A 72089-nucleotide genomic window follows, 5' to 3' on the forward strand; every position below is an offset into this window, starting at 1 on the left:
AGCATGAATTCTTAAAAAAAAAATTCTTTTTCAGAGAACTCAGTTTTTGTAAGAGCAAATCAATTAATTCAATCAGAAACCTGATGAGACTTTTCAGGCTAGTTGAAAAAAATTTAAAGATTTGGTAAACATCTGTCCACATCATGGTTTTGAATCTTGGAGGTTGGTGACCTATTTTTACACTGGTCTCACTCCAGAATGCAAGCAGTTTGTTTAGACAATATGTAATGGGGAATTTTTTAGCAAGGAACCTGATGAAATATTATCATTTTTTGACTATCTTGCTGAGAGTGCACAACAGTGGAACAATCATACTAATCGAGTGCCATTAACAGCACAACCACTAAGGGCTATTTCTGTAGGGGCAGATATGAGTTTAAGGAAGACACTGATGTTCAGGCCCGAATAGCTGCTTTAACTAGAAGACTGAAGGTCATAGAAATGGAAAAAGTGAATGCTGTGAAATTAGTAAAGGCATGTTCTATATGTGCTGATTCGAGCCATAAGAACCAAGACTACCCGATTATGCCAGTATTTCAAGAAAGTGGGTTTGAGCAGATGCAATCAGCTAACTGGGTTAACAGAGCACAAAATCAACCTTTTATCAACACATATAATCCGGGGTAGAGGAATCACCCAAATTTCTCATAGAGAAATGATCAGCCTAGCCGGTCTCCACCATCTTCACAGCAGCCATTTCATCAGGGTGCTCCTCAGCACTAGTATCAACCATATCAGAGTTCTCAGAGCTATCATTTTGTAGCTCCTCCTGGATTTCAACCTCATGTAACTGCATAGAGTTCTCAGCCTCAATAATCTGCAAACACGTCTCTAGATGACAGTATGGCACAGATGGCCAATACACTTCAGCAATTCATACAGATTCAGGCCACCACAAACAATCAAAATACTCAGGCCATAAATGAGTTACGTGGAACTATTAATAAGATGAGCACAACCTTGAGCACTCTAGAGGAAGGGAAATTTCTAACACAACCTTAGCCTAATCCTCAAGTATACAGGCAACAATAATAGTAAGTGCATAATGTCTTAGGGGATGTTATTGAGACAGAGAAAGCCGTTATTACTTTGAAAAGTGGGAAGGAAGTTCCTCAACCAGAGATGACCATGGACAGACAGGTAGTTAGTTCTAAACCTGAAGATGTAACAAAGACTAATGAAGTTGAGAAAGAACCAGAGGTAGTAAGACCAAAGTTGAAGAAGCCTGTGAGTGCAGATGCTGAAACTAGTGTGGGGTACCAACCTGTGGTTCCCTATCCTCAGAGATTGGTAGCCAGCCAAAAGAACAAATGGCACACTGAGATTCAGGAGATTGTCAAGCAAGTGAAGATTAATATTCTACTCTTAGATGTCATACAACAAGTGCCTTCATATGCAAAATTTTTGAAGGACTTGTACACATTAAAGAGGAAGCTAAATGTAAAGAAGAAAGCTTTCCTAACGGAGTAAGTCAGTGCATTGATATTGAGTGAGACCCCTCAGAAGTTCGGAGATCTCAGGTCTCCCAAAATTTTCATTATGATTGGTGAGTCACGTATTGGGAGAGCTTTACTTGATTTGGAGAGTAGTGTGAACTTGCTACCATTCTTAGTGTATGAGCAATTGGGATTGGGTGAGCTGAAAAAGACTTCCATCATGCTACAGTTAGCTGACAAATCAATTAAGGAGCTGATGGGTGTTGTAAAGGATGTGCTGGTCCAGGTGGACAAATTTTACTACCTAGTAGATTTTGTAGTTCTTGATATGCAGCCAGTCAACCTCCACTATTTATTAAGCTCCTATTATCCTTGGAAGACCATTTCTAACTACATCAAATGTTTTGATTAATTGTAGAAGTGGAGTTCTGAAGTTTAATTTTGGGAACATGGCACTTGAGTTGAACGTTTTCAATACTTGCAAGATGCTAGCACATTTTGATGACACAATTAAGTGATTTGAATGTTGTGGAGAGTTTGACACCAATAGAATTTAGTTGCTTAACTTTTCCTTTCTCTGATAATGATTATATTTTTCAAACACCTGAATTTTTACTTGATGAAAAAATTGACCATGTTGATGAAGATGTCTTTGAATTTTTGGACTGTTTTGTAAATTCTTCTTTACCACTTGAAGTACAATTTGCAGGTGCAAAATGGAAACCCTAGTTTAAAACTCTACCACCACCAGACATACTCAAATCTTCAGAGAAATAAGTTCCTCAGTTGAAACTGAAACCACTTCCTCAAAATTTAAAGTATGTGTTTCTCGGTCCTGAAGAAGACACTTTTCCTGTAGTGATTTCCTCAAAATTAAATCAGAAGGATGAAACCCAATTGATTGAAGTCTTAAAAAAGCATCGAGGTGCAATTGGTTGGACAATAGCCAACATCAAAGGTATTGATGCTACTGTTTATACCCACAGAATCCATCTTGAAGATGATGCTAGACCGGTTCATGATGCTCAACGTAGACTCAATCCTACCATGAATGAAGTTGTTAAAGATGAACTGCTTAAGCTGCTCGCAGTGGGTATCATTTACCCCATCTCAGACAGTAAGTGAATAAGTCCAACTCAAGTAGTACCAAAAGAATCTGGTTTAACTGTTTTAAAAAATGATAAAAATGAGTTGATTCCAACTAAAATGGTTATTGTTTGGAGAATGTGCATTGATTATAGAAAACTTAATTCAGCCAGTAGGAATGATCATTTTCATTTACCATTATTGGATCAAATTTTAGAAAGAGTGGCTGGTAATGCATTTTATTGCTTCTTGGATAGATACTCTGGTTATTACAAATTGATGCAGTGCTTGAGGATTAGGAGAAAACCACTTTCACCTATCCTTTTGGCACATTTGCTTTTAGCAGAATGCCTTTTGGTTTGTGTAATACTCTAACTACTTTTCAGATATGCATGATGAGTATTTTTTTGACATGATTGATGATATTTGTGAAATATTCATGGATGACTTCTCTGTTTATAGGAAATCTTTTTATAGTAGTTTGCATAATTTAGCATGTATTCTCCAGAGATGTGAGGAAACAAATTTTTTACTTAATTGGGAGAAATCCTTATTTATGATTACTCAGGGCATTGTCTTGGGACATATTATTTATTCTGAAGGTATAAATGCTAACAAGACAAAAATTGAATTAATATCTAAGCTTCCTATCCCAAAAATGGTTAAGGATATTCATTCTTTCCTTGGTCATGTTGGCTTGCAATTTCTTCAATGGTTCAGTTTTATTGCAAAACCTTTGTGCACTCTTTTAGAAAATGATATTGAATTTGGTTGGACTGATGAGTGCTAAAAACCTTTTGATACCCTTAAAAAATCGTTTACCATTGCCCCTATTATGCAACCCCCGCAATGGGACATTCCTTTCGAAATCATGACAGATGTAAGTAATTATGCCTTAGGAGCTATTTTGAGGCAGCGTGTGGATAATAAACCTTTTTGATTTTTATGCCTTAAAACCTTAAATGATGCCCAAAAAATTATACCACTACTGAAAAAGAATTGCTTGCAATGATTATTGCACTTGATAAATTTCGGACTTACATTCTTAGTTCTCATGTTATTATTTTCACTGGCCACTCTGTTCTTAAGTGTTTGTTGGCTAAGAAAGATGCAAAATCACCCTTGATTTGCTGGATTCTACTAGTTCAAGAGTTCAACATCAACATTAAGGATAAGAAAGGAGTTGAAAATATGGTAGTTGACCGCCTCTCTAGATTGTCATCATCCTACTCTTCAAATGTCAGCCTTCCTCTTGATGATAGTTTTTCAGATGAGCAGCTGTTTATGATTAATAGAGTTCCATGGTATGCTGACATAGTCAATTATCAGGTGATTGAGTGAATTCCTTCTGAATGGTCCACCCAAGATAAGCGTTGATTTCTCTATGAGGGTTGAGAAAATTGCAGATCAATGAATTGGATAAAGTTCGTCAGAATGCTTATGACAATACTCAACTGGCAAAAGAATGCATGAAAATTCTACATGATTAGAAAATCCATCCTAAGCATTTTATACTTAGTCAGGAAGTTCTTCTTTACAACTTTCGCTTACATATTTTTCCTAATAAATTGAAATCCCGATGGAGTGGGCCGTACATTGTAAAGAAGGTACATTCTAACAACACAGTAGACACTGTCAATCCAAATAATGGCAATTGCTTCACTGTCAACGGACAATGTCTAAAGTTATCTCTGAAGGTCCACACGAAGAGATCTTTCTTGTGCAAGATTCCAGAGAAGTGTTTTGATTTTTTCCCTCTTTACAGTTTTCTTTACTTGCATTTTTTTAATTATTATTTGTTATTTTGTTTTGATTTTATATTTCATGTTGATTTTTTTTTTTTGTTTTGCTTGCTTATTTCTTTGCACTTTGTTTTCTTTCGTTCGATTCATTGAGAACCATATCTCTCACTAGTTGGGGGTAGCGTGTGTGCACATATTTAAAAAAAATTAATATGATGTGCATTGATACATATATGATTAACACACTCCATTTCTGGTATTTTATAAAATATGAGCATCTTGGTGGAGTAGTTGAGCGGAATCATTTTATGAAGATTTATTTTCAAGCTTAAGCATAGAGCATGATTTTTTATGCATCATATTTTGTTGATGTGTGGCTTGAAACACCGGGATGCGATACTTATTAAGATGAGACTTGATAAGATTTTTGTATAACGAAGTGTAACTTTTGAAGGACATTTTGCACATGCTTACGCTTGTAGTGTTCCTTATCTACTATTCACTAATTTAACATAGGAGAAGTAAATTGCAAGACTACCGAGCCATGCCTCAAAAAAAATAAAGAAGAAAATGAGAAAAAAAAAAGATTTGAAAAAAATAATAATAAAGGCGACTTAGTGAACTTTCTTAAGTAAAAGGGTTAGAAACAATTACCCAAAATTTTGGGAGTTGAGTGTTCAACCTTTAAAAACAGAGCTGGCGTGAAAATTGCTAGTCCCTTGGGCTTTGAGGTAATTAGAATCAGCAATGATTAATCTTAAGGTTGAAAAATCCTATAACAAATCATGGCTAGTAATGAGAAACACACAGTCGGTTTAGTTCCACATACACATTTAAGTTCTGAAACATCTGCCTCAATTCTATGTGAAATATTATTGAGATAGTCTTGGTGGTTATAGCCCCTGGGGGTTGAGCAGTAACGTGTCACTTTTGTGAGAATTTAGAACTATGTTTAATTGTTTCTATTTGAATTTCGATATTTATGCAATATTTATCTCAATTAATTTTTACTATTTTGCTCAAGGATTAGCAAAACGATAGTTGAGGGTGTGATTGAGCTAAAATATTACATATTTTATACATTTAGAATCAATATACTTTATTTATTTTATTACATTATTATTGGTTTTAGATGAAAAAATTATTAAGATACATAAATCTAAGTTGTGATTTAAATTGGTTAATAGTAGGGGTGAGCATCGGCCGGTCCGGACCGGCAAAACCGACCGGACCGGCACTATTTGGACCGGACCGGACCGGACCGAATTGGGTCCGGTCCGGTCCGGTCCCATTTTTAAGGGACCGAAAAGATTCGGTCCGGTCCCGGTCCGGGAGTTTTTCACCCCGGACCGGACCGGACCGGACCGAATAGAAAAAAAAAAATATATTATTTATATATATTATTTATATAATAGTATTAGCATATTACTAATATATATAATAGTATACTATATGTATATATATTAAATATATTACAATATAATTACATAAATATTAAAAAAAATGTCATTAAATATTAGCATATTATATAAATATATAGTTATCACTATTACTATTATTACATATAGTTATTAGTTATAGTATAGTTATTATTACATATATTTATTAGTTATAGTATTATTACTAATAGACTAATAGTATTAGCATATTACTAATATATATATAATACTATATGTATATATATTAAATATATTACAATATAATTACATAAATATTAAAAAAAATGTCATTAGATAAAAAATAAAAAAAAAAAAATAAAAAAAAAAAATCAACCTTGGACCGAATGGACCGACCGGACCGGACCGGACCGAATAGGACCGGACCGGACCGGTCCTGATGGAGTTCGGTCCGGTCCAGGGTTGGAAAACCCTGGACCGAATAGGTCCGGTCCGGTCCACAAAACCTCCCCGGACCGGACCGGACCGAACTCACCCCTAGTTAATAGCATGATTTTATGTTTAATTTTATAACTTGTGATTTAATTGGATAACATTTTTTTTACATGCATGACACAATTTTGATATTCTATTCTTTTTATTTTATTTTATTTTATTTATTTATTTATTTATTTTTATTTTCTTTTCTTTTTAGGTCTAATATATAAAAAAAAGAAAAGAAAAAAAAGTTGAAAAGAAAGGATGTTTTTTGGGACTTTAAAGGACACACGGCACTTTTCTTTTCATTTGGAAAAGGTTGGAACTAGCAGACTTGGACGACAACACCTTTTTTTTTTCTCTTGGAGCCTAGAGAGCGCCACACAGATAAAAGTTTTCTTTGGAAATTTTGTTTGGACGCCGCATACTTTATTAGGTGAAAGAATATTAGGCGCTGCATATACCAATTAATTCTCTCAAGCAGTCATTAAGCCGCATCACATATATTTTTTGGGGGGATTTTTCATTATCGTTGAAGAGCTCTTTGAGGGATCCAATTGCTACTACAGTCTAGCTTGTTTCACTGTTTTTAATCTCCATCTCCGTTCATTTAGCTTGCTCTTTTCATTCTCTACTTTTTATTTAATTTCAGTTTAAAGTTTATGGAATATTTTTGAGATTTTTGGCTTAGAAGTTTGGGTAATTTATTTGCTGTTTATTTACTTCATGTTATACATTTTTCTTGCTTCTTTAAGTTTTCATTTAATAGTGATTACTATTGCTATAGATTAATTTTAAGAATTTGTGATTTGAATACAAGGATGAACTCTAGAATCTTGATTTTGAGGCTTTTCAATTTTCAGTTCGTATTTTGTCAATTACTTTCTAATCTAGGTTAATTCTTAACTTAATTTTATTAATTTCTTAATTTCATTGCATATTAGATTGATTAAAGTTTAATTAAGACTTAAATAATTTCAGTTTTATTGTTTAATTTTTAGATTAATTAAGATTGTTCAATTTAGTTGATTCTTTGATTGTTAATTTCAATTTATTAGTCTTTTACATTTCATTTCGACACTCAAAAATCTAAAAATATGAATTTAGTAGTCATGCCATTTTTCATTCTTGTTGTACTCTTCCATCCATTGTAGATACCATCATTTTTATTTTTTCTTTGTGAATATTTTCACCATTTTAAACGAGTTTGATTTTAAGTAGCGTTTCCTGAGGAGACGATTTAAGAATTTATTTCTAACTATTTCACAACATCCTCCTGCACTTGGGATAACCTTTGTGCTACTCATTTTTGAGTTAGTCATCTATCGGAGGATGACAGCATCTTGAGTCACTTAAGTGGCCAACATGCTAGGCACAAGCCTCCCTTTCTCATGCTTAAGTTCCTACTAGAACTGACTAGGGGTGTAAAAAAAAAAAACCGATAAACCAGACTGGATCGGACCAAACTGGTGGGATCAGTCTGATCCCGAGTTTGATTCAGTCTGGTACCGGTTTTATTTATTTTTTAATCGGTGAAAATTGGTCCCGTTCCGATTTTTCTTTTTCTAAAACCGGACCGGACCGATTTATATATATATATTAATTTTCTCTATTGTATATAATATTTATATATAATATATAACTATATATAAAATAGTTTTATATTATATGATAAATTACTAATTAATATAATATTAAATTTTAAAATCTTATATCATTTTGTTTATTATATTAATAGTTATAGTAATATTATATAGTGCTATATCACTATATGTAGCACTATATCACTATATATTATAATATACTATAATATATCATTATATTATATATTATATTATATCATTATTGTCTATAACACTATTATAATATATATTATACTATACTACAATATATTATCACTATAGTATTATATACTATAATATACTATATTATATATATATTATAATATATAATATAATACATTGAAACCGGACAGAACCGAAAACCAGTAAAATCGGAGTACCGGTTTAGGAGCGTAATTGGTGCGTAATCGGTTTTGAAAAATGTAAAACCGATACATATCGGTTCGGTCCTAAATTTTGTCTAAAACCGGACCGGTTACACCCCTAGAACTAACCCACTTCACTTGTTAAGTCACAAAGTTCCACTGGGACTTATATCAATATATCAGAAACCAAATCCTAGATTTAAACCAACATCAAAATTTTTACTTCAGAACCATAAGTGTCCAACACAGATAAAAAAAAAAAAAAAAATTATATATATTTTATATTTTATCATTCAAAAAAAAAATTTTTTATTATTATTTTATATAAATAATGAAGCAAGTAACATGCTTAGATGCATTTTAGTTCAAATATAGTGTAACTCACAAAATAAATTCAATAGGGTACACCATCTTGTTTACAACAATCACTATGGATGCTCATTTCTTATAAGATCATCGATGTCAAAGTTCATGTGAGTATATGAATGAGCAAACTTATATACGGTAACAACTCTTTATTTTACTTTTTTCTTCAATATATTTTTATAATATTATCCATGAGTATTTTCTTCTTATAAATGCTCCCAAGAAATTGTCACTCACCTCAAAAGTCAAACTTTATACTAGGGTCTAGATACATGAGAATCTCCTCCAAACACTAGTTTGCACAATCCATTTTTTTTATATCCATTTTTGTTGCTAATATTTTTTTACAATGATTAGAGTAACGATTCTTTCTATAAGGACGTAAGAAAATAGATCCGTGTAGAGTGTTAGTCTTTTTTCACAATGATTTAACACCGACCTTTTCTATATGGATCAACTCTTTATATTTGGTAAGGGCAGAACTCTTTATTAATGTAATAGGGTCAACTAGTATTAGTCAATTTAAGGGATGGACTCCCTCTATGGTGAGCATCTAATTAAACAATGTAAACTTTAATTATAATATGCATACATATAAGTTCCTCACAGTATTTTGTAAATGAACTTGCCAAGATGACCCATAGGGTTAGTATGCATAAAGTGAATTGCACAAAGTAGAGAGATGCGTAGGTTCAAGAATTTATTAAGTGATAACACAAGTGCTCAAATTTTGACATATCAAGCATGCATTTTCCTTAAAGAAAAGTTTTGAACCAAACCAGAAATTGTTTTTTTATATTATATTTTTCTTATTTAAAACTGAAAAACATAAACATAAAAAAAAAAATAGAAGAATAAAATGCATGTCCTAGACTAATGCAATAATATAAAGAATGCAAGAACATGCAAGTAGTCCTATTAATTAATGTGACATGGCATCTTTTTTGATCACCCACTTTACTTTAAATGTTGGCCTATTCTTTTCATCAACACCACTTTGTATGATCTTTTATTTTTTTATTTTGAAAGTAAAAATCTGCTAATTCACCAAGTTTGAGGCTTAAAAAGTTGATTTGTTGACTCATATCACAAACTTGATTCTCTAGACTCTTTCTTTTCCTTTTTAGGTTTGTTTCACCTCAATTTTTTTTCACTTTATTTAAGTTAAAGCAAATCATTTTTCACCATAGATGAGATTCTCATGTATCTATGCCATCGACATTATGTTTCTTTCTCCTCCATTTTTCACCTTCTTTTTCTTTCAGCTAGGTTATCGACGTTATCTACCAGCAAATCATGCATGGAAAACAGAATGCGTTAAGTTTGATGGGCGTGTAGAGGATAGAATTGCGCCAAATGAGTTGCTTGGGGAAGAGATACTAGAACAATTAGTTCATGTGGGAGTGAACAATTTTGGAAAAGGTTGGGGAAAGAACAAGAGAAAACGAGGTGTAGTAGAATTGAATTGGACAAAACATAGTATTTTTTTTTACTTGCCGTATTGATCATCCCGCATGTTGCGACATAGTTTGGATGTAATGCACATAGAGAAGAATATTTGTGATAATATATTGGGTATATTGATGAGAATTAATAAAAAGATGAAAGATACAATCAAGATGAGGAAAGATCTTGAGAGAATGAGAATTAAACATAATCTACATTTACAGGTGAAAGGTGATAGGGTGGTCATGCCGCATGCATGTTTTACGATGACAATGGAGGGGAGGATGGACTTATGCAAATGATTGCAAGGTGTGAAGCTACCAGATGGTTATGCTTCAAATATCAATAGATGCGTGAGTCTTGATGATTGAAAAATTGGTGAATTGAAAAGTCATGACTGTCATGTATTTTTACAAAAATTATTATCGGTGGGAATTCGTGGAAAGCTAACATCTAATGTACGTGTCTCCATAACCGAACTTTGTATGTCTTTTAAGGATTTGTGTGTTCGGGTAGTAAATTGAGACATGTTGTGGAAACTAGAGGAAGACATTGCTACTATACTATGTAAATTCGAGCAGATCTTTCCACCATCATTTTTTGATGTCATGGTCCATTTAGCAATACATTTACCCTGATAGATACTGTTGAGTGGACCAGTGTTGTTTCGTTGGATGTATCCAGTTGAAAGATATTTGGGTCGACTGAAGCTCACTGTTGGGAATAAAGCCAGAGTTGAGGGTTCAATAGAAAATGCCTATATACATGATGAATGATTAACATTTTGCTCTTCATATCTTCGTGGTGTTGAAACACGATTTAATCGTCAAGAGCGAAATGCTGATTTTGCTGCTCCGCCTCCTCGTGAGTTATCAGTGTTTTATCAAAATGTACGACCCTTTGGTGCACAAACGGGTTACAATTTAATTGATACGAAGTTGGGTAAAGTTCTGTGATACATGCTAAATAATTATTGGGAGATTGATCACTATCTCAGGTATGTCGTTGTAAAAGGTTCAAATAAGTCTAGTTTCAAAATTTTAACTATAACTTTTGTTCTAAAAAATAATATGATTTTGCACTTATATACATTGAGCACATGGACAAACTTAAGATGGAAGGCGTAGAAAATATAGAGGCAAGACAGGATGAAGAATTTTCCGAATGGTTTGAACAACATGTATGAACTAAACTCTATATAATATGTTAGATTTTGAAAGTTTTAACTGTAGGTAATATTTAATAAATAACATTATTTTAATTTTTAGATTTTGGAATAACGTGTTTGTGATCCTGGATCAATCTCTTTTGAATTGTATGCATTGGCCTGTGGTCCTTCAAATAGAGCACTTCGATACACTGCATGCACGCTTTGAGGTTATGGATTCCATACTTTGAACCATGAACGTAATAGAAAGACTCAAAACTGTGGTGTGTTTTTCGATGGGATTCATGAAACAGATGATATTGATTATTATGGTGTCATTTGTGATATTATCGGATTGAAATATCTAAGTGGGTCGATAATATATGTCTTTAAATGTGATTGGTGGGATCTAGGCGGTGGTCGGGTTTCGATATATAGGGATAATCATTTTACAAGTATCAATACTACATCTAAATGATACGAAGATGATTAATTCGTATTGGCTTGTCAAGCTACTCAAATCTATTACTTGATTGATCCAATGAAAAGTGCTGATGAAGATAATGAAGAGATAACTTGGAGAGTCATACAAAAATATGTCTCTCGAAATATATATGAAGCAGGAACAAGTGCAAATTATGATAATAGTGGAGATGAAGATGACACTTTGATTGTAGAGGCCTACCAGGAAGATGGAGAGGATATTAACTTGTTTGTTGACCTTGGTGCACTCATGTTGCTCCCCTTATGTAGAGATGACGTCCCACTCGTCTATCTCGACCCGTCCGTATGACATGATCATTCAATTCAAGAAAATGAGAAAGAAGAAGAAGACGAAGAAGAATTTAGGGGGGAAGTGGATAAGGAGGACGAAGAAGAGGTTGGTGATGATGATGAAGATGTTATAGAGGGAGATTCTGAAACAAGCATGAAAATTACATCCGAAGATGAAGACTAAAAGTACTAAAAACTTTATTTATAAAGGTGAGTATAGAATTTTACACTAAAATTAATTTCTTCTAATTAATTTTTTTTATTTATATTATCATTTTCAAGTATGCCGCCAAAAAGACAAAGAAGAAATATGCCTCATCCACCAAGTCTAAGTCCCAAACCCATTGAGGACTCCCCACATAAGGAATTCGTTCTTGAAGATGAAGTTAACACTACAGAGAACGATGCACAGTCAACACCTACCAGTAAGGAAATGTCGTTGATAATTAATTATATAATTAATACTTTTGTCTCAATAATTATATAACTATAAAAATTATACTATTATCTATTAGTTGATGCATCCACTCGTTGCGGTCATGGCTATACACGCGGCATCTCACTTAAAGAAAAACCAAAGTCACGGCAAACTGAAAGTCACAATTCCTAATAATTTCACTAGAGGAGTGGATGATAGTGCAGCAGCGCTTTTCTCCTATATTGGCAAAATAGTCCGAAATTATGCTCTATTTTATATGTGCTCCTAGCGAGATGTGCCGAATGAGATTAATGAGTACATTTGGAGTCGTATGCTGGTGAGTTTATTTTGAGAGTTTATTTTTTTCACCTAAATTAGTATATCATATTTTTGACGTAATTAATTTATAATTAGGATGAATTTGATCTCGACCTTGGCCTTAGCGAGGATTTGAGAACTGTAAATGAGTTAATGGCTATACTATTCCGATGTCACGATAGACAATGTCACAACCACTTCAAGAAGTTTGAGACATTTGAAGATGTTGCGCAATCCCCTTTCCAGCAGATGAAGTTAGACGACTGGATAAAATATTGTGATCATTTTGCATCTCTAGAATATCAGGTATTCTAGATTTATTTTCTTTAATTATTTACATTTATATTTGTTGTTTATATCATATGTATATATATTACAATTAACATTCTTAATTAATTTTGTAGCACATATGTTTTACAAATGCACATAATAGATCTTCTCTGACTATTCAATATCATGCTGGTTCAAGATCATTCCATTTTCTTACTAAAGAAATGGTAATTAATAAATCATATAATTCATTTATTTTTCTACTATTCTTTTATATAAGTACTAATACTGTCTTTTTAAAATTACTAATGTCGTTTTGTTAGAAACGTGATGATCTTGAAAATTTTTTTCTCGTTCATGTCTATGCTACTGCTCACACTAATAAGTGTAGTGAGTGGATGGATCTTGCCGCTGCAATTAATTATGTAAGCGGTGTTTTTTTTGTTAAATAAATTATGCAACATGTGAATAATTTATTTTTTTATTTTTATTTCTTTTAATACGTTACTTATTATATGTTTTAATTTTTCAAATTATAGGAAAAAATGATGGAGATGCAATCAGCTTCTGGAGAATCCTCTCCTAATGACATAGACATTTTCACGCAAGTGCTCGGGCCCAACTCTAGTAGGGCAAGAGGTTTGGGACAATCTTTCAAGCATTCCGGTTCATCCTTCTCAACCTCATTGACTTCACAAATTAATAATTTTACCAAAGATTTAGAAGTTGTACAACGCGAGAATGAGTATATGAGGTCTAGATAGCAAAAGTTGGAGTCCCTCTTAGAGCGACAGTCTCATTTGGAGATGCGTTTACAGGACCAACAAAGAGACCTGAAGGAAAGAGTACACAGTGAGGTCCAAGAACAAGTGCAGCGGGAGATGATGCTGCAAATGGAACGTGTTATGTCATTGCAATAGAATCGCGGTAGACGAGAAAAGAAAAAAAAATGAATTTTATCAGTGTATTAAATTTTTAATATCTAATTTGAAAACAGTTACAAACATTATTGGTTATGAAATATGTTATGTAATATCATATCATTGGTATAATTAGTATGTTTTTTAATTGAATGAGTTTAGTATTTCTGATATGTAAGTTCGAATGTAAATAAAATACGTTTGAACAGTATTTCACATTCAAACACACGTTCAAACGTAATTACACAAAATTATAACAAAACGATCAAATGTTCTCACCGTCAAATGAACATAACGTTCGAATGTTTAAACGTTTAACATTCTAAACCTCCGAACATACTTCTTGCATTCGAACTCTACTTTCTTAACATTTGAATAAACCAAATGTTATGATATGTACGGTCGAACATTGTTTATGTTGGAATCTAAAATCAGACGGATAAACGTTCGAATGTAAATATGATACGTTCGAACTATAATCAACAAACATTATCTTCTCTCATTCTGATGTCAATTGGTCTGGTTTACGTTCGAACATTAAATTTTACGTTCAAACGTTATTTTCTATAACAGATTCTAACCATTACAGAAAAAGAAACGTTCGAACGTTATATCAAACGGCACACGGCCAAGCGTCACTAAAAATATATTTAGTAACGATTGTACAGTAAACTGTCATCAAATGTATTCTGTGATGCACATTGTGTGATGGTTGTGATGACGATTTTCAATCGTCACCAAATGTATTTTGTGACATTTTGGTCATTTTTTGTGACAGTTTCCTCTGTCACTAAATCCAATTTTTGTTGTAGTGATATATATGTTGGGTTCTATGGTTAATTGCTTATATTTAATTTGCTTATGGTTGTATATATTTAACTTGTTGATTGTATAGATTTCTCGATCAAATATATATGAATAGTTTTAGAAAGAAGGAATTATAGTTGAAGATTTTTAGAAAGTTTTATATATAAATGGTGTACATCATTGTATAGGTTCTGAGTGATATTGTTGTCATTATTGTCAAGTGGCAATTGGATTATCCAGGTAAGTGGTTTATAAATTAGTTTAGTATTTTTATTAAAAGTTGATGGGAACTATTCTTTTATTAAACAAATACTTACGAAATCTTATTGCTCAAAAACATTAATTGCATTGCGTAGTAACTTGTTGAAAAATCTCATGACAAAATAATAACAATGTGTGACTTGAGCTTAAAAGAAAATAATGGTTTCATGGACTTTTACATATGTTGTCATGACATATTTATAGACAATTAATTTTTAAACTTCATGTGTGACTTATGATATGGTTATTTTTATATGAAAAACATGCATTACATTTTTTTGGAATAAGTTGCGTGATATGAAATATGAGTTTTACTTTAGCACGGTAGCACTACTATATTGTATTAAGAAGGATAGCTACACTGAAAAGCTTTAAGAAGGTATAGACCTACTCAATGAGAAATGTATGGAGAGGACAACTCTACTGAAGAACACTGAGAATATATAGAACCTTAGTGGAGAAGTAAACACTACAACAAAAATCATTTTTTGGGACGAAATTGCTTTGGGATGAATTGGAAATCGTTCCAAAAAATGAGATTTTGGAATGAAATTTGAATTTCGTTCCAAAATAACGATGGAATGCCAGACCGTTCGAACGTGTTCGAACGCTATTCTTAGGGACGAAATTTTTTGTCCCAAATAAGTTAACCATTCGACCGTTAATGATTAACCATTCGAACATTTAATTGTTATCGTTTGAATGTAATATTGGCGCGATAGGCAAAATTATTTTGGAGGGAAATTGACAAACCGTTCGAACGGTAAATTATAAACGTTCGAATGATGCATACTCACCGTTCAAACGTTATTTGAAGCGGTCGAACGGTGACCAGGGTTTTAATTTTTTAAGTTTTTTGCCAAATTATATTTAGATTAACTAGTAATTATAAAAAATTGGTTAATTAAATAATATGAATAATCTAAATTAAGAATTAGTTTAGAAAATATAAAACAATACTATTTCATACTTAAATACTGAATTTACAAAACATAAAATGTTGTCCATAAAAAAAAAACAGTAAATAAATAAATAATATATATCATAAAGTAATTAAGACCCTAAGTCTTTGCACGCTTCCTCAACTGCAGCTATATGTTCCTCTATTTGTGTTAGTCGAGTACTGATGGTGACCTGAGTCGCAGACATGGCAGCAAACTCTGTACGAAGCTCAGACACAGCAGAATGGATCTCCATATGCACTGCATCGATCACTGCTGATGTCTGCTCGCTGATCGCTGCACGCACTATCTCAGCCATCTCCTCACAAGTAACACTGTAGACTGATGCCTAAGCCCGTGTAGATGTCTCAACAGCTGTAGCTGAGACTCCATGATCTCCCGGCTGTGCATCTCTGTGAGGATCAACTGGTTCTGGAACATGTGCACGAAAACGCAGTCTCGAGTGTCCCATGCTGCATGAGAGGGTGGTGCTGTTTATCGGTCCCATCGGCTCCCGTTTATGCTCAGCAACATCTGGCACAACACCAGCACATAGTAGATATCAGGTGATCAGGACTCCGAATGGTAGTATATCCATTGAAATGTACCGAGACTCTGATCGAATCCTATCGAATATATACCCCACCAAGTCGATAGTAATGCCACGAGCGACCCGTATCATAAATTTCGTCCTATCAATGCCAACTTCTGTCTTGTGCTGCCGAGGGTCAATGTTATTGGCAATTATCAAATTTAATATCTTAAAGAAAGAAGATAAATCTGCCTGTTTGATGCTTTTTGTCCCGTCATACGGTGGAGCATCTGGACCGACAACCAAATCCCTCACCTCGTGATCAGCAAGGGTATCGACCTTATCAGTATAAACTGATGCCTCCTCCTCAGCTGTCTCCGCCTCAACTGAAGGATCAGACTCTCTAAGCACCACATTCGGATATGTATCTGGCAGCCTAGGAATACCGAGATGCTCAGCAAGTCCATCCTATGAAAACACAACGGGTACTCCTCGGACAGTGATCCTGTAGGCCCCAGAATCATCTGCACTGGCACTGCCGAGTTCTCTATAGAACTCAGCAACAATGTCAATGTAGGAGACTGGCTCCCACGCTTCCTCCTGCTCATCCAAGATAGGTCCCCAACCATGATCACTGAATACTGAGCGCAATGAATGACCCTCCCAGAGAAGACTCTGGAAATCAGAAATCTTCACTGGTCACTCCAGTGAAACTGTCCTCTCTCGAACTGGACCATTACTACTCTCACCAAGATTGCGTCGCTTACATGCTGGTCTAGAAGTAGACATTATAATCAACCTGAAATTTATAATTATAAATTAGATATAAATACAATAAAGAACTATTTACAGTAGTTTGAAACAAATAGAAATTTAATAATATTTGATATTATGAACAACATTATTTTTAATAAATATATCTCTCAATATCAATATTAATAGAAATATAATATTAAAAAAAGACTGGAAAATATTAGATTTCTAATATTAATGTATTGGAAAATAGGCTGACCGTTTGACCGTATGAATAACCGTTCAAACGATTCTTGTAACGGTCGAACGGTAACAGACCGACCGTTCGACCGTTACGTTATATCGTTCGAACGCTACTCATAGCGTTTGAACGATATTCGTGTCGATCAGGATTCCAGGCCGAGTCGACTCGGCCATTGAAATCCATGGAATCCTTCGATTCCCTGGATTTTACACCAAAATAAATGCAATAGAAACCTAAATAAACGTTCCTAACATGGATTTATGCAAATCTACCGATTATTTTGATGTATAAATCGGTTTATCCTAACTTAAACGATTAATCTATCAAAAACCTAAATCTAAACGGCAAAATGCTTTAAAAATGAAAAATACCGGTAGTTAAAGGTAAAGGCTTTGAGTGGGCACTGTTGATGGCGGCGAAGACAGCGTTCAATGGCGGAGATTGACGGTTTGGAAGCTTAGAACGGAGGAAATGCAGACGTAAACTTCCATGAAAATGACGTCGGGATTGGCCTATATATGCAGTACAGTTCGAACGGTAAGTTAATACCGTTCGAACGTATTAACTGAAAATTAATACCCTTCCCTAATTAATCCAAATTTCATGATAATAAATATTATTTAAATGCAATATTCAGTATTAATTATATTAAATATAATAATTAATTCAATTATAATATATTTTAACTGTTAAATATATTAAATGCAATATATTTAATGCACTTATATATTATTAAAAACTATATATTATATTTATAATTTTATATATATATAGTATATATTATATTATATTTAATTAAAATATATTATACTATTGAATATTATATAGTCTATAGTATAAGTTATATTATATAGTATAATTAATATAATATAGACTACTATATACATGAAACTATGTTCATGTATTTATATAACATATATATTATATGTGATATTAACTAATATATATATATTTAATAGTATATGTATTACATGACTTGTTTAGTATATTTTTCATATTATATTGCAGTTATAGGCTAATTAGATGACACTCTCTATTCTAGCACTATAAATGACACTATATATGCTCAATTTTAGCTTTTGTATCATTATAATACACTCTAATTGCTAGTAGTATAGATGACATTATATATAGTAGTAGATATCCTATTATTAAATAATATTATAATAATAATATAATATAATAAACATTATATATATATGCATGTGATACATATAACCCTATGCTATGATACCATATATATGTTATATATAATAGGTTAATATATGTACTTGACTATAATACTAGATGTAATATGATATTTTACACTATATATGTTACTAAACTATATAATATATGTTTGATTATATATTATATAGTTATATTACTATGTCTCTAAACTATAGTATATTTACAAGTTATTATATTTAAATGTATAGTGCAAAAAAAATACAATAAGTAACATTTTAATTTGACGTTTGAACGTTTTAAAATAACGTACAAAAGTATAAGAAAATGTTCGAACGTCCATTTTCACGTTGATGCACACGTGATTGTTTATAATGAAAATAGTCAGCATGGATAAGAGTTGGATGCGAGTTAGCGATCGTTTGGGTCAGAATTACAACGTATATGCTGAAGGTGTTAAGAAATTTTTAGAGTTTGTATTGGGTACATGTGATAGTGATGGACGTATTAGATGCCCATGTAAAGAATGCAAGAATTTGCGCTCTCATAAGATAGACTTGGTGAGAGAGCATCTGTTTGTGAAAGGTATTGACAAGGGTTATACTGATTGGGTCTTACACGGCGAACCATATCCAACTTCATTCGATGCTCCACATGAAGAAGAAGAGATCGATGAAGATGTACAACCAGATGTTGTTGGAGATGAGTATGATGAGGATATGAAAGAAATGTTAGGTGACATCGGTGCGGGAATGTTTATGAATGAAGGTGGCACGGACACATCAAGTTCAAATGATGGGGGTCATAATACTTTTGCACGATTGTAGAATGAGTCACAACATGAGTTATATCCAGGATGCAGAAGACACAGTAAGTTGTCATTTACCGTAAGACTGCCTCACATAAAATCACTGTGCCGATTATCAATTAAGGCTGTCAATATGTTACTCGAGTTGTTTAAGGAGGCACTGCCATCAGATAATACACTTCTATGAAGCAAAAAAATTGAAATGAGGACTTGGATTTGATTACAACGTAATACATGCATGGAAGAATGACTGCATATTATTTTGGCAAGAGAATGAGCAGTTGAACGAATGTCCCATATGCCACGAATCAAGATGGACATCTGACAAACAAAATGTGCCGCAAAAGGTAGTACGCCACTTTCCATTGACACCTAGATTACAACGATTATATATGTCACGTGCAATGGCTGCAGACATGATATGGCACTCATCAGCTAGAGTTAGAAACGATGATATTTTATCACATCCTGCTGACTCCCAGGTGTGGACGGAATTTGATAAGGAACACACATGGTTTGCAGAAGAACCACATAATGTGAGACTTGGGTTGGCAACAGATGGATTTAATCTGTTTGGGAACATAAGTACTAGTCACAGTACTTGGCCAGTTGTACTTATGCCGTATAATCTACCACCGTGGAAGTGTATAAAAGATCCATATTTCATGATGAGTTTGCTCATTCCAAGTCCGAGATCACAGGGAAATGATATAGACATACACTTACAGCCATTAATTGCAGAATTGAAAGATTTATGGGAGAATGGGGTTGTCACATTTGATTCATCAACAGACAAGTCGTTCAAGATGCATTCTGCCATTTTATGGACAATAAATGATTTTCCAGCTTATGGAAACTTGTCAGGTTGGAGTACTAAGGGGAAAATGGCATGTCCAACTTGTACCAAACATACTAAATCTGAATGGCTCACTTGCGGGAGGAAATTATGTTTCATGGGTCATCATCGATTTCTACCTGGTGATCATAGATGGCGGGGAAATTCACAAATGTTTGATGGTACTGTTGAATGGGGCCAACCTCCACCATATTTGTCTGGTGAAGATTTACTTGCACAATTTGTAGATGTTGGTTGTAATGAATTTGATAAAAAACATCGAAAGCGAAAACAAGCTACATCTGAGTTGAATTGGACTAAGAAGAGTATATTTTTCGATCTTCCATACTGGTCAAAGTTAAAATTATGGCACAGTCTTGATGTTATGCATATTGAAAAAAATATATGTGAATCCGTATTGGGAACATTGATGTCAATTGAAGGAAAAACAAAGGATACATTAAACTCAAGGAAGGATTTGAAGCGGTTGGGAATAAGACCAGAAATGCAGTTGCAAGAAAATGGTTCGTCCGTTTACATGCCGATTGGGTGGTATACATTGTCAAGGAATGAAATGGCTACTTTTTGTGAGTGGATAATGAAAATTAAATTACCGGATGGTTATGCCTCGAATTTGACAAGGTGTGTGCGAACAAACTGGAAAATAACTGGGTTAAAAAGTCATGATTGTCATGTCTTTTTGCAGCGTATCTTGCCTATTGGTACCCGTGGGTACTTGACTACAGACGTGCGCGTGGCTTTGACTGAGTTGGGTTTATTTTTCAAAGACTTATGTGCACGGATATTAAATGTAGAAGCTTTGGATCGAATGGAACGGGAAATTCCCATAATATTGTGTAAGCTAGAAAGTATTTATCCACCGTCATTTTTCGATGTCATGGTTCACCTAGCCGTCCATTTGCCACATGAGGCTCGACTTGCAGGACCAATTCAGTATAGATGGATGTATCTCATTGAACGATTTCTTGGGAAGTTGAAACGAACAGTTGGTAACAAGGCTCGCCCAGAAGGATCAATTGCAGAAGCATATATTGATGATGAGTGGCATACCTTCTGTTTCAAATATTTCCACAGAGTTGACACTAGGTTTGATCGGCCAGAAAGAAACTTTGACGTTGACAGAGCAAGACAACGAAATGTGTTTTCCATTTTTTCCCAACAGGTATGTCCACTTGGTGCAGTGCGTGGTTATGACTTATGTGGAAGAGAGTTTGAGAAAACTCAGTGGTACGTGTTGAACAATTGCCCTGAGATAGAGAATTACTTGAAGTAAGTATTAATCTTTTCTTAATTTAGTATTCGCTCATTTATTTTCGCAAAATTCTAAGAATATAAAATACATATGGTAATCATCAATTTCAGTGATCATATTAACATGCTCAAGGAACTAGGCGTAAATGATATAGACCAGAAACATGAAGAGGAGTTTCCGAAATGGTTTGAACAACGGGTAATGACATTACATATGCGACACTCATTCAATACAAATAGAAAATATTGATTGTTTTTGTATTGATATAATAGAAGCTTTACTTAATATGTAGGTTGTACAAATGCATGCCAATAATCCAAATGATATATCAAATGACCTGTATGTATTAGCGCGTGGCCCATCGAGACGGGATACAAGATTTTCTACATGTATTTCTTGGGGAAGTAGGTATCACACAATAGATCGAGATCATTATAGGAAAACACAAAGTAGTGGTGCCCTAGTTTAGGGAAGTCATGATGGAGAAAATATTGATTTCTATGGAGTGATTGTTGATATAATTGAAATGAAATATTTGGGGGAGCTTGCAGTGTATCTGTTTAAGTGTGATTGGTGGGATTTAAGCAATCCTCGAACTGGAGTCCGTGATGATGAATATTTTTTGAATATTATGCCTCTGAATTATGTTTTCAGATGATACTGATACAAATAGTGATTAACGAATTATGTTTTCACATTACGTGATGATGAGCACTATTTTACTTAATGAATATTGTATCAATTTTTTGAAATTATGCCTCTGAAGAGAAAGGAAGTTCGCAACCCATCTCCACTTGTTCCTAGCTCTCCCCCAGACTCACCATTAGAGATTGACTCTACAAAACAAGGTAAAATTCTAATAGTCATAAAAGTTCTTAATTAAGATTATAATAAAAAATTGATTATAATGTTATATATCATGATGACTTCACAGTACAAACTCGTCAAGGTCGAGGCACTACGAGAGGCGTGACGTTGGAAAAATATTGTAAGGTGAGTAAGATCAAAGTTAAGATTCTTGATGAACATACCGGAGGCGAAGGACAATCAGCAGCTTGGCTTGCATCGCATGTGGGTGCTCTTACACAAACTTATGCACCTTTGGCAACAAGTTCATGGAAGAAAGTCCCCCAAGATGTTAAAGACCTTATCAAGAAGCATTGTTTGGTAATGTTTAATAAACGAAATTTAATTGGTAAATGATTTTATTTTACTTTAAAGTTAGAATATTATAAATGATAATATCTTTGTCTAAATTTTTTTCTGTAAGGATGATTTCGAATTAAATTTTGGTCGGAGAGAAGAGCGTAAAACTGTGGAAGAGCTTAGGAGTAATGCATTTTGCAAGTATAAGGCTATGTGTCATGAGCATTATAATAAGTTTGAGAATAGTGAAGAAGCACGCCAACATCCTTTTCAAGATGTGCAACCTTCTGATTGGGAAAAACTTTGTGACATGTTTGAGGATCCATCATATAAGGTATAATTAATTTAATTATTTTAGTCGTCCTATTTTTAATTTCACTTTCTAATATTTTCAATTCTTATGTAGGAGCGAAGTTCTATAAACAAAACAAATAGATCAAAATTGAAGATTATTCATCATGCAGGTTCAAGATCTTTCCACCGCCTCTCTAAGAAATTGGTATTGCTATTCTTTTATTTGTATATAGTTAACTGAAGATATGAATCATAATGACTTTATATCTTAACAAATCTTTATTATAGCAAGATTCAGATGCCAATTATGATTTGATAAAATTATATGCTGCATCACATACTAATCGTAATGGAGAGTGGAGTCATCCTGATGCCCGTAAAAATTATGTAAGTATTATAATTTATTTTAAATAAATATATTTTAATATTTATGATGATATTAACTCTTTATCTTATGTGTAGGATAAAATGATTGCCTTGCATGCTGAATCTGCGTCAGATCAAAATTCCTCAAATAATGATGTTGAGATTTTTACACAAGTTCTGGGTGAACGTTCAAGATATTTGAGGGGTTTGGGTCGCTGTGTAAAACCTTCTCCCTCTTCCTCTTCTTCCGGGTCTGCCTCTATAGTGCAAGAGAATGCGAATCGCAGAATTGAAAAATTGGTTGCAAAACAACAAGAGTTAGAGGCTCAATTAGCGAGACAATGAGACATGGAGATACGCCTCAAACAACATGAAGAAGAACAAGCAGAGTTCAGGAGAGATATGCAACTCCAAATGCAACAACTTATGCAACAGTACAGGCCTCCAACCAACTGATGGTTTTTTACGTCTAGCTTATGACATTATCTAATTATGTATGAACAATGCTAGTCTCATGGTTATTTATTTCTTCGCACTTATTATAAAACTTTTGTGAGTAATTAAACAGTTTCTAATTTATGTTTTTCAAATATTATGGATGTCTATTTAGTTTTTTTATAATTATTGGTTTTAATAAAAATAATATTTGTTCAAATGACCGTGTCACGTTCGAACATTAATGGGTAGGCTGTTCAAACGATAATGTACCGTTCAAACATTAATGACCAAACCGTTCGAACGATACCAGATGCTCAAAAAAACGTTCAAACGCAGGTCATTACCATAGCGTTCGAACATTGATCAGCATCGTTCGATCTCTTCTACCGTTCGATCTGTTCCTTTAATGTTCGAACGTAATTCTATTGATCGTTTGAACTTATCTTGATAACCGTTCAAAAGATACAGTAACGTTCGAGCGGTAACTGAGAAGCATTCGAACGCCATTCTGGAACGAATTTTAACCGTGACAAAAAATGTCATCGTTCGAACGGTATCGAACGGTCAATTTCAAAATCGTTCCAAAAGATATATTTTGGGACGAAATTGTAATTTTCGTCCCAATATATCTTCTGGGACAGCGACGTTGGGACGACCTTGGGATGAAATTTTTTCGTCTCAAAATCTTTCAGAACGAAATCTATATATTTTGAGACGAAAATTTTCGTCCCAAAAAATGTTTTTTGTTGTAGTGAAATGGAAATTATACATAACTACATCTAAGGATATTGAGAATGTATATATCCTAAATAGAGAGGAGTTTTAAGAATTACAAGGGTAGCACCCTGTACGTTAGAGATATTTTTGACTATACTTCTTTACATGATATAAGATTTTTAATTTATATTAATATCATGATTTCAGTTATCGTTTCGTTTATTAGTTTATTTTTTATTTTTAAATGGGACTCATATGTTACGTCCATCTTTATCAATCTTACTGGTATAGAATGACAATATTTTAAGCACGCTCAAATACGAATTAGAATGGCAATGGCCTCTGATATAGAACCTTGAATGATTGTGTCTTGTAATCAACGCAAATTATAAATACATGACATCGGATCTCTCGAGCTACAATTGCGCAGAGGAAGAACATTCTCTCCCGCATATCTTACAAACCCTATCAAATGAATGGAAATGAATTAAAGTTAGTGCACTAAGATTATCTTAAATTCTTATTCAAATTTGATAATCTTGACTCGATATAAAGATCAATAAATAATGTAAATTATATACAAACAACTATAAATATTTATACCACTAAGGAGGTAGCCCAGTTGCCAAAGGTTAGGGGATTGTTCTTCCCTTCCTTGCCCGAAATCACATGTTCAAAACTGCCTGTCTTAATAAAACTTGGAACTAAAGTCTTGGAGGCCTTTACAAACCGGCACCTTGGTGGGGTTACAATGATAGGCTGCTGCACCTGTGGTCAAAAGCTATGGTTTAAACCAAACATGCCATAGCTAGTGGGGCCTTATGGTCATGCCCAGAGGGAGAAGCTACACTGCCGCCCCTCCCCACTCTTGTTGCAAGGAAAAAAAAAAGAAAAAAAGAAAAAAACCTTAAATATTTGTAACCCAGATCACTTAGTAAGTTTATCTTTCTTTTAATTTGAAATTTTACAATACTTTGTCCGACGTTAAAGGAATTTCTTTCATGTCTCGATACATCCAATTAGCACCGTTGAAATGATGTTGTCGTTGAATAAATCCCACGTTGATATTGTGCATTATAATGCTTGTATTAGAAAAGAATAAGTAGCCCGGCCTTGTGGCCTATGATAATCGTACCTTTAATTGAGAGCCAGGCTCAAAGAGTACAACAACGAGTCTCCGCTTAGCAGATTCGACCAGATTTCATACATGAATTTGGGTAAAAATAGAAGAACATGACAAACTTTTCCCGTCGTTTTGTTACCTTTTCCTCTGGGAAAACTATACCATGGATGACTTACTAAACTTCGAACGAGCAGTTGTACTCAAGTGATCTTGTCGGAAAGTCGACATGTTATTATATGTAGTTGACCATATTGTCTCTCTCTCGATGCAAACACCGTACCAAAGAATATTTGGAAAACTAGCGAAGTGAGCAAAGACCACTGATCTCCTTCGATGGGGAACAGTTTCAACGAGGACGATGATCATGCAGATCATAACCATTCGCTCATACGGCCAGAATCGTCTATACAAGATGAAGCAGATCGAGATCAAGATCATCAAGAAGCTAATAAAGACCTTTCCTCAAGGTTCTGGATTGAATCAAAGAAGCTATGGCATATTGTTGGCCCCACCATCTTCAGCCGCATCGTAAGCTCCTCCATGAACGTCATCACTGTGGCCTTCGGTGGCCATCTCGGCGATGTTGAGTTCGCTGCCATTTCCATATCCCTGAATGTCATCGCCGGCTTCAATTTCGGCTTCATGGTATTAATTCAACTCTATGTTCTATGACTTCTTAGTCTCTCTGCATGTCTGGAATGAATTTATTCTGAGAGTTTGAAATTCAGTTAGGGATGGCGAGCGCCTTGGAGACACTGTGTGGGCAGGCCTTTGGGGCGAAGAGGTACTATATGTTGGGCATATACTTGCAGAGGTCATGGATTGTGCTCTTCCTCTGTGGTGTTTTGTTCCTCCCCATCTACGTTTTCGCTGGTCCGATTATGAAACTCATAGGTGTTGGGAGCTGTTCTGACACAGAGACGATTCTAAATAAAGGAGGGACGAAATTTAACGTGGTTCGGCAATTGCCTACGTCCACAGCTGCTGTAATTTCACTATAAAAATAAATTTTTACAGAAAACTCTCTCTCACCCACTCTCTACACTTCTCTGCTTTCTCTCTTCCACGCTTTGCACTCAATTGCACTCTCTGATACTTAAGCTCTCCTATTTATAGGAGAGCAGATCAGTACTATGCAGCAAATTGCTGCATGATTTTTGGGAGGTGGGGAGGTGCCTAACAAAAGCACCGAACGGTGCCTTCGGTGCCTAATCTGCCAAAATAGTAAACGGTGAGCCATGCACCGTTTACTTCTTTGTCTCCATCTGCAACAATCTCCCACTTGGAGACAAATGAGTCTACATATCTTCATAGCAATTATCACAGCAACTTCAAATCATGCCTTTAAGTACGGAGGCCAACTGAAGCTATACACAGCTTCAGTTTGTCAACAGTAACTACTTTTGTAAACATGTCTGCTGGGTTTTCTGCTCCTCGAATCTTCTGAAGTATCAGCTGTCCACTATCGAGAAGAGATCGGATAAAATGGTATCGCAACTGTATGTGTTTTGTTCTGGAATGAAAGGCTGGATTCTTTGCAAGAAAAATAGCACTCTGACTATCACTGTGCAGAATGCCTTTTTCATTCTTCTTTCCCAATTCCTCCAAGAATGACTGCAACCAAACCATTTCCTTCCCTGCTTCAGTTATAGCAACGTATTCAGCTTCTGTAGTTGAGAGAGCAACTATCTTCTGTAACTTAGAAGCCCATGATACAGCTGTACCACCCAGCGTATACACAAATCCAGTAGTACTTTTTCTGCTGTCAACGTCACCTGCTAAATCAGCATCTACATATCCCTGTAGCTTTAAACCTGTTTTCGTAAAGCATAGTGACATATCTGAAGAGCCTTGTAGATATCTCAAAATCCACTTAACTGCTTCCCAATGCTGCTTTCCTGGATTACTCATGTACCTGCTCACAGCTCCCACTGCTTGTGCAATATCTGGCCTTGTACAGACCATGGCGTACATATGACTACCAATAGCAGATGCATAGGGTATTCTGTTCATGCATTCTTGCTCTTCCTCCATTTTTGGCGACTGATCCTTAGTTAGTCGAAAGTGACTAGCTAAGGGTGTGCTCACTGGTTTCGCCTTGTCCATGTTAAACCTTTTGAGCACCTTCTTCACATACTCCTCCTGCGAGAGCTTGAGAGTATCATTAGACTTGTCTCTAATAATTCTCATACCAAGGATTTGTTTTGCAGCACCCAAATCCTTCATCTCAAATTGCTTTGACAACTGCTTCTTCAGTTTATTGATCTCCTCGATGCTTGACCCTGCAACGAGCATATCATCCACATACAACAGTAGGATAATATAAGAGTTGTCAAAGTTCTTCATATAGCAACAATGGTCAGCCTGCAGTCTTGTAAATCCATTACTGCACATGAAGTTGTCAAACTTCCGGTACCATTGTCGTGGAGCTTGTTTTAGGCCATACAAGCTCTTCTTCAGTTTGCAAACTAGATTCTCTTTTCCCTTCACTGAGAATCCTTGTGGCTGGTGCATATAAATGTCTTCCTCCAAATCACCATGAAGGAATGCAGTCTTCACATCTAACTGCTCAAGATGTAGATTCTCTGCAGCCACAATTGCCAACACTAGCCTGATCGTTGTTAATTTTACAACTGGGGAGAAAATGTCTGTGTAATCGACACCTTCTTTTTGTTGAAACCCCTTCACGACCATTCTGGCTTTGTAGCGCTTGCTACCATTGTGCTCTTCCTTAATTCTGTACACCCATTTATTGTGCAAAGCCTTCTTGCCTTTTGGAAGCTTAGTTAGCTCCCATGTCTGATTTGACATCAGTGACTCCATCTCATCTTGCATGGCTTTCTCCCACTTGATCGAATCTTCAATTCGTAGAGCTTCATCATAACTTTCCGGTTCACCACTATCTGTTAGCAAGATGTAGTATAGAGATGGTGAGAACCGCTATGGTGGCCTGATTGTCCTTGAAGATCTTCGAATAACAGTGAGTGGTGTACGTTGTTCGATCTGTGGATCATCATTCTCTTGATCCTCGTTCTGATCAGTGTTGACTCGAGTAACATCAAAGTCAACAACCTCAGGTTTCTTTGGCTGCTCCTCAGGTTCAGCTTGTGACCTGGCTTTGTACAGAATCTGCTCATTGAAAATCACATTTCTACTTCTGATGATTTTGCAATTTTTATCATCCCAAAATCGATAGCCAAATTCATCATCACCATAACCGATGAAAAAACATTTTCTAGATTTGGCTTCTAACTTGTTACGATCAGTAGAATCTATGTGAACATATGATAAACAGCCAAAAACTTTCAAATGGGAAAGATTTACCTTCTTTCCGCTCCAGACTTCCTCTGGTAGATCGAACTTTAGGGGAACTGAAGGTCCCCGATTAATCAAATAGGCTGCAGTGTTAACTGCATCAGCCCAAAAACATTCAGGCAATCCTGAATTCAGCCTCATGCTTCTGGCACGTTCGTTGAGAGTTCTGTTCATGCGTTCAGCTATGCCATTCTGCTGCGGTGTCCCGGGAATAGTCTTCTGAAATCTAATCCCATTTGCAGCACAGAATTCTTTGAACCCTCCATCGATGTACTCTCCTCCATTGTCTGACCTCAGACATTTTAACTTCAAGCCTGTTTCATTTTCAACCATGACTTTCCACTTCTTGAAAGTATCAAATGTGTCAGATTTATTTTTCAAAAAATAAACCCATACTTTCCTGCTTGAGTCATCAATAAATGAAACATAGTACCGCGATCCTCCAAGAGAAGCGACTGGGGATGGCCCCCACAAATCTGTGTGCACCAACTCCAACTTTGTAGATTTTGGAGTTCTACCATTTTTCAAGAAACTAACTTTTTTCTGTTTCCCAAAAATGCAACCTTCACACATGTCGAAATCAGTTGATTCCAACTTTGGTAACTTCCCTTTGGATAATAGTATTTTCATTCCTTTCTCACTCATGTGACCAAGCCTTTGATGCCATAGGTTGGCATTTGCATCAGCAATTGCAATAGTATCTCTAATACTTGAAGTCATGTATAGAGTACCTGTTTTTGTGCCTCGAGCTACTACCATAGCTCCTTTTGTTATCTTCCACGTGCCACCGGTAAATAGTACCGAATGCCCATCAGCATCAAGTTGCCCTACAGAAATCAGGTTCCTCATGAGCTTAGGAACATGTCGCACCTTCTGTAGCAACCATGCACTTCCATTGGGCAGATTGATTGGTACATCTCCCATGCCTTCGATTTCCAACGCTTCACCATCTGCTAAGTACACCTTCCCGAAATTACCAGTGACATAATTCTGCATGATTTCTCGGTGTGCTGTAGTGTGGAACGAGGCTCCTGAATCTAACACCCAAGATTCAATTTGATTGTCGACTGAAAGAAGTAAGGCATCTTGGAGATCTTCTGTTGTGGCATTAACAGAGTCATGCTCATTCTTCTTCTTTGCTTCCTTGCAATTATTTTTGTAGTGGCCAGTCTTGCCACAATTCCAGCACTGTACTTGTTTTCCAGACCTAGATTTACTTCTGCCTCTTCGGGACTTCAATCTGCCCCGATTTGAACTTCTACTAGCTCCTCTACCTCTCGTCTCGAGGTTTAAGGCAGAACTGGAAGTTGATGCTTCTCCTGTATCTCTTCTGCGAACTTCCTCGCTAAGAATATGGTCCCGGATTTCTTGATACTTCATCTTTGTTTTGCCATAAGAATTGCTAATAGCTGTTCTCATGGCCTCCCAGCTTTTTGGCAATTGAGCCAGAGCAATCAGTGCACGTACTTCATCATCAAATTCAATCCCCACTGAAGCTAATTGATTGATGATGGTGTTGAACTCATTTAGATGCTGAATAACTGGAGTTCCTTCTGCCATTCTCAAGTAGAATAGCTTGTACATCAAATGCACTTTGTTATTGGCTGATGGCTGCTCGTACATGTCTGATAGAGCTTTCATCAAATCCGCCGTGGTCTTCTCCTTTACCACATTGTGTGCAACTGATCTTGACAGTGTTAGTCGAATGACTCCCAACACTTGTCTATCAAGGAGACTCCAATCTTCATTGCTCATGTCATCTGGCTTTCTTCCTAGGAGTGGAAGATGTAGTTTCTTCCCATAGAGATAATCCTCTATCTGCATTCTCCAGTAGCCAAAGTCTGTACCGTCAAATTTCTCGATACCAGCACCTTTAGCTTCTTCTCCAGCCATGAGTTCAAATTTAAACAAAAATCACCGTTACGTCTGAAATACTCGAATTAGCTGGAAACGAGTCCGGAATGATCCAAATAGTTTGTCAGCACTATTTGATCGTCGCGATAGAACTCCAATTGGCGTGATCTAGCCCAAAATGATCTGCAACACGTGGATGGTTCAGATCCAATGTACTGATGCCGAATCTCAAATTTTCGACCGTACGGATGAGTCCGGAATGATCCAAATAGTTGGAAACCACTATTTGATCGTCGAAATCGGACTCCGAATGGCTTAGATCTAGCCAAAAACAGATCTGAAAAAATGGAAGGTTCTGATCTGTCTGGCGCGTGAGATACACGAGCTGTACAGTGCACGTGGCGCGTGATATACACGCGCCTACAGACTGTGCGTGTGGGGGAGCGTGAGGCGCGTGTGTTACACGCGCCGAACCTCTCTAGGGCGCGTGTGGGCCCGTGGGCGCGTGTCCCTCAAGCGTCTTCAACCTCTGGCACGCGTGGGGGCGCGTGAGAGCGTGTGATGCACGCGTCTTCAACCTCTGGAGCGCGTGGGCGCGTGGGGTTGCAGCAAATGCACGCGCCGATCTTCTAGGGGCGCGTGTAGCCTCATCTGACCTCCGTTTTCGATTCCGTTTGCGGCAACGGATTCGTCTCGACGCGAGGAACACCGTGGGGTTGTCAAAAATTGATTTTGAACAACTTGAATTTTTGGACAGCTCGAACCGGTGCTCTGATACCAGTTGTTGGGAGCTGTTCTGACACAGAGACGATTCTAAATAAAGGAGGGACGAAATTTAACGTGGTTCGGCAATTGCCTATGTCCACAGCTGCTGTAATTTCACTATAAAAATAAATTTTTACAGAAAACTCTCTCTCACCCACTCTCTACACTTCTCTGCTTTCTCTCTTCCACGCTTTGCACTCAATTGCACTCTCTGATACTTAAGCTCTCCTATTTATAGGAGAGCAGATCAGTACTATGCAGCAAATTGCTGCATGATTTTTGGGAGGTGGGGAGGTGCCTAACAAAAGCACCGAACGGTGCCTTCGGTGCCTAATCTGCCAAAATAGTAAACGGTGAGCCATGCACCGTTTACTTCTTTGTCTCCATCTGCAACAATAGGACTCTCTGAAGAACTGGCGGAGTTGTCGGAGGAGGTGGCTTTGTGTCTAATACCGCTGCAGATCGGATTTACGTTTCTGTACCCAGTGCAACGGTTCTTGCAGTCGTAGCTTAAGAACTTTGTGATTGCGTGGGTTTCTTTTGCGGCTTTGCTGGTTAATTTGCTTGCTACATGGCTCTTCCTTTATGTGTGGCATTTTGGGCTTGTTGGTATTATTGTTGCTTTGGATATCTCTTGGTGGGTTTTGGTTTTAGGGTTGTGTGGCTATGCCGTGTGTGGTGGATGTCCTGAAACTTGGACTGGATTTTCTGCCCAAGCCTTTACGGGACTTTGGGAATTCATCAAACTTTCTGCTGCTTCAGGAGTCATGATCTGGTACTTTCTCCATTGATGATATTATTACAGTAATTAAATTCCATATGCTTGTGAAAAACAATACCATAATAAGATGAAGATGAGATTTTGTCCTCGAGACTTTGAAAATATATTTCTTTTCCTTGTTCCTGAGTAATCTCTATCGGATTACATTCCTCTTTCTTTTGCTGGTAATGAAAACAGCTTGGAGAGTTGGTACTACACAATACTGATGTTAATGCCTGGCTACTTGAAGAATTCCACTATTGCGGTGGATGCGTTGTCAGTCTGGTATGGAAACCTACCCTAGTTTCGTGTTGGTTGGTTAAAGATTAGGTTATCCTTCTCTTTGAAAAGGATGATCATGATAGTATATATTGAAATAATATTTTACTAAGATTTGTACTGCTTTGCTCTTATAATAAATCTGGATCTTCTGCAGCATGAACACCAATGGGTTGGAGCTCAAGATCCATATCGCTTTCCTTGTTGGCGCAGGGTACCTTTTCTCTCTCCCTTCTTACTTTTCAATAAGACCATTAGCAGTGCACCTCCATATATATCAACTTATCTGGTAAATTAGCAGTGCACCTCCATATACACCACGTGCCTTAGTTTAAAGAAATAATACTTATGTTCAGACAATTTCACCAAACTCGATAGCATGCTGTATAAATACCCGATATTATGTTCAGACAGTCATAGCTTTCAATAAAATTGGACTACCGTTTATTTCCTAAAAAAAGGGGGGGGGGGGGGGGGGGGGGGGGGTTCAGACGAAGTACACTACACGTCCAAACTCGATATTAGTTACTCATGATAACATATATAGACATCCATCTGAACAGAACGTAGAACGTAGAAACAAAGAGGAAAGGACATAAAGATCATCAGTGAAACAAACCAACACCCGGAATTTCCTGAAACATATTGTTGAAACTGCCCAAAGTTTACACTCGGAATTCACATGCGGAAGTACCCTTGATTCGCCAAACTTTTATATCGTGGAGTTGGTCAACTTATGATATGATAACTCGATGTCAAGTCGGACAACGTACTAATTAATAAAGATCAGATGTAAGCATCCATAATAACTGATATGTTAGAACGCCAGCTTATGATATATACAAGTACGCATGGATGATGATGAGCTACATTTGATGCAATATTGGGTATTGATTATTATATAAAATAACAAAAATTTTATGTTCAATCACTTTTATGTATTCTATCTTTTGTACATGTACACTCTACTTATATGATAATTGATTGTGTATTTAAAAAAAATTAATGAAGCCAATCACATAAATAAAGTGCATAGAGAGTATACAAAAATGACTTTACATAGCATTACTCATAAAATAATTGAAGAAGAGATTATGGAGACGCATGCAGCAAATATCTCCTTTAAGCTAGCAAACTATTGAGATTAATTTAATCATTAAGTAATGGTAGATACAATCATGGAGTGTAAGCGCCGTGCAGTCATTTTGAAAAAGAGTAGAGTTTACTATTAAAAAATTAATTTATTTTCATATAAATCCCGTATTTATTTACTTTTTCAAAATAATTGTATGACACTTGCGCAATATCATTTTTCCTAATCATTATAGTCCGGGTTCGGTATTCCACATTCAGTACTGCTAAATTATTAATTTTCCTTGGGTCAAAAAATCAAAATCAATCAAATTATTAATTTGATAGTACTAATTAAAATATTAAGGGGACGAAAAATTAGGGTGGCAAAGGTTCTATCTTTCTTAATTTTCTTTGCATTCTTTATGGTGGGCACATGATTTGAAATTTAGTCGATGGGACGCTCAATTGACAAGAACAAATCAAGAGTAGTACTGGAGTTTTAATATTTCTATGTTAATTGGTAATAGTATTTTTACTATGAATAAAATGGGTTCTAATGAGATAATGCAAAATTAACAGCTCCTACTAGAGTACTATTTAGGACTTAGAAATTGATTATTTTCCGAGTGTCTATCGAGAGGCTTACATGGCTATGAATCCTTCTAACCTGAAACTCACAAAATATAATAATTCTAAAAAATCAAATACCTCAAAAATCATCCCAAAGAAATTTAACTCACCACTAAAGCTGTATTTGGATATTGAGCTGAGGGCATCCACATTGGCTTGGCCAAATGAGATATTTGGCCAAATTTTACATAATTTGGCTCAAAATTCCTTCATATTAGATTGGGCAAATTTAAAATAATTTAGACTTTTGTTATAGTGATTGGCTAAAGATGGAAGACCACTATTCATTCATCAAATGTTAAAATATTAATTTCTCATTCCAAACAAATAAATTAAATTAATTAGAATATAATTAACATTTAACATTTAGAATATAATTATTATTAACATTTAATAATATTTTTTAATATTAATTGAATATAATATAATAATTATTAGCATTTAATAATACTTTTTTAATATTAATTTAATTATAATATAATAATATTAATGTAATATAATATAATTATTATTATTATTAACATTTAATAATACTTTTTTTAATATTAATCTAATTAGAATATAATTATTATTAACATTTAATTGGTAGAATTACAAAATGTGAGAAAATAAATTAAATAAAAAATTTATTAATTTAATAATATTTTATTATTATATAGAGAATGAATGGTTAATCCAATGTGGGGATTGAATTTTGATGGAATAGACAAATGTAAAAAGTGTTGATATTGGCCAAATTTAAAGATGAATTTAACTAAACCAATGCCAATGCTCTGAGCTGATATAAGTTGAGTTCATTATAAATAGTAATAAGTTAATTAGGTAGAGTGAATTATGTGAGACTCATCTAAAATGAGTTTAGATGTATTTGGATGTTAAGAAGAGTTTAGTACTATTTATGAAAAATTAAAAAAGGTTATGGATCCCAAATATAAAGATGTGTTGAGCTAAAAAAGTTGTGAGTTCCATGTGTAAGAAGTTTTTGAGTTTAGATGAGTTTAGTAATTTGAGAATTGGATATTTGGATGTTAGACTTAACTTAAAATTAGATTGATTAAGTTAATTTCAGCTGGGTCTTGCAACCAAATGGGGCCTAAATATTCTCTAAACACTTATCTCTCATGTATCTTATAATTCTGTCACATGCTATTTATTTCAACTATCACGACTGTCAAAGTTATTTATAAAGAAAATGGTGGAGATAAAGGACTGAGTCCACTTGACTCAGTAAACAATAAATTTATAATAGTATGTAAACATGAACTTGTAAAGAGTGTAAAAAAAAAAGAAAATTATAGGAAAACATACCAATATTTTCAGAAATCTTTATTTACAGTAATAGTATAGACAAAAGACATTTGGATAAACATAATTGAAACATACATCGTAACATAACATAAGTCATGTTAACTCCTGTGTTAGGATTGTGCGCGCTTTCCCCTATGATTGATTTGGCTGAAACAGAAGTTGAATCTTCCCCTTTTAAACCTGACATGTCAAGTGTGTACACAAGTAAGACCTGAAAACCATTATGTCTCCACAATGGGTGCACTCAAAAATAGAAATGTTGTTATGTACCAACATAATGACATAAGCCAAAATTTTTACACCCATGATAAGATCGGGATGGAAGCAAAAATAGAATATCATGCTAGAGGGTTTTCAAATACACTATCATATCATAATAGAATACTAAGTGGATAAATATCATATATATAATTATATATAAATTTTATATTTCATATTCACTCCTTTTATACATACACTTGAGAACATGGTATCAAAAATGCTCATTCCTACACCAGTTGTAACAAAAAAATATTTCATTTTCTTGTTCAGATACAAAGAATAGTACAGAAAATGATCGAGATTGTTTTCATAACAAAAAGATGTAAGCTTTTCATGAGATCAATCTCAATCAATTTTTGGCAATGTCTAGCTAGCATATATGGGAGCATTACTTACATGAACTTTTTAACATCTCTAAATATCCTCACAATAGTGCCAACCAAATATCAATCATCACCAATAAATAGGCGTGAAAGTTGTGGCAATTTTAAATCGCAAGTGACTATGTAATTAAGCACGTACTTTACAATTCAAAACCTAAGTTGCTTCAATAACTTATATTCCATAAAACCTAAATTTCTTGTACCCTAAAATATCATCACTCCCAAAATATTTTGATTTTCACATAATTTCTTCAAATATTCACATGATTAACCGCTAAAATATTTGCCACATCCAAAACAACGAATTTACTTATTCATCCAAGGATTAAAAACAAACCCATGATCCACCTGATACAATTTATCCGAAACACTTGAACAATGGAATAAAAACCCCACCTATTCGATCCTAAGTCTACCACTGAAAATGTGTCTAACTTTATATCTTCAACTTTGGGACCTAAATAGAGCTTGGACCCTTTCTATTTTACTCTTAGCATATTCTGCACGTAATTACCACTACAAGAAATCGGGGGTTTTACAGCGATTTCTTTTTGTTGAAAAAAAAATCGCTGCAATAACATATTAAAAGCAGCGATTTCAGTACGCTGCAGGCCTTCAAAACAGTAATTTTAATTTTTGTCTATTTGCAGCGATTTTTTACTTATTACAACGAAACGTAATGCTGCAAAAGAAAATTACTGTGCACTTGTGAAAATTGTAGCGCCTATTTGTTCTATTACAACGATTTTCACCGTCGGAGTTTAAATTTAGGTTTTAGCAGCGCTGTATTCTTCGCTACTACAGATATTGCCGCGCCCATCACTGCTTTCACTTTTAATTCCCCCCCCCCCTACCAACTTTTTTTCCCCCAATGTTTGCTCACTCCGATTCTCATCTGCCCAACCTTCTGCAGTTCGATAATTTCCCACCAACAATCTCGCAGCTCAATCCACCCCAACGAAAATAGACCTTATCGCGTTCTCGAGTGGCTTGATCTCCTTCACCTCTAGCCACTCGAGCGTTTCTCCCATTCGGGTTCTCTCCCATTCGCGTTTTTGGTTCACCAAAATCAAACTTATGCCGAGCTCCCAATCGTAAACCCTAATGTGCAAACGGCCTTCCACTTGAGTCTTAAGCATTGTCTCTGTTTGGGAAGCTGAAGGACTATGTTTCCACCTTCGCTGGAATAGACGATTCCGTGCCTCCATTTCTAGTCCGAAGTTATCAGTCTTCTGTTTTCAAGAATGATCATACGAGGCTCCAGGTATCTCCTATTGCCACTGATTTTTTCAATACCCCTTTACGAGTAGGTTGCATTACAAAAGTTGTTGTTTTTTGATGTACACTCGTGGGTCTTTTGGTTGATGTGAAACTGATGTGCCATACGTTTGTTTGAGTTAAACTTTTGTGTATCTGCCTCTTGTGTTTGGATTGCTCAATCAGTTGTGTGTATTAGATAATTTGAGTATTAAGCAAATAGAACTGCTTGTAGCTGAACCAGATGCAACGATTTGAACAACAACACCCAGAAATGCTGTTTGGACAAATTTAACTTGTGGGATTCCAGGGTATACGCATTTATCTTGTATTGTATGATGGAAAATACATATATAGATACATTATAACATAACATCTAATAGCAAGCTTACCTAAAATCTATCACATTAATATCATGATTGGAATTGATAAAACTGTAAAAAATAATAATATTTCTGCCATAGCTTACAAACTCCTACCTTGGAGAGTCAAGGTATTGTCTCGAATCTGATTTAACACAAACAATAAGAGAAAGTTCAAGTTAGAACCAACGAGAAAATATCCATTGGTTCTTGGGTATTAAAGTATTTTAGTTAGTACAAATATTAGAGTATGACTCGATACTCATGCATGTTATAATTATTGAGCAGTTTTTATATAGGATAGTTTACCCTTGTATACACACACACACACACACACACACACATATATATATATATATATACATGTCTGTATGTGTGTGATTTTATTGGCCATGGCATGCAGGCAGCAGTGGTGGTGATCATACGTTGCATATTGTTCAACCTATACTATTATTTCTTTGGAGTTTGTAATTCTTTTCCTTTAATTTGGAGCTATATATATATGTCATTGTGTTTGTGTGTGTGTGTGTATATACAACTTATAAAGAAAAAGTGTATAAATACACAGTTTTGAATTAGTAATATATACATCTTTTTGGAGAGCTGGTTTAGAACATTGGTGGTGTTATCAGCAATAGTTGATGCACACATGAGAGATAAGAGTACATATATATATGTACGTCCTTTTTGGAAGATGTCATTGATCCTTTTGCAAGGGATGGTGTCTTCTCAATAGAGACTATTGGAGTTTTTACCAAAGCCTTCATTCCTTTACAAGAATTCATGTAATAATGATCATTTTCAAGCTTGAACAACTATCTGCATTGTCTGCATTCAAGTCTGAAGTATTTTGTTTGAATTTGTGGTTTATGGTTTTATTCTCAAGGGGACTTAGATCACACTTTTAAGTTCAGTATTCCAACATTTGCAGCATAGCTACTCTTCACAATATCAGATATTTTGATTAACTCATTCTTTATCATGGCTTTGGTTTGTTCTCAAGTCAAGAAATGATTAAAGTTTCTTCTTGATTGCATTCTAGCACTACAATTTCTTAAAACTTTGCTACAGATGGTTGGTAATTGTTGATGATCAATCACTAAGTTCCTTCAATACAATGAAATGTGTGGGGATTTGTACTATGATGCATGCTTGCTTACATGTGTAAAGTTAATTAAGAACCATACTTTTCTTGGCCATTTTATATTATTCTGCACATGTTCCAAATATCAAGGCAAAAATTGATACTATGAGTATATTATTATTAGCTTCTACCCTTTTATTGTTTTAGTTCCGATTGTTAGGATATATGTGGTCAACTCTAAATGGTGGGATGGGGCTACATTGTGTTTGAGTTAAGGTGGGATGAAATATTTTCTTAAATATGCATTGGGATGTAAAGGATAAAAAGAGAAGATCGTCTATTTTAAATCTTTTCTGTTTAGTGTATTTATAATATATTGTAGCAAATTTTTGTGTGTTTTAGGCTATGAAAACCATATAGTTTCACTAGTATTTTTTTTATTTGTTAACAGACTATTGTGCTTTTCTTACTTGCAGGTAGAACCTATTTTAGCTGATAGATAGAGCTAGAACCTATAGGAGGAGATAGGATAGATGGAAATTGTACCTTTCTTAAACACACTTCCAAGTTCTAAAATTTTCTACAACAGATTCTGTTATGGTTTCTTTCAACTTCATGTATCCTTACATGTTCCCCCTAATACTTGTTTAGTTGGGTGTGTAACTATGTGGAGGGAAGGTAGAACTCTGCAGAATTCGTGCTGTCTACTGCTTGAGGAGGTGAGATGATTTTTTGCCTTGTTTCTTTCCATGCCGACAGTTTCTACAAAAAGGTTCTGCTATAGTTTCATTTATTTCCTTTCTTAGTTATTTGCTCAACACAAAAATAGCAACCAAAACATCCGCATTATCTAAGAGATTTTCCTGCAATCAGAATTTTCGTATGATGATCTTCCACTTCAATTTTTGTTCATTAAAAATCTCAATAATTACTTGTTTAGTTTAGTGTATAACCAAGTGGAGGGAGTGCTTAAACAAGGGAACTTTACACAACCTATTGCACAAAAGACGTGAGATAATTTTTCTACTCCATTTTGCCCCAAACATTTCAATTTTTGCTGTGATTTTAGTCCTCTCTTTTTAATCCTTTCCAGAACTTCATTTTTTTTGTCAAACTCCTAAAAATCAGTTTGTACTTGTGAGCTATGTCTCCAAGCAAGTAATTGAAGTGAACAACTAAGGATTTCTCCCAAACCAGTAAGTCTCTCTTTCATAAATTTCTAGTTTTGCCACTAGTCCATCTCATTCTTTTTAACCATCTTTGTATGACTTAGAACTTTGTTTCTTTTTCTTTTCCTTAATTATTGATCATGGTAGTAGCATAAAATAGATAATGGTCGCTGCATTTCGTTCATTTCCACTATTAAGACTATGTTAGGCACATAGAACACAACCAACCTCTCAGGCTTGGATTCGTAAATATATTTCTGTTTTGGGTCATGTCTTCTTCTAACTGTGTTAATTAATATTATGACGCTTATAGAGAATCCTCTATTAGTTAGAACCCTTTTCCTCCTTATTTCGACCATGGAAAGTGTGTGTACTTGTAATTGTGTCAAGTGGTACAAAAATTGAAGTGAAACATAGCTGGACAGCAACTACAATAGCAGAAAGTTTGACTCCTACCTAATTGTTCATTTTATTTTCTCTTTAAACCACTCCTAACTTTAACCAGTGTTGCTATACTACCTTTAGCCTCTGTTTTGATTTTTGGCCCCTCATCTTCTTCCTCATCATCCTCATTGAAAGAATACGCTACATCCTTCATAGCTTTGTTACTTGATAGAGTAACAATCTTTGGGACCTCTTCACCAACAATAACTGTATCGGCTAGCAACACCAAGAATTTCTGAGTTTTTGGGTTGTTGGTCTCAGCCTGCAAGTTATGGAATCCAATGACACGTTAACTACTATGCACTGGTTTTAGTATTAGATCATTATTAGCGTTAAGACTAAGACCCGACTCATGAAACTCAAGGCCAATTCTAGTCCCTGCAGTTTTAGTCATGCTTGCAGCCAAATCGAGGGCATCCTTCTCAACTACTGAGAGAGCAGCAAGATATGCAGCACTGGCCTTGCTTCCAGATGTGTTGCACTAATTGCTGCAGCATGTGCCTTGAGAAGAACCTCATAAGCCTTGCTCTGTAAGGCTTATGGCATCAACATTGGAGGGTAACAAATATCAACATTGTCTTTCTTCAGCTTGACCTTAATTCTTGCTGGTTCCAATATGTCATTCTCTGTGTCATCCATTAATGAAGCATGTGAAACCTTCTTTTCCTAATTGATAATCTTTTTAACTTTTGCGACTACAAAACTCCTCATCACTGATGAAGTCAATAATGCAGCTTTATTTACATTTGTTAAGAAAGCTTTTTCAGGTTTCATAATTATATTCTTGAGAATTCAATTCTTTTTCATCACTTTCTAATAATCAGGATGTTGTTTCAAAAGGCCACTGTTTTCCATTCATAGTAATCATACCCATATATATATATATATATATATATCATATATAGTATCAAAACTTCTTCCAATTTGTGTTCATTTTTCTGTATGTTTCTTGTTCAAAGAGTGTTTTTCTGAACTCCTTTTTTTATTAGAACAAAAGAATTATTGAATCACTCATATGATCTTACTCCAATCACCCTCAACATGTGGGGGATTGGAGTAAGATCATTCTATCATGTTTTATCCCTATGACAGTAACTCTTTTACTTTAAATAATATTTGGCAGAACAAAGCAACTCTAAGAGTAGCTTTCCTTATCAGGACAGATCCTTAGAGAAAATACTATGGATAATAGAAAAAAATATTGTGATGGATCGGTGTTAGGAGTGTGGAAATGATAGAACATGCCTTATTGCTTGTTAGGTGGCTAGCCCACTTTAGAATGCTATCTTTGGTTGTTCACTTTAGATTAAGTCATGCCCTGTAGTGTAATGGAGCTTTTGGCATGTTAGAGAGGGAGGTTTAGTAGTTCAAAGAGAGATGCATTATAAAAGATGATATCAGGTTGCTTGTTGTGGTGTATTTCTTGAGAAATATACAACTGGAGCTTTAAAGGTTAGGAGAAAACGATGGCAGTACTATTGGATTTTCTTTTAAAACTTTTCTATTTCTATTTGTCCAGATTTGCTTACCCTTTCTTTGTCCTCTTACCAAGTGTTTCTCATGTATGCACACTATCTACTAGAGCAACACTATTTTTTTATCATTAATAAAGTTCAACTTATCAAAAAATTTTAGTGGTGCTGCAAAGCCAATAGCAAAGTTCAGTGTTGCATTTCCATAAACAACAAAATGATCTAGTTTTCTGCATGCGACAAAGCAACCCTATCATAAGCTAATAACCATTCTTCAAAATTTAAGAAAGTCAGAGAAGATTAAAAAGCAAATGAAACAATATATTGTTTTATGGTTCTTTTTCTTCAATTTTCTAGTTTTCTTGGCACCCAATTAGGCGTTCTTGTTCTTTCATTGTGATTAGATTGTTCAATTAGTGATAAAAAGTGAGTGGCAGATGATAATGCAAAAGGAATGGTAAAGGGACACAAAATTGGAAGTGCTCCAAGGAAAAGGCTTGCTGACATAACCAACTTTCAGCAGCAGCAGCAGCCAAATGCAGTAAACCAACATGTGAAGCAGCTGCCCATATTGCTTACAACTAAAGAGTATATCGAAAAGCTACGGAAGGTATGTTTATATTGATTTCGTATTTTGTCTACCATATGTCACTGGATATTCATAATATTCAAATGTGTGATCTCAGTTTAATTTACTGAGGTAATCCTGAATATGATTTTCAGGAAAACATGACACTTATGAAGCTTCTTGTAGAAAGAAAGTATCCTTCACGGACAATCTGGCTTACCGATTTATTCATTTTCTCACATTAGTTTTTGCAATATGGTTCTGGCCTTTCTCCTTTCCTTGACTTTGGTTGGCAGTAAAATTATTGAACTGAGCGTAATTGAGCTACAGAAACTGAGAATCAATTTGCTAAAAGTGCAGCAATAGAATTTGCAACTTGCCCAAGCAAACAGCCAGATGTTGGCAGTACCTTCACATCTATTACTTCTCAATTGTTCAATTTTCTTAAAACTTTCAGTTAACTATTTTCTAGGACTTCTGAATCAGAGTGTTGATGCCTTGATGAAACTGACATATCATTTTCATCCTGCAGGAGCTTAATTCAGGTAAAGACAGGGTAAGTTAAATTCTGTTGCAAGAAAGTGGTACAACTTGATTTCATTCTCTTATTAGGTGCTTTTCATGTAGCTACTGGGGCAATACCTATCGTTTCATCAGTAAAAGAGTGTTACTGCTCGATGCATTGATCCCTTATCTTGTAATCCGTAATAACTGTGTTCGTTCCTTTTTCAGCTAAAAGCACTTCAGCATGAGCTTGGATGCAAAAATGGCTTACTCAAAGCAAGAAAACTAGACTCAGAGGTTAGTTTAAATAGTATCCCATTTAATCAATTCCATATTCTGGATTGGAATCGTGAGATGTACTGCTTAATCATTTCTACTAACTTAAAGTGCCAATATGGTTAAATTTCCTTTGGAATAAATTACTCATTTTCTATTACTATCACTGATACTTCATGTGAGGTTATTAGAATAGAATGTTGTTGATATGTAGGCTGGTGTTCCCACTGTCAAATAAGCCTGAATGGCATATGCATATCTACTTATATAACATTTATGGTACATGCTTAAAAGCAACACAAGTATCAAGAAATATGTACAATAGGGCTTCAAAAGATTAAATCTATATATGGAATCTGCACGCTAGGACAGAAAAGCATGCATCTAAACCAATTTTCTATATCAGGCAAGAAATCCTCTTTGGGTGAAGAACCTTGAATATGGTCAAGTTAGTATTGCCATACAGCCATCTTAAAACTTTTATTCCTCTTTCTGTGGTTGATCTTAAAAGTAATAAAATTTCAATTGGTGGTTGATGAATAGACAATTGTGCAGGTAGACTGGATATGCACCAACAAGTTATAATATGTGGCCACACATTGATAAGGTATTATCCTATCTCATAGTAGTTTTTTGGCTTTCTGTTTTGAGTCAGCAACTGGCTGATTTTCGCTATATGAGGCAATTTTTTTGCTGTTTGAGGCAACTTGCAGTAGATTAGAACCATAGCACAAAACATAGTAGCAGAGTACATGCGTTACTCATATATATGTTGATATATATATACATACTGTTTTGAGTTATGCAGTGTAGAAGATCAACTGATATTCACATGAAATAACTGCTGAAGAGTTTACTTGCTTAAATGACTGTAAAATACTGCACTGATATTAGCCTGACTTATGTTTGCCATTTTGGCAATTGGCGATGACTACATGAACATTAAGTTTGTGTTTCCTAATTGAGTATTATCAATCTTGTTCAATAATAAATGTTTGCTCTATTTAAAGTGCCTTTTTACATAACGGCTCTCTATATGGTCATTGACAGATTGGAGTTGGAGAGATTGAAAGGCACCAAAATACTGAACAATGAATCCCCCCCCCCCAACTTGATGCAGATGTGTTGAAGCTGTTCTACCCAATGTCCAGGTGCACATTGTTATCAAATACATTAAAGTATTTTAGTCCATAGAGGAGCAGGACAGTTGAACAATTGTTCATGAATGTGGACATTTTTAGATAATGTTTAGAAGCAAGAAATGAGATTTATATATGTTAGTATTTTGTAAGTTGTAGGTTTTGCAAGCAGAAATTGGTCCACCCCAATGTATATAGCCCATAACTACATTAATGTGAATTTTCCATTGGCTTTAGATGAATGAAAGTGTTTGATTTATTATATTCGATGAAAAAGGTTATAGATTTATAATGAAAGTGCCTAAAATTTTCCTATTTCTAAATTGGATGTTGGATAAACTATAAGTGTTATATAGCAATGTAATAGAATTGCTCATAGGTGTATTCGTTTCATGTAGGATCATTAAACTTGTGGTGATGCCAATGAATGATGAATTAACAACAATTAAGTGATTTAAATTAAGTGAAGTTTAAGGTACTAAAAAAAAGTTAATATATAAATTATTTATTAGTCATTGACATGAACACAAGAAATAAAAACTATATTTCAGATCAAGTTCGTAAATGACGGTTATATATATATATATATATATATATATATAACTAACATAACTGGCGAGATCGGGAAAAAAAAAATACACCAATAACTTAATTCCAGCGAATTTCATACCAATTGCAGCGATTCTTAATGCTGCAATTAGCAATTAACAACGATTCTAAGTGACCACATTTGCAATAGTTTTAACCTTTTGCAGCGCTTTTCAACCTATTTTCAGCATCTACATTACACTGCAAATCCTCATTTCCAACAATTTTAAGACAAATCGCTGCAATTACTATAATCTAATTCCAGCGATTTTAGTTGCATTTTCAACATTTATATTACCCTGCAAAAGCTTATTCGCAACAAATTTCTAAAAAAGCGCTGCAAATGAGTCTGCAATTTCAGCGCTTCATTGAGCAATTACAGCGATTTTAAATACTGTAATTAAACTTTAACAACGATTTTTCAATAGTTGATGATCACATTTGCAACAATTTTCTTTTTTTGCAGCGCTTTTGGTTTCTTTTGCAGCATTTTCGTTACGCTGCAAAATCTTATTTCCAACAAATTTATAACAAAGCGCTGCAAATGAGTAAGCAATCGCAGCGCTTTATTAAGCTATTACAACGATTTTAAATGTTGTAATTACACTTTAACAACGATTTCAATCACCTTAATGATGACATTTGCAATAGTTTTTGTTTTTACCAGCGCTTCTAGTTTAAGTTTCAGCATTTATATCACGCTGGAAAAACTTATTTGCAACACTTTTTTATGAATCGCTGCAGTTGTAGAAAGGAATTGCAGCGCTTTTGGTAGTATTTGCAAGGATTTTGTTATGCTGTAATTGATATTTCTCAGCGATGGATGTATATGGGCATGGGCTCAGTTGCAGCAATGTTAAAAGTATTAGCAAGGGAAAATTTTCGCTAGAAATGGATGTTTTAGCAACGAAAAATTTTTTTGCGCTGCTTTGGGCAAAAAAGACGCGATTATTGCAGCGAACGTGCAAGGAAGTTAAAATCGCTGTAAAAGAGTATATGCATCAGTTTATGTGGCATTTTGCAACGATTTTAAGCGCTGCAAAAGACCTAATTTCTTGTAGTGTACACACATGACTTAAAAGAAAACACATACTCGCTATCAATCATACATGGTGCCGAGAGAGAGAGATACAGAGTGAGAGAGGCTTACGATATGAAGCTTCAACCCAGCATGCGTGGGCATGGATGTACGATGGTGTTCTCTATTCCGTGGTCTGGGCACCTTAAGGCTGCTGGAGGAGGCTGAGCAAAGGCATGGGTGTTTGTCCAAGGGTCTGGGTTATGGAACTACGGCACCGCGATGAGGTTTGTGGCAGTTTTCTTACAGTTCGATGTCCAACAACCCCGAATTCGGGATTGTTGGACATGGACAGGGAACTGCCATTATAGTTTTCTCTTATGAGTAACTATTTTTTATCCGATACTTTTTTGTTGATCTCTCTCTCTCAATATAAATACAGAGAGAGAACTCCACTATGCTCTTTTATGGCAATGCAATTTCAAATAGTGGATAATATTCTCTTGATCCATACTTTATCCTGCCCAAAAAAATTAAAGAAAATAAAATCATAATCCAATAAGGTAACCCAACATGCATGTTTCAAACACAAGTAACAGGGCACCACTTTTTAATTTGGTTTTGGAAATAGGCTAATAATTGTTCATTTTTATTAATTAATATAGTAATATTAACTCTACAAAAGTTATTTTGTGCCATGAAACTCAAAGAATAAGGGTGGCCAATGAATTGGGAGCCGGCAATGCTAAAGCTGCGAAATTTGCAACTATTGTGTCAGTGTCCTACTCAGCTGCTATTGGACTCTTCTTATGCAAACTAATCTCAATAGTCCATGACAAGATTGCATACATATTCACGTCCAGCGCCGATGTTGTCCAAGAAGTTGATAAGATGTCATTCTTGTTAGGGGTTACAATTCTACTCAACAGTGTTCAACCAGTTTTATCGGGTTTCTGCTAATCTCAATCTCTCTTAATTAGTATAATTTAGTGCATTTGATGAAATATTGCCTATGTTTATTCCACTAAAAGAGTTGTGATATATAAATTATCTTCTTCACTATATATGACGACAGGGGTAGCTGTTGGGTCAGGAAGGCAAGCAACAATAGCATATATAAATCTTGGCTGCTACTACGTTATTGGACTTCCTTTTGGAATTCTAATGGGATGGGTGTTCGATTTGGGCATCATGGTAATATGTGTGCTTAGCATCTATGCTATTATTATTTTGATGCTAGCTTTACTTTTACTTTTCTATCTAAGGGTAGGTTTGGGGATTAAGATCAAATAAAATTTTCATCTGATCTCATCCTATCTTATTTCCAAACACAATTCAAATACAAAATTTTTAAACTAATCATTACAACGTTTTCCAACTTTCAAATAAAAAATAAAAAACAATTCTAACTTTTTCAAATCTTCAAACAAAAATAATATTATAGAATTATATTCTTATAATATTTTAATTTTATAATATTTTTTATTCAACTTTTTCTCTCTCATTTTTTACAATCCAAAAAATCTCAACTCAAAATATCTCACTGTTATTCACAAACAATCTTATTACTATTTACAAAAATTTTATCTTATCTCATTCTCCAAACCTACCCTTAGAGTTTCCAAGCGATCTTGCCCATTGTTGGCCAGAGGCCAACATTTTTAATAGAGTAATACTATTATTCATTATTGCATATATAGAGTAATCCTATTCCATATATGCATGTTGTAAGGCGTTAAAACTAACTTTTGATGACCTAAGGTTGAATTCTAAACATATATCCATTCATGCTTGTATGATATTGTTTGAGTGATGATATATATAGGCGCAAAGTAGAAAGTATTTTGTGTGTGTATATATATATATATCATTTTCCATAATAATGTATATAATTATTCAAGTAGATCATGATCATCAAGCTTTTGGGGAATAGTACTTATGCGATTAGTTGGTGGTGATAGGGTATTTGGGGTGGCATGGTCTTCGGCGGGACGGGCATTCAGACTTTGATATTGGCCATCATGACAATACGAAGCAATTGGGTGACACAGGTACATAAATATGTTTTGGACATATATATATATATATATATTCTCCAAATTGATCATAAATATAAATTATATGATTCTTTTTTACATATTAATTCATATAAGACTCTTAAATATGTATGTTTCTGGATTTGTAGGCTGAGGAGGCCAGCAAGCGTGTAAGCAAGATGTCAAGTAGTCCTAAACCAGACGATCAATTGGAATTTGAACATTAATAGAATTCTTGATATTCATGAATCTTAATTGCCACCGATCGATATACCCACCAATTTGAGGCCTTTGTTTTTCTTTTTTTGTTCTGATCTTCAAACCATGTATTGATGTCGCTTTTCTCTGCTTTAATCTGTGCGTTAATTTGCGTTTTAAACTCCAATAATATATTGGTGTACCATTTTTATGCAAAACATTCTTACGAGATCGATCCTTCAATTTGATATCAATTAATCCCACATCGGAAGGTTTTCATACGTCAAAGATGCTAATATTATCTTGAAAATCCATCTAACTCATGGCGTGCTTACTTTCAGGAAAATTACTTTGACATGGATGACTTCTATGGACTTTGGTAGCAAATCAATTTTGGAAAATACTATTTATTATCATTTTAATTATTATTCTTGCTAGGTCCAACATTCCCCTCAAGGGAGTGGATCGAACCCTATTTGATTAAGGTTCATGGGCCCCAATACCTATGGGCCGGCCATGTGGTTGTTAGAAATGTAGTGGTAATAGAACGGACAACTTGGAGAATGAACAACTCCTAACAAGACACTCGCCCCACTGGCGAGATTAGGGTCCTAATGGCTTGCATTCTAGTAAAAGATCAAGGAAGGAAACTAAACCTAGGAATAGGCCTTACTATATGGAGTCAACCATCCATATAAATATACACCAAGATAGACATCAAAGACAATGGAATAAAACAAACAAAAACACGATTTACCATAAATGACTTAGGTATTAGAGATGTCCCTCACAATCCTGACCTACTCTCATTTTCTGGTTGCAGGTTATAATAAGGACTAGTTGCGGCAGAACGAAACATGTACTCAACAATTCTATAATCAATATTTTTTATTATAATGTCAACTTATTTCCAGATGAATAATAAAAATAACATATTACTTTTCATTAATCATTTATTATCACATAGCTAATACGAAGCAAAACATAATTAAAAAGATAATGAATAATATATCTCATTATTTTATACCAACACACATATGTTGATTATTTGCTAATAGACAACTTTTTTTCTTGCAAAAACTCAAGTCCATCCACATTTTCGTCAATATTTTGTATGGAAAATTTTAATCCTAAGCCAGTTTAGGGATCACACACAACACACTTTTGATGTGGCAAACCCAATCCATTCCAAGTCCAGTCCAGTCACTACAACAAAGACTAGTTTTTGCTGCGGTCTACTTCCGCAGCAAAAAATGGCAAAATCGCAGCAAATTTCAGTTTGCTGCGATTTCTACACCGTAGGTGAACTGCGGAAAAGGAAGCCTGACATATGCCCATATTTTCGCAGCAACCAAATCGCAACAAATTCATCTTTATTTGCTACGACTAAAAATTGCAGCAAATAATTATACAAATTTTTTTAAAAACAAATTACTAAACAGAATACAAATGATATAATGCACTAAAATAGAATCCATAAAAAAAATATAATACACATACAAATGATGGGTTCTTGCTCAAAATCAATTGCACAAACAAGAAATTGAAACAAATTGACTTCTAACTCCAATGTAACTACACCCATCAATTGCAGAGTAGGTGCCACATACCTGCTTGTTGCAAAAAATGAAATATATGAGAAATAAAGAGATAAAGCAATAAAATCATAGCAATAAACACAAGCTCCCAATGTGGAATAAAACTACTAGTAAGACTGTTTAGCTGTCATACACTATAACACAAATGATATGAACAATATATTACAAATACACTAAGCTCATATATTAAAAAATATACTAATCTGATTTTCATTTCCTCTGCAACAGATCATATAAAGTACCAGAACACAATCATTTCAAGCAAACCTGATTTGTTACCTACTCCACATGGTATTCCTGCAAAAGAAATTACTTCCATTCCAATTAATTAATGCTCTCATGCATTTATCCAGCAAAACAAAATTTTCAAAAGTATCGCCATGTTGGCTAAAGCATCAACTAGAGAATAATTAAAAAGTAAGACCGTGAGCCATCAAAACTGAAAAATTTATCAAGATGCAGGGTGTCCCAATTTGGCTATCAAATCGACATATAGAGGCATATAGCATATACGTATGTTATATTAAGTTTTCCAACACAGACAACATTGTTGGTTTTCATACCTTTGTATATGTGTGGTGATTTGATTAATACTATTGTCTTTGAAGTGAATAAAAAACTGGAAAGAAAATGATAGTGAACCAACTTCTCATAGAGATCCTATAAAATTAAGAGATAGCTCTTTTTCACTTAAATTGATAGTTCTTTTTGAGAAAAGAAAAATTGATAGTTCTTAACTAGCCATATCTTCCATTTTACCACTAGTTTCAAAATTTCAAGAAACAAAGAAAGGAGGACAAGAAGAAAAATAGAAACACAAGTATACTCTTTTAGGTAAGTTATTAGGATCCTTCTAGTCTCCAAAAAGTCAACAATCTATCTAAGATATGACGTAAATAGTCATGGACTCAGTAAATAGAATGCAGTGTGACAATGAATATTCTCGACATCACTTGGCCAAACAGGCAAACACATGTGATTCCCTTTAAAATAATAGGGTGAAGACTTGAACAAAGCAACAGCACCAACTAGGATTGAAGATACTAAAACAACCTTAAAAGAACTTAGTGAATTGAGATATAACCTCCCCAAAGCAAAAATTGCTTTCCATTTGCAGAACACGACAGACAATTAGAGCACCAATGTCACGCCCAACAAATGCAATTTTTGGCTTTCTAGTTTTCAGGCACTTGTATGATTTCTTTAACCCAAAACCAATGTTGGATCCATTTTCTCTTGTTTGTGAACCGCAGTGGTTCTTTTTTATGTCATCTATTATACTAATCCGAAGGAATGGAGGAGAACTCTCGGCTGGAAGAAAAATAAAATTTTCAGAGCAACCCTACGTTTCCATTTCGTGTAGAATCAAAATCCCCAAAAATGGAAACCAAAATTTGGAAGCTTACCTATGTTTATCCCTCTCCTTGAGGAGATTTAGGCTAGGGTTCCACCCTTTGTACTGAAGAGACGAGCTGGAGAGGAGGCCAAGGGAGAAACGCACTAAGGAAACCGAAAACAAGTGATGATTGGCATACCTTTTCTTCTCAGAGCCTCGTTTGGTAGTAGATGAGCAAGGTTTGTTTGAGGTTGCAACCCTAGATCTTCTCCTAGTCCGGTCCCAACAGCTGATGAACCCTGCATTCAACCACAAAATAAAAAATAAGACAAGCTAGATAGAGGAGCAGAGTGCAAGAGAGAGAAGAGCAGAGCGTGAGAGAGAGAGAGGAGCAGAGCACTGGAGCAGAGTGCGAGAGACAGAGAGAGAGAGAGAGAGAGAGAGAGAGAGAGAGAGAGAGAGAGAGATTACGCCATTCTCGTATCTGCAGTTTAGCAACTGCCGTATATGATGTCCTGTTGCTGCACATTTCTTTTGGGCAAGACCAACTCGACGCAAATGGTAACTTTTGACAGCGCTTCAATTAGTCCCCGATAAGCATCTAGTTGCCAAGCGAATTCTTCTAACTCTTGCCACGGTTTCTATTTCTCCAGAATCAAAAGTGTGGCAAATGGCCATATATGTTGTAGTGAGTGCCTAAATCCCTCTCCTCCTGTATTCCCTTTTTGCCCGTTTTCCATCTCCCTCCATGTTCTCTCTGCTTAATCCCTCAACTCCATCGACACCAAGACCTCTTGCCCACCAGGAGGACCTCCGGTGGAAATAGCTGGCAAAGAAACACTGGTTAGCACAAGGAGATAGAAATTCTAAATTCTATCACGCTTGTGTAAATGAAAGAAAGAAGAAGAATTGTATAAAGGCATTGGAGGATGGGGAGGGCAAGACACTAACGGGTCAAGAAGACGTATCTAACGGATTCAGGCAGTACTTCTCTCAGATCTACACCAGCTCCAAACCGACAAAAATGAGTATTGACCACGGCCTTAATGGAATCCAGCCAAGGATAACCCCTAAAATGCAAGCACGAATGGACAGCCTTTTTCTAAGGCAGACATAGTGAAGGCTTTGAAACAAATGTCACCTTTTAAATCCCCCGGTCCAGATGGTTTCAGTGTGGGCTTTTACAAAGACAATTGGGATATTGTGGGCAACGAGGTAAGCTTTACGGTCTTGGACTACATGAGATCCGAGCGCATGGAAAAGGGGCTGAATCATACTTACATTGCTTTGGTGCCAAAGGTACACTCCCCTACATCCTTGCATCATTTTAGACCTATTAGCTTGTGTAACGTGATTTATAAATTAATTTCTAAAGTCCTAGCTAATAAATTTAAAGGAGTGTTGTCTAATATAATCTCTTGGAACCAAAGCTCCTTTATTCCAGGAGACTAATATCGAACAATATAATGGTCGCATATGAACTGCTCCACTCCATGAAATCCAAACAAAAGGGGAAGGTGGGGAGTATGGCTATTAAAACTCGATATATCGAAAGCCTACGACCGGGTGGAATGAGATTTTTTGGAAGCCATGTTAATCAAGCTGGGTTTTTTCAGCAACATGGACTGGTATGTTGATAGGCTGTGTGAAGTCTGTAAGTTACTCGGTTTTAGTCAATTGAAGACCAGGGGAGGAGATTATACCAACGAGGGGGCTGAGACAAGGGGATCCCCTTTCCCCCTATCTCTTCCTTCTCTATGCTGAGGGCCTTTCTTCCCTCTTACAAGTATCCGAAGCAAATGGTGCTATCCAAGGGGTAGCTGTACACAGGGGGTTTAAGGATAAACCACCTCTTATTCGCTGATGATTTTGTAATATGGTGCAGGGAAAAAGTATAGGAGTGGGCTAGATTTATGGATTGGCTTCTTCTTTATGAGAAAGCGTCAGGCCAAACCCTCAATAAACAGAAAACTTCCATTTTCTTTAGCACGAATACAAATGCTGATGCAAAAGCCTATATACTCCAAGTGGCTGCAGGGGTTTCTTTTTTATGACTACAATAAATACCTGGGCTTGCCTACCTTTGTGGGGAGGTCAAAATTTAATACTTTCCGTAGCCTCAAGGAGAAGATATGGAAGAAGATCCATAGCTGGAAGACTGGTTTCCTCTCAACGGCTAGTAAAGAGGTCCTCATTAAAGTGTCTTACAAGCAATCCTGATGTATACCATGAGCATTTTCAAACTCCCAAGGAAGCTACTAAAAGATATTGAAATGGTGGTCTCAAAATTCTGGTGGTACCATAACAAGGAGGGGAGAGGAGTTCATTGGCAGAGTTGGGAGAAATTGGGTTTCTCAAAAGAAAGTGGGGTTTGGGCTTCCATGATATGAGTTGTTTTAATCGAGCCCTGCTAGCAAAACAAATATGGAGATTCATTAAACATCCATCTTCTTTAGTGGCCCAGCTATTCAAAGCAAAGTATTTCAGAAATTCCCAGTTAATGGATGCACAACTTAGATCTAGATCCTCTTATATTTGGCAAGGTCTGTTTTCAGTTCTAGACCTAGCCAGGAAAGGATTGGTGTGGCGCGTGGGAAATGGAAGTTCTATTCGAATTTGGAAGGACAAATGGATCCTAAAAGTCAATACATTTCATATTCAAACCATTCTCAATAGCATCCCAGCCAAGTCAACAGTAGATAGCATAATTGATGCAACAAATCGTAGCTGGAAGAAAGAGTTAATTAAAGACATCTTCGTACCTGAAGAAGCAGAACTCATTTGCAATCTTCCAATTAGCCTACGGGGTATGGGGGATACAATGATATGTGGCTTCTCAAAAAAATGGTCATTCTCGGTCAAAAGTGCCTATTTTGCAGACTTGGAGACAAAACATAAAAAACTGGGGGAGTCTTCGGGTGTAAATTAGTCGATTTCTCCTTGGAAGTCTATTTGGAAGCTTGGGGTTGTGGGGAAGGTAAAATTCTTTATTTGGAAAGCAATCTCAAACCTGCTTCCTACTAAGGAAAATCTCTACAAAAAGATGAGTGTCGAGAATCCTCCATGTCCTGTATGCAATAATATTGGAGAAACTGTTTTGCATGGCCTTTGGGAATGTCTGGCAGCGCGGGATGTTTAGGGGGAGAGGGACTCTCAAGTCTCAAAATGGGGCAAGGTTTTTGAAAATTTTGCAGATCTATGGATGGATTTCAGTAGCAAACTTGATGCAGGGGACCTTGAATTGGTCTCAGTAATATGCTACAGGATTTGGCGTAGAAGAAATGACTTGATCTTTAGAAATATTTTCAGTGGACCAAAACAACTCATTAAAGATGTTTGCACTGACATTACAGATTTTTCCATGGCTATTACGGAGCCTAGGAAAGGGCTGGATATAGATTTGTCTCTAGTCGAAGGAAGGGAAGGCCGAGACACAGATTTCTTATGGAAACCTCCATCTTGTGCACAGCTAAATGTCAATTTTGATGCCAGCTTCCTCAAACCAGTACAGAAGATGGGGCTGGGTATTGTTATACGAGACTCAAGGGGAGACCCAATAGTGATGGTAGCTAGCCAAAAAGAATCTGTTAACTCAACATCACTAGCTGAAGGGTACACCTTATTAAGAGCTTTCTCTATATGTGCGGAACTTGGAATAGATGAGGCAGATTTTGAAGGGGATGCAAAGGTGGTCATTGATGCAATCTTAGATCCTTCCCCAGATTTTTCGTGGAATGGGCAACTCTTTGAAGACCTTAAGAAAGGGTTGTCGTCAAAGCCAAACTGTAAACTATCTCAAGTTAGAAGTGCTGAGAACCGGGTAGCTCATGAATTAGCAAAGCTACCTTTGTCTTTAGTTAATGAATCCGTTTAGATGGAGGATGGACCGTCTGTAGTCATACCTCACATTGCTTCGGACAAACGTTATATTGAATGATTTCGGAATGATGGAAGTCTCTTTTCAAAAAAAAAAAAAAAAAAGTGTGAATCAGTATTTATAGTCATAAATATGAATCTTTTAACATTATTAAATGCCCAATAAACATAATATCTAATATCATTATATATATTCTTCTCATACTTTAAACTTGAACATTCAGGCATCTCCTAGCCAATAATTAGTTTATTTTCCTTTTTCATATATATATATATTGAAAAAATCTACTTTTCCCATAAGTTGTTATTGCTCTAGTTAAATACTCGGTAAATTTTTTTTTTTTACTTAATAATTAAGAAAGTAATTTTAAGTGTATTAGTATATTTTTTTATTTTTTAAAAATATTTAAATATATTAAAAAACATGTGAATAGAAAACGTAAAAAAATAAAAAATAAATAAAAAAAAAAGAACTAAGACCAAATAGAGCGGTGTGCCATTCAGGCGATAAAGTAGCCCACTCATATATTTGTTGTAGTGCTTACAACAGTACTATTTGATTATGATCCATTCAGTAAACATCATGACAAACTTACCGTTATACAAAAAGATTTTCTCAGCCCAATAAGTATGTTATCCAACGTGCATGGTCGGTAGCAAAGCAAATATTGTATTATTAATGCTTAATTATGGTTTATGATGTCCGGCCAAAACCTGATATCATCATTCATTATTACCTTACATGTGTCAAAACTTCTACCAGCTTCTTCAAGTGGATCATTTCATTCTACAAGTGTATGGTCTTGATTAATTCGGTGGTTCAATATTATATAATTGTAGCATTTTATTTTATTCTATCGCTATATACGTAAGTCAAAGATATATATCAAAGATGTGACATCATTTAGATATATACAATGTAATTTCTGGATCACGTGAATTCACAAATTCAAAACTCGTGAAATTGGACTCTTACATGATTGGTTAAACCTATGATATTTGATGTTATCCTCCCCTTGAAAAATCTATTTCCTTTCCTAAACTTTGCTTTGATAAAGGAGCCTAAAGCATGAAATTCAATAACCTGAAGAGAAAGTCAAAACCAATTATTCGAGGCAACGTACAGTCTGCATTTCAAAATAACATACATCGATCTAGCCAAAACACCTTTAACGGATATATTCTCCAGTAAGGCTCCCTTTGCAGCTAGCCCACTCATTCCTCCCACTCAACTACTGCCATGTCATCATTTTTTTACTGTTCCTTTTTTTGATTTGGCCAGATAATGTGGTCCTGAATTAACGTTCATTGTCCCTACCTTCTTTTTATTGTCTGGAATGAAGAAATTCTCCTCGTCTCTTCTTCTATCCCTCGTATTTTTAAGTTTAGCATTTAAAAAAAAAAAATTGTAATATACAGCAGTAAAATATACAAATATAATATATTTATTTAAAAAAAATAAAATTTATTATTAAAAAATTAATTTTCTTTTCATATGAATTCTTTATTTATTCACTTTTCTTCAAAATGATTGAGCTGTATTTGCATATTCACGACTGCATCTATCATTTTTTTAAAAAAAAAAATACTTAATCCATAAAGGGTTCTCACAAAAATATACTCACAAGTTGATATAGTTGAATATGATATGTCATATTATAAATTTTCTTTTACTATAAATCAGATTTAACGTATTACATCAAATCATGTTCATTTGTAAAATATTTTCGTAGATTTAGTACTTCTCTTAACACATTATTAAACAAATCAAGAACAGATGCATGACATCGAGGAGGAAAGGCATAGGGAAAAACTGATAAAGATAAACAACATCAAAGCATACACGAATAAAAGAATGAAAAGATGATCATTATACATGCATTGGATCCACACTCAATTCTACGCACCGGAAATTAATGCACTAACAACTTTGTGTACATGATGACAATTATACATTTAGAATCACAAAACGTATCATAATCTGCAATCCCTACCAATTACTGCGTATGAACGATTTCTTTGGCAGAGACACAAATAATGGGGCAAATGCTGCAAACAAAATGTCAAAAACCCCATAATTTTGATGCCTAAAGAATGTTGGAGCTTTTTCTTTTATCATGATATCCTGTGATCTGATCACTCTTCACCCTACAGTAGAAACGGCAAGAGGAACCAATGCACCGCCGCCTGATCCGAAGAAAAACAGGTTCCCCGACTCGGCCGCCATTAATGGTTTTCTGAACCGTGTTGACTGGTTCATAGACTCGCCTATCCTTGGGCCTGCCATCGTCACCAGCCTCAATCCTTCTCTCTTTTCTCTCGTTGTAATCAGCTTCATCTTCGTCTCGCTTACCAAATCCCACATCCGATCGTTCCTTTTTCGATTTGCAAACAGCAACAGTAACCTCTCTTTGCAGTCCTGAAACCTTTGCAAGCTGTTTCGCATCTGAGTCAGGTCGCCGTCACTCAGGTTTTCCGTTCTGTCCCAGAGTTCCGAAACTCGGAGGAAGATTTCTAACTGAACCAACCTGTAATCTTCGCTCACCATTCTCACCACCTCGTAAACCAAATCGTTCCTCTGAAGGTGTAGCGAATCTGGTACCTCGCAGATTCTTTCGGCAAAATCCACAAGAACATCCAACTCCCTCGACAGATCCGAGTCCAAGAACGTCAAGAATCTCTCTTCTTTACTTTTGTCGTTATTCGTGCCTGAAGATGAACAAAAGTAGTAACCCAAAACCTTGGAAACCATCAAGTTTTGCTCCACTAAACCCGCGTACCATCTCACCCACGATGACAATTCCCACATTTCCGCCCCGGAACCGTCTCTAAAAGTCGAAAGATTGAGAAAGTTTCTGCCACCAGAAGAAGGATAGAACGAAAGCTGATCGTTGAGAATGAAGGAGCCCCTGGTGATGATGTTATGAATCGTAAAAAGGCATTTGATGGCAACCGGAGCGCTGTGCGTGTCATGCAGGCGAGCCATGATCGCATCTATGCAGGAGCATGCCGTGAGGCGGGACCCGTTGCCGAGGGTGAGAACAGCGGCGACGCGCTTCTCCGACGGAGGGCTGGACGGGTCGTGGGTGGTGGCGAGGAGGACCGCGACGTTTACAGAGGAGGTGGAGAGAGTTGCTTTGATCAAGGAGGCTTTGTCTTTGAGAATATCTATGAGATTTCTTAGCTTCTTTAGCCCACTCATGGCAGGCCGAAGAAAGATTGCAAGGTGGAGAGGTGGTGGAGGCAAAGGGAAAGATCACAAGAAGACATAACACGATGGAGCCTTTGGATACTTTAATTTTAGTCATGTCACTATTAATAGTTTCAATATAAACGTAAATTGCGTTAAACAGAAGCTATAAAACTTGTTAATACGAGTTGGAGAAATTCATAGTATATAAAATAAATAAAGAAATATATATATATATATGAATACTGTTAATAAAAGTCACATATGTGGACACCGAATAAGCTATTTTACTTTCTTTTTTTTTTCTTTTTTTTTCATATATTTATTTTATATCTTTAAATATATTTTTTTAAATCACAACATCATTTAAAAATACTTCATTAATCACTAAATAAATAATAATAATAATAATAAAAAGAAAAAAAAAAAAGAAAATTAATGGCCACCATCATAGACTTTTGTATGAAGGAATATTAGCATTATCCTATATATATATGTATATAGATAGATATCCATGCCGGCTGCCTCCCATCTTTTACCATAGATTTGTTTGAGCAAGGTTGTCAATTATTCGTGCTAATAGGAATATTATAAAAATGGTGTGAGGTTTGACATCTCCAAACATGTAGATCACTTCAATATAGAAGAAATTAAAAAGGAATATTGTTGTCATAATAGGCACAAATCCTCCGCGTTATAATATTTATATATATAGCTTATTATCTTTTATAAAGAGAAAGCGTTAATGGGCAACGAAGTAACTAGGACACTTTGTTGACCATCTTTTGTTTATAAGAAGTTTGTAATCGTGTTTTCAAAAGACATGGCCAGATAAAATCATCGGAGTCAATCCGACGAATGTTTAAAGCCAAACAATTAATTAAAGATCACTAATTACCAAATAAAGTTATGACAAATCAATAGGATTAGGATTCTCTTAATTTTTTATTTTTTTTCTAAAAACTCAATTAAAAGAAATATGAGACCATATATATTAAGTGATATTGCGGTATTTATTGAACATAGGGCTAGTTTGGTTGTTGGAATATACTGAGATCAATTCAGTTCAATCTAATTTTAAACTAATTCTAATATCTAAATACATAACTTTTAAATTACTAAAGTTATCTCAATTCAAAACCTTCTTACATGTGAGATCCACAATATTTTTTAACTCAACACCTTTTTACATTTGGAACCTATAATATTTTTCAACTTTTCATAAATAATACTTATAAATTTATTTTAATATTCAAACACATATAAACTCATATTAGATAGACTCTTTAAAATTCACTCTATTATCGCAACTCATTATTATTCATAAAGAGGTGAGCTTAGCTCAACCCAAAATCTAAATACAATTTAAATAGTGTTTATAAAAATTGATATGAATATCAATAAATATGAATTATAAGATTTATTTCTTATGTTTATACGTACACAAACGTCATTGACTCATTACCAAGAGGATGTGCCGTTCTTGTGTGGTTGTCTCGAATCAAAAAGCTCGATCGCGAGGCTCGGTTTCGACCAGAGTCCTACCTTGGTATATACACGTCCCCACATTGGGCTACCAAATCCGGAGCCTCGACTTGACTCGATTGGTGCCTGGTGGTTGATGGAGACACGTTTGGCATGAATTTCTCAGGTCATGAGCTTGTTTAATTGCCACACGTAATTGTATTGAAGTCTCTTTACCGACGTGGTGATCATCATGATTTCAAATATTTAATAATTTGACTAAACTCGTCAAACTTTGTAATTAACAGACAATTTCAACAAAGGCAACTTTCCATTTGAGATGTCATTACAATATTAACGTTCGATCGGGGAGTTAAATTTTCAAACAATCTAGAGTTTCCAGAAAAATAAAAATAAAAAATTATATATATAGTTACTTATATATATTTTTTATACACTCTATTAATATAATTGATTGTGTCATTTTTTTAAATATAAAATAATTATTTTAACTAATCACATCAATAAAATACGTAAAAGTGATTTTATATAATAATTCTAAAAAAATAAACCCATACGCAGTTGGAAGGCCAAGCCTAAGGCCTCAAGAGTTAAGGCCAGCTCTTCAAGGTGAGAGCTACAGGGCCAAGTATCCAGCCGATGGATGCATAAAGTATTAAGAAGTCTCACATTACTTAGAAACAAATTCATCATAGGCTTTACAAAGAGTTATCCTACTTATCTTATTATGTCTTTTTAAGAGAAAAATTGATATTTTTACTTGATATCAGAGTAGACTAACCTATAAAAGATGATGAACTACTGCGACCTACCCATAATGATGGTACTGAAAATATCGGCCCACATTTGAGGAAACGTATTGAGAAATCTCACACAACTTAGGAACAAATTCATCATGGACTTTATAAGGAGTTACCCTATACCTCCTATTATGCCTATTAAGAGGAGAAATTGGTATTTTTACTTAAAGAATAATGTGATAAGTAGGTAACACCTGCATCTTATTAAAAAAGTTATTTTATTAGTTTATTCGAAGTAACCAAGGATAGACTTGGATAGTAGTTTGTTCATATATAGTACTAATCACCAAATTCATGGTCCTATAAATAACACTTATAGATAAATGTAAAATATTCATTCAGATATGCATATTAAGATTACTTTTCTGAGGCATTGGATGTCTTCTGGGCACCCCAAGCCGCTATCTTATTTGTTGCAGCTTATCCGTGCTGTTGAAAGTGTGGAACATGTACATCCCCAACAAAGACGATACGTACGTACAAGGTTAATTTGATATATACTGACTTGAAGATTTCTTGATTAACTACTCTTTGCAAGCAGATCAAGACAACAGCAGGAAAACATTTCAAAAAACAGAGCAAAATTTTTATGGTTTTTAATCTGCTAGCTAGAGTCAATCCGAAATCTGTTATTGTCCAAGCAGTTGAGCATTTAACTGTCAAGCATCACAACTAATAGATAGTAAACCCAATTGAATCAATCCTTTCCAAGATGAGGAAATTAATCACACTAGTTAGTAGGCCTGTGCATAAAAGGCCTTGGGCCGATCAGTCCGCAGCAACCGACTAGAGCCCACCCGACAAATGTCAAGTTCTTCGGATCCAGATCTCTTACAGGTTGATAGCAATATTAATCGTTCAAAACAGATAGATCCGATACAGAGTGTTTCATTTTCAAGCTCTTCTCCAAAGTTTCACAAACCCGCCTACCCGTGCACCACGTAATTTGTGGTCATCGTTCCCAATAGAGGTCCTTCTTAATCCTCAAGTTTTTCAATCCAGATCTGTCGGGAACCAGAATTGGAAAACCGAAAGACCCCATCTCGTTTTCTTTGAAAACCATCACAAGCTCTAGGTGCGTGGAAGGGATTGTCGGTCTGCTGCAGCTAAGAGAACCTGCCACGTTGGTGGTGATCAAACTAAGCTACACCGATTTTCTTTGGGCGTTGATGTTGGAGCGAAGAGATGTAAGGGTTTTGCTCAAATCACATGTTTCTAGCTTGCCCCCGATTTACGCATGAGTAAATTACTGGTTCGAAGGCGAAGGGTTTTTTTTTTCTAGTTTTTGAATTTTTGCCTAAGACCATCTTAGATTTTCAGGTTTTGCTTGTTGTTCGGCTTCCGAGAAAATGTAAAAGGTGTATTGTTTGGTTTCCGAGAAAATGTAAAAGGAGAATTGTTTGGTTTCTAAGAAAATGTAAAAGGAGTAGGAAGTAACCGGTATTTTTTCTTGTTCATAGTATTTTTCTCTTTTTTCTTTTAATCTCAACATTCTTGTAGAGATCAATAGAATGGAAATTGTAGATAAAATTTGAAAGTTGAAGCTTTGATCAGCAATGGATATGGATTCGACGAAGATGAAAGAGGGCTGAATTTACAATGTTTTAATTTAAGACTAGAACGGGTCGTACGGGTTCTACCCGATTTCCTTTTTAACGGGTCAGATTGGGTCGGATTGGCACCTTAAATGTAGGCAGTCGGATCGGATCGGTCACAAACCCGCTATTATGGGCTCGGGTTGCAGGCCTTAGGATATAATGAACAAAGAAGAGGGTTCTTCTCACTCGGTTTTCCGTTGCTTTGTTGTTTTCACGCACGTTGTTTGTACACTAAATAACGTTGGAATTACGTGAAAACAAAGCAATGGAAAAATATGAAAAATTAAAGATACTTGATTAATTAAAGTTGAGGAAGAGAAAGGTCAACAAAATGCAGGTACATGACACAGATCAGGTTAAAATACATGGACAGGTAAGAGCCCCGGCCCCTTTCGTCGAAGGAAAGTGAGGGTGTGAAGCAAAGGAAAACGCGTATGGTTATACAAAGGAAACGTGTTGCAGACCCTCTTCATTTCGGCGCGTTTGTGAGGACATGATGACCAACGAAGAAATGGACTAGCTTTAAGTTCCGGTAGGTCGTAGAACCACGGAAAAACTTTGCAAGGAATGTCGACGACTTTTAAAAGGCCGCTCACGTACGTACGTACGGTTGGAACAAATTTCACAAAAAAATTTTAATATATATATAACAATATGCTTAAAATATAATTATATTTTTGATATCATAAACCGACTCATACAAAATTTTTGTGCATTTAGACTTGTACCTAACTAAAAATTATAATTAATTATTATAGTGTATTATGAAATGCCTTAAACTAGCTAGACACTAGCCCATTGAACCATCTGAAAACCAACCGGAATCTCTGTCTAGTTGCCCAAATCGACACCGGCCCTTTGAACTAGCCAGAATCGGTCCGGCTGGTATTACTCCTCCCCATCGGCTGGTTCGGTCGGTTTCCATCTCTTAAAATCTCAACTTAGGTTGGTTCAATTTTTGAAAAAAAAAAAAAAAAATCTATACACCTAATTCTCATACACGTGATGAATTGGGCACTATGATTCAGTCATGTTGCAGGACATTTTTTCAACTGCAAATGACGAATACCAAAGGAAAATCTAGACACCGATGGGTCCGAATTTCTTTGCATTTCTAAGCGCATTTATGACAGTAGAGAGAACAATTCTAGCTCGAGACAAGCCGGACCGACTTCCAAAATTAGCTAAGAAGTAGGCTGTTGGGCTTGGGCTCATTCTCTTGGGCTTGTTGCTAGCCCTCATTGACAATTTCCTTTTTCAAATAGATGATCTCGTGTGCAATATGTTAAACCGGTACTTATTTTAAATACTGGATGAAAATTGATAATTTTATCATTTTATCCAATAAGTATTAAAAAGAGTGGGCAAATACATGGAATCACATTGTTGTCTGGGCACCCTGCCCACCAATGATATTATAAAAATAGTTGTCAATTGCACAAGATCTCATATTTATGCACATATATATGCATAAATCACATGATCTACACAATATGTGCATAAATTGCACGATCTACAGAGATTTGTGTATATCATACCACTATATGATAAATGGAGAATCACGACAAAAATAATACTATATATCATACCACTATCTTACTTGCATTCCACTATATATAATGTAGTATATTTATTAATATTTGATGATAAAAAAATATGTAATAAATGATTATTTAATAATAGTAGATGTGCCTAAGATACAAGTGTGATAGTAGTATTGTGTATATAATTTTTCTATTGAGTAATACTAGATACAATCATAGATTTTTCAAGCGTCACACATTCTTAGTGGGGTTCACTATTAGAAAAACTAATTTTTTCATGTAAATGTTATATTTACTCATTTTAAAAAAATGTGCTGTACTTGTGTATTTTATGATGGCAAATATCATTTCTCTTTTACTTTCATTGAATTTGTATTTTCTAAAAAATATATATACAGGTGGGCAGGTGAAAACCCAATCAAGTTAGCACCTCACCTGCTTTGTCTGAATTTCAATTTTTGCTTTAAGTCCCGTTTGGATATTGACTTGAATTGAGATAAGTTGAGTTCTTTATGAATAATAGTGAGTTGAGATGGTGGAGTAACTTTTATGGAACTCACTTAAAATAAGTTTATATATGTTTAAATGTTAAAATGAATTTAAATATATTTATAGAAAGTTGAAAAAGATTACGAGTCTTACGTGTAAAGAAATGTTAAGTTGAAAAAAAAATTATGGATCCCACGTGTAAAGAAGTTTTGAGTTAAGATTAATTTAATAATTTGAGAATTGAGTATTTAAATATTAGATTTAATTTAAAATTAGACGGAACTAAATTGATGATAATTAAGACTAAACTCCAAATGGGGACTTTAAGCATTCAGCCCGCACTTGAATCTGGCCGGATTGCAGCAGCCCGCTGCCCAACCCTGCCCTAGTCTCAGTGACTTAATAACATAGGTTAAGATTTGTCAATGATATAATAACCAAAAGAGCATTGAGACGAGACAAAAGTTCCCGTTAGGCGTAACGACATTAATGTAGATTCTCGCCTTTTTTTTTTTTTTTGAGAGAGAATGTAGATTCTCTTTGAAGTTTAATTCTTAGTTATAAAACAATCGGGAATTGGGTCTCAATTAAATTTTATTCTACAAGAGACGGTCTAAGCAAAATTTATAATTTCTAGTGAAATATATGTATTTTACACTCAAATTTCCGTATTCAGTGGATCGTAAAAGTGGTTTCAATATCTGTGAATTCAGTAAATAATGAAAGGGACAGAAATTAAGAGAGAAACACAATGTACACGGAATCTGAATTGGTCAAACGCCGGAAAACTCAATCCATCAAGTTATTAACCTCCTAAACTTGACTGTCAGGCCGGAGCCGATCCGACGAACTTTCTCCGACGTCGTCCATCGCCGCCTTTTGAGAACGTGCTGAACCGGCCCGGGAAAGAAAACTTCTTGTCAGAGGAAATCGCCACCGGCCCGATCGGTTGACCCTCTCTTGGAACATATAGTTTCTTCCACCCCCAGTCCCCACACTGGCACTCCGGTATCCCCTCCTCGAACTCATCACTCGAGGAAACGCCGTGCTGCTGCTCGTCCGGTTCAAGGTCGAGTTTATCAGTCGACTCCTTACGTCCTCCGGTAACCTCAGCGTGAACCTCTCGCAGTTCTCGCCCGGTTGAACCAGCGAGTGACCCGTCGAGTGTGACCGCGGGAATATCCCGGTAATTCGGAACCCCGATGACCGAGAACGGGGTGGACGGTTCTGATTGGTCCCCTGAGCATGATTTACTAAATTCACGTTCGGAGCATCTATCTCTATGACGTGATTATCAGCGACACGAGATTGAGTCTCGTCGGGATCGGGTAGCCGATCGGGTTCGACCGGATCGTTGTCGAGATCGGGAATATGCATTACAGATGGGATTTCTCCAGGTTTTAGGATAAGATTGGCCCGACAAACGGGGCACGTGGAGTGAGAAGCCAACCAGGCGTCGATGCAATCGGTGTGAAAGACGTGGCTGCACTTGGGGAGTAAACGCAGCGTCTCGTCGTCTTCAAACTCGTTCAAACACACGGCACACTCCAGCGAACCCTTGCCGATCTTGAGCCCCTTGACTGTGGAATACACAAAGGTCGGGAAGCTGTCGATAGTGCTCGAGTCGAGGCCACGCGCCATGCGAGAGCGCCGGTCGTTTCCACCGACAGGGATGGAGTGGTCGAGGAGGCCGCGGATGCGGTAGTCTCTGCACTGGCGCATGTAGACTGAGAGAAAGCCGAGGACAAAGAAGACCGCGACGAGGATCACCATGATGAGTGCCATTCGCTTGTCGAACTTAAGACCGGCGAGTGGATCCTGCGGCCCACCTTGCGGTGGCGGTAAGTACTGTGCGGAGGCGAGCGGTGACAACTGTATCAGAACAAGCAGCTCGACTATCCAAGCGACGCCATGAATGAATCTCAAGAGCCCGGAAATCCTCCCGCTATGGTTCTGCTGCTTGAGGGCGGTCATCACTCATCCGGGTCGAAGCAAGCGAGCCAGAGTAGTGAGTTCAGAGTAGAGGATCAAAAGTCTACCATGGCGGCACCTTCTGAATTCGTTTACCTACTGATCTAATGATTCGAATGTCGCGGAAAGAAGCAAAAGAGCAAAGGAAAAGCAGAAAAGGGTGGAAGTTAAGACGCGGTTTGGAGAGATCAAGTGGGAAAGTTAGCGGGGGAAATCATAATTGCTAAAAGCAACAGAGAGTTGTACAGTTTATAGCATATCAATTTCACCCGCATGTTCTTGGCTTTCCATGAAAAACAGGGAGATTACGGTTGGTATGTATGTTTGACTCCAGAAGAGGGTTGAGGCCCCACGTGGGACCCTCGACGTAGTACTTTTTGTTTTAGAGAGAGTATGTAAAGGATACAGGACCTAAGGTTGTCTGTGATGTACGGTCGTGGCTGCCTGCGTAACACAACGACTACCGCGGGTCGTTGCTCACAGCCTTCACAAGGTCAATTCGATAAACATCAATGCCTGCCTGCCTGCCTGCCTATGCACCAACGTTATGCTTAGGATTTGCCGTTGATCATCTGGTTTTATATACAAGTAAATTAATAATGTTAACTGCTTGCAAGACATACAAGTCTCTCAAAAAAAAAAGTCTCGGCTTAAAAATAATTATAAAAAATTGAGTTTTTAATATATTCTATTTTTCTTCAAAGTTTACACGAAACATTGAGATTTTGTATAAATTATTATATTTACACAATATTTGGTATCCTTTTATTCATATATATATATATATATTTTATAATTTTTGTGTCTTATTTCCGCTTGGGATCTAACGAAAGGCTACGATATTAGGATGCACACAACATTACGTGCTTGTATACCCACCTTACATATATGAGATAATTGCAATCGAAAACAAGAGAAATAAGTTTAATTCATCAACTTATCCATAAGTCGCATCACCACCATAGTTAGGATATGACAGACCATAATTTGTTCATTTCCCAACTTAAAATAATCAACATAGTACTACAGGACAACAATAACTCAAAAGGAGACAAACTCTTATATTATTCATCGGGATCCACCGGTTCCTCTTGCTCGTAATCCCCCTCATTCCTACCTCTGCATAAAATCCTATGGTTTTCATGAGGGAAATTGTAGTGAGATTACCGCAATAAAATTTTAAAGAAATCTCAATAAGTTATAACTCAGGAGAAAAGTAATAATGCATGAAAACCAACTTACCAACCCTTTTTTTTATTTTAAATGTGTGCATCATGGTCTCTTCTTAGAATATTCATACAGACACCATGGCTCTTGTCCCCACACAATAGATAACGATTTCACGTATAACTTTGTAACGAGTGACACTTGGCTTCATGTCCAATCCTTGACCACGACGTCCTCTAGTCACCACCAACCAAGAGGCCATTGTTTCAACTCGAGAGTGTTATCATTTTGTCTAAGACCATTGTCACACAACAATTCAAGGGACATCATTCAGTCCTTAAATGCTCTCAAATGACCAGAAAAACTTTATTAAGATAATGTCTCATCTCGAATTGGATCGTGTTTCACTCACACACCCACATACTTCTCTTATAAACAAAAAGTAAGCAATTTTTTTAAAGAATAACATCAACCTTTTTAGCAAGACTGCTAGTAAATCACAATGGTGTGTTATTCGGCGGAAAAATCTCAAATCAGGGTAACAAAGTTATAAATCATAACATTGTATACTCATAGTTGTCACAGAAATTGAAGAGCCTGCATTAGCGAGGAGTTCTCACTAGCAGTGTAATTAGTCCAATCTAGTCTGAGACTTTCAGTCCACCTATTTTTTGGACCGAATTAGACCATTAACTATCGGTCCATATGGCCATATGGGTTAGGAATATTTTTTTCATCTTTTCTTTTTTTAGCAGATAAATTAATACAACAAATTAAATAAATTAATAAAATTAAAATTAAGCAAGTTTTTTAATGTAAATTATGTAACTAACTCATTAAAAAATAATTCTATTTATGATGTTAATAGTTACTAACTTAGTATTTTATATTAGTATTCATAATGGCCTATATTAGAATTCTAACATTTTATATATAGTTAATGAATATTAAATAATTTTATTGTCTATAGATTATTTATGCTTACTTGCAACTTATGTATCTTAAAAAAATTTATCTAATTACTGTAATTAAGTCTAAATAATATAGTATGTATTTGCATATAATAACATATATTATCATATGATATATTAATTAATTGATAGTATATATTATTTTATATTTTATATGGTCAATAGTGATAAATTAGATGAAAATTACATAATTAACTTATACAAATACTACATAAAATAATATTACATATATAATATTTAAAAAATTTATATGTAAACACATTTTGGTCCAGTCCAGTCCAAAAAAAACACACCTCGATACCAGATTGAAAACCGAATTTCTTAGACATCATGAACCGAGATTGACCAACATAATTTTCGGTCCGGTCAGTTTTTACAGTCTAGACCAAAAAATTTTCACCCCTAGTTCTCACATCAATCATTGATGGTCTAGCTTTCCTAAGTTTTTGGCCATCCAATTAACCTATGTCGAAAACTTTTTTATTTTAATCTCGTTTCAAGGAATCAATGATATGCTGGGTGAGAACAATAATAATGATTTTTCCATTTTGTATACAAACTAATATTTAACAATGGTTCAAAAATGGTTATCTCCATCACTACTTGGATATATAAGCATGCAGTACTATTTATCTACATAAATATTTTTTTTTTCTCCCTTTCTTGATATTTTTCATAATTAAACACATTATTCGTTAAAATGAATAAAGAAATAATAAAAATTAATATTTAAATAATATAAAAATAGAAGAAATAAGCTTTTATATATAGAGTACTACAGTACTTCACATATGATCATTAGCTAAATATATATATATATATAGAGAGAGAGAGAGAGAGAGAGAGAGAGAGAGTGACTTGTGATTAGCTATATCATACGTACACAAATTTAGATGGAGTAGTACTATTGATGAGGATAAATTTTCAAAGCAGGTGAAAATGCATTTTGCTGGGTAAATCGGCGGTCAAGGCTCATGATTAAATTTCGGAGGAAACTAATCCTATATATACAAGTCAATAGTTCTTCCAAGGTCTCCGGCCAGTGGATCTGGAATCTTTTCGACCATATTATAGCCAACTTGAGTTTAAAATCAACGTAGCAGCCGTAGGTAGCCATCCGTTTTGTTGGAAAAACGAGAGAGGGTGGAGTAAAAGAAAGAAAAAAGATAAATTGTTCATGTTTCAGTCAAGATTACTTGATGGGGAAGCTTTTGGAGGCCATGCATGGACACCCCCACTAGCTAGGTCTTGGTGATTTACCATGCGTCCATGGAATGGTTTGATTTTTTTTTATTTTTTTTTGATAAAAAATTTGAACGCAATTTTTTTAATCCCTATATTCTTATTGATAATAGAGTAAAAAAAATGATAATTGTAATTGTAAATGTGCAAGTATCGTATAATCATTTTGAAAAAAAGTTAATAAATATAAAATTCATATGAAAAAAAAAATTAATTTTTTAATAATAAATTTCATTATTTTTCAAAACAATTATATAGTATTTATATATTCTATAACTGTAGGTAACAATGTTACCGATCATAAAGATAACAAGACAATCAAAGAGGATTTTTTTACATCGTGATCATCTATGTACGTCTCGATGATAAAATTAGTAAAAGTCGGTAAGTTATTCGCGCCATGCATGCAGGTTGATGCTATATATGATGGATCTTGGCAGCAGATCGACCAAGATTGAAAGGAAAGAGCTGTCTCCCCCAAGGAAAACCGTTCCGTTCCGATTGGAATGGCCGGAATTTTTCGTGCCGGAACAGTGACCGGAACCGGATAAGTGTCTATTCCGTTCCGGGTCAAATTCTGGCCGTTCCGATCAAATTCCGGCCGTTCCGGTCAATTCCGGCCGGAATTCTGGTATTCCGGCCGGAATAGTAATTCCGGTCCAAAAAAAAAACTCTTTTGTAAATAAGTTGAAAAATAATGAATAAAATTATACTTTTAGAATTCAAATACCTCTTTCCGTGCACTAGAAATATTGTTACTTTTAATAATCTGTCTATTCTTTAATTTTTTTCCTTTATTTTTGTGTCTTAACTCAAGTTTATGATTTTTTTCAATATATATTCATTTTATAAATCTTTAATTCTTCTATATATATACACATATACATATCACACACTTACATATATATGTATTTATTTTATTAATTGTTAGTTTATATATACATATAAATATTTATATTTAATATATAATTAATCCCGAAACGGTACACCGAAACGTACCGGTATCGAAATATTCCGTTCCAGTGCCTCGACCGGAATGGTCTCCGAAACAGATTTCAAAACTTTGGTCTCCCCTCCTAGAGACGATTCTTCATATATACGCAGATATCGATCTTCTTCGCTTGCATGACTGACTGCAAGTACGTACGTACGGAGAACTGCCATTGCTTTAACTGAATTTGGGTTAAGTAATATTGCTTCTTCTAAGGCACGCTAGCTAGCTGCTACAATTTTTCCTTGGTGGTCTGGAAACATTAGCGACTTTTGAGTAGTTATCAGGCACGATTGCATCAAAATTGATTTTTATGTATTATTCAAAAAAAAAAAAATTTATTTACTGTTAGTTATTTATTATTAAATGACTAGATAATTCTTGTAAAAAAAAGTCTATTATCGTCGCAGATAGTAATGAAAGGTTCATTGAGGGAGGGGAAGTCCAACTGTTATGAGCTTTTGCTTAATTCAGTTGTTTTTGTTAAGCCTGGTGATGCACTTTTGCTATTGTTAGAGGACATGAGTCAAACTACTATTCGTATTGCAAAGGCAGCTGCATGTCGTTAATTATCCTTTTGTATTTTAATGCATTTTTTTTGCCCTTTTATTTTATTTTACATTTTACCAGCTTGCAGTAGGACAGCTAGATGAATTCTGTTAGTTGGTTATGATTCATATTTGTACATATACCATTCCTTTGCTACAATTGTGAATATACAAAAAAGGTAATACACCAGAGAAAAAGTTTTCTTCTCCATCGGCCTTGCTCTCTATTTTTTTTATTGTTTTTACTTTCCTTACATGGTACCATTTCCAGCCACCATTTCCAGCAGTAGGAAGAAATTTGACCCACGAGGTCACCAATGTATCTTCCTTGGTTATCCTTTTGGAACCAAGGGATATAAACTTTTAGATCTTCAAACTCACTCCATTTTCATATCACGAGATGTTGTCTTCCATGAGCATATTTTTCCATTCCAACAACCATCTTCCATCCCTTCTCAACCCCCTCCATCTGCTCCTATTTTCCATCCCAGCTTCCCTACTCCTTGTATTTTTCCCACAAATCTTCATTTCCCATCCTCTCAATCCACTGCTAGTCCTTCACTTGATAGTTCTACCAGCTCTATTTCCCCACCCGATACCACTTCCTCATCCCTTTCTCCGAACCTTTCCACTAACACCACTCATACCCAGCCTTCAATTGCCCCCTTTTGAAGGTCAACTAGGCTTAGGACAGCACCAAAATACTTATAAGATTTTCATTGCCAACAGGTATTGCTTAACTCATCTCACCAATTGGGTTCCAAGGTTTCTGCTGCTCCTCATGGTAAGCTTTTTCCTTTATCTAATTGCATCTCCTATCAAAAGTTTACCCCATCTTTTCAAGCTTTCACTTCCTCCATTTCAATTCATTCTGAACCTACATCTTAGAAGCAAGTTTTAAAAGATCCTGGTTGGTGCCAAGCTATGGAAGCTGAAATTGCAGCTTTGGAACAAAACCATATTTGGACAATCACTGATCTACTTGCCGAAAAAGAAGCAATAGATTGTAAGTATATTTACAAAATAAAATTCAAATCTGATGGTACTGTG

The 72089-nt window shown here is 35.4% G+C and overlaps 2 protein-coding genes, 1 long non-coding RNA gene and 1 pseudogene across 3 annotated transcripts; 2 read left to right on the plus strand and 2 right to left on the minus strand.

The window, feature by feature from the left end:
- Positions 1-25822: 25822 nt before the first annotated feature.
- Positions 25823-48262, plus strand: LOC122296609 (annotated as a pseudogene).
- On the plus strand, positions 42467-42880 carry LOC122297429. Its single transcript, XR_006238774.1, has 3 exons — positions 42467-42516; positions 42630-42667; positions 42771-42880. It is a non-coding gene; the product is annotated as an uncharacterized LOC122297429 (long non-coding RNA).
- An 8621-nt stretch (positions 48263-56883) lies between the features above and the next one.
- On the minus strand, positions 56884-58376 carry LOC122295384 (putative clathrin assembly protein At4g40080). The gene has a single exon (XM_043104394.1). The coding sequence runs from the start codon at positions 58243-58245 to the stop codon at positions 57187-57189; it is 1059 nt and encodes a 352-aa protein (XP_042960328.1). The 5' UTR covers positions 58246-58376; the 3' UTR covers positions 56884-57186.
- Positions 58377-64763: 6387 nt separating this feature from the next.
- On the minus strand, positions 64764-66556 carry LOC122297794 (RING-H2 finger protein ATL11-like). The gene has a single exon (XM_043107986.1). It carries the CDS (start codon positions 66121-66123, stop codon positions 64963-64965), a length of 1161 nt encoding a protein of 386 aa, XP_042963920.1. The 5' UTR covers positions 66124-66556; the 3' UTR covers positions 64764-64962.
- Between the last annotated feature and the right edge of the window lie 5533 nt (positions 66557-72089).

Source organism: Carya illinoinensis, chromosome 15 (genome assembly GCF_018687715.1).
Source record: "Carya illinoinensis cultivar Pawnee chromosome 15, C.illinoinensisPawnee_v1, whole genome shotgun sequence".
In the NCBI taxonomy this organism is placed as follows: Eukaryota; Viridiplantae; Streptophyta; class Magnoliopsida; order Fagales; family Juglandaceae; genus Carya; species Carya illinoinensis.

Excerpts from the sequence above, each read along its gene's own strand:
- LOC122295384 (XM_043104394.1), bottom strand. The coding sequence starts at position 58,245 with ATGAGTGGGCTAAAGAAGCTAAGAAATCTCATAGATATTCTCAAAGAC.
- LOC122297794 (XM_043107986.1), bottom strand. The coding sequence starts at position 66,123 with ATGACCGCCCTCAAGCAGCAGAACCATAGCGGGAGGATTTCCGGGCTC.